At 51.8% G+C, this 70,587-nt stretch overlaps 1 protein-coding gene across 3 annotated transcripts; it reads left to right on the forward strand.

Moving 5' to 3' along the window:
• The first annotated feature begins 5,013 nt into the window (after positions 1 to 5,013).
• Positions 5,014 to 35,408, forward strand: CXXC5 (CXXC finger protein 5). 3 transcript variants are annotated; one of them, XM_080920375.1, is made up of 3 exons: positions 5,014 to 5,592; positions 32,343 to 33,400; positions 34,533 to 35,408. In XM_080920375.1, exons 2-3 carry the CDS (start codon positions 32,501 to 32,503, stop codon positions 34,575 to 34,577), a joined length of 945 nt encoding a protein of 314 aa, XP_080776501.1. In that variant the 5' UTR covers positions 5,014 to 5,592; positions 32,343 to 32,500; the 3' UTR covers positions 34,578 to 35,408. The 3 variants fall into 3 exon arrangements, with proteins under 3 accessions (XP_080776501.1, XP_080776502.1, XP_080776503.1); XM_080920376.1 differs by having other exon boundaries at positions 5,014 to 5,340; XM_080920377.1 differs by lacking the exon at positions 5,014 to 5,592 and adding an exon at positions 5,714 to 5,749.
• Positions 35,409 to 70,587: the final 35,179 nt, after the last annotated feature.

Genomic DNA, 70,587 nt, shown 5'->3' on the forward strand with positions numbered 1-70,587 from the left:
GGCTAGTCCTAAAGCAACGCCTCCCTCCCACTGAGAGTTGGGGGCAGGACTTGCCTAGGTGCTGTGACCTCTAGCTCTGACCTCTAACCTTTGACTTCTGGCCTGTGGGTGAGCACTCAGGGCCAGAGTCATGACTGGGGGTGGGGCCCAAGGGACCCAGTTTAGGCTCTGGGAGTTAACGATTTACGAGAGGCCCCTTTCTGAGGCCTCTCTCCTTGGCCCAGAAGGCAACCCGTGACTGCCCAGGTGGCTAGACATAAAACCAGTCCCACCAGTTCAAAGAGCAGTTCATCCAGACCCCACCCCAGGAACAAACCATGTACCCCATTCTCTGGAGTCTGAAGAGGAAGGCAGTACTGGGGTTGGTAGATGGGGTCTTTGAGCCCCCTTGTCTAATGAGAGGCTGGGTAGTTTTCAGAAACCTCAACATGGAACGCAGCCAACACCCTGCTTTATCATCTGGGGCTCTGTCCGAGAGAAGTCCCACCCTGTCACCTGCAGCAGGTTTCCCCTTTTTTACTCCACCCTAGCCTGCAGGCCTAGGCAGAGCACTCACAGACCAGACTGGCTTCTCCATGCTCCTGGCACAGGACTCTGTCCTCCCCTCCATCTGCCCCAGGCCTCCCCTCCTGTTACTCCTGACAGGAGAGCTTAGGAAACAGTTTGGCCTCTACGAGCACTCCATCTTCTTCCTACTAGACAGATAGTTGAGCCATGACTGTGCCGAGGGAGAAGTAGAGGGTTACATGCTGTCAGGGGCATGATAGTCATCAGACGTCCGGTCTCCCTTCCCCCTCCATATATATATATATATATATATATATATATATATATATATATATATATATATATATAGGCTCAACTCCCAGTTCCTGGTAGGAGTGAGGGACTGTGTCTATGTTTGTTTACACTTGTGTGTAATTGTGTGTGTTGCTGTAGGGGACTGGCTAGTCTGTCTCCAGAGCTGTTCTGGGGCTAGAGACCCCCTATTCTCTTCTTCTCCTGTTGTTCCCAGAACAGGCCCAGGTTGAGCCACCAGTCTGATGTTAAAGGAGTAAACCTAGGCCATGTGGGAGACAGGGCTGGCTGTCTTGTTTGACATTTTCCTTTGGTTTTATGACTCTCTTATTGTTGGTTGTCATAGGGCAGGGGGTGACAGAAGTGAGACAGACCAGTGATCAGTGTGATGGTTGAGACCCCAAAAGCCTGAGTCCACAAATGGCTTTTAAATTCTTCTTCTGCATTACATTGGGATTTTGGCTGCAATCAGAATCCAGAGCGGCTTCTGGAAGAGGTGGAGAGGGAGGGAAGAGGGGAGAGAACACAATCGTGAGCACCTAGTACAATCTGAACAGACTCCAAAGTGGCACCTTTTCCAAGTGGCACAACCATGGCTGCTGGCCTTGTGGGTGTAGATCAAACAGGCTCAGAGTGACACCTACACGGTCTCTCAGTGGCGTTATACTGGGTCTAAGACAGGGCCTTCTATGGTATGTTTGAATCAACCCTTCTACACAGAAGAAAGTATATGTAAAGTCCTGGATTGTAGCCAATCCTCTGGCTATAGGGAGCCACAGCAGGATAGGAAGCATATGAGTCTGTTTGAAAGAAGCTTCAGAACAGCGAAGCTCACTGCTGGAGAACAATTTTGTCACCAACCATTCAGTTTCTTCATCTGAGAAATGGGCATGATCTCAAGGGAAAAAATGATAGGCAAGGGCTTAAGGGTGGGATTGAAGAGGGTGAAATCAGGCTGGAGCAGCTAGGAGGTCTGAGAGGAGGAGGAAGAGAGGGAGGGAAAGGAGAGAGAGACACACACAGACAGGGTGGGGTGAGGGTGGACAGGGACACAGTAATCTAGGGTCCTAGACTGCTACATTTCCTTCTGGAAGGGAATGGTGGGTATTGGAGTGGGGGGCTGTCCCTCACACAGGTGCTGGAGATTAAAGGCTGAAAACTCAGTAGAAACTTTAGTAAGCAATGTAAACAAAAATATTTTTGAGGGGTACAACCAAGGTGGCTTTCCTTCCTCCTCAGAGTGGGTGGTCTTTCTTGCTCTACCCTCCCTTCATGTTTTTTTTTTTTTTTTTTTCTTTTTAAAGATCACACGGGCTGGAGAGGTGGCTCAGTGGTTAAGAGAACTGACTGCTCTGCCAGAGGTCCTGAGTTCAATTCTCAGCAACCACATGGTGGCTCACAACCATCTGTAATGGGATCTGATGCCTTCTTCTGGTGTGTCTGAAGACAGTGACAGTATACTCATATGAATAAAATTTAAAAAAAAAAAATCACACACACTCACACTGTAGCTGTTTTCAGACACACCAGAAGATGGCATCAGATCTCATTACAGATATGGTTGTGAGCCACCATGTGCTTGCTGGGATTTGAACTCAGGGCCTCTGGAAGAGCAGTCAGTGCCCTTAACCACTGAGCCACCTCTCCAGCCCCTCCATATTCTCTTCTTGAGCTCATATTCACAGGATAGGGTTGCAGGTAGATGACTTGCTTGTGACAATTTCTGTTCATATTTTTGTATTTCCTGTGGGAATGATATTCTCTCTGGCTCCCAAGTGCATTAGACAGGTGAGGCTCTGGATCTCCCAGTTGCTGAAGAATAAAATGGGAATACCTTGAGATCAAAGAGGTCAGGCACCATATCATTTCCTCCCTAAGGAAGTCAAGCCCACTGAGACACCTGGCTCTCCAGACCCCTTAGCCTTGGGCTTCTTCAGTTTTCTGGGAGGTAGGGAGTCTCAAAGAAAAGTGCTTAGTAACAATTCTCATGCCAAATAGTGTCTGAAAAGTTGGGGACTAGATAGACTGTGGTTTAGTTATTTCTTTTGAATGCATATGGGTGTGTGGTTGGAGTTAGGTGCACACAGCAGTGTGTGAACTGGAGGCCAACCTCCGGAATCTTCTTAGGAATGCTGTCCACCTCAGTTAGGGCTTCTCACTGGACCTCACTAATTAGGATGGTTGGCTTGTAAGCCCTAGGGATTCTTCTGTACCTTGTCTTTTCCATGTGGGGCTTACAAGTCCAGGTTCAGGGGTAAGGAAACTGCTTTTATTTACTGTCTAATTTACCCAGGCCCTCCATCCCGAGACCTCCCAGCACAGAGTTTTCCCCAGTGTGCAGGGCTCAATTCTGTACTGTTCTAGGCTTCAAGGATGGACAGATCCTTTTACTTCTTGGGTCAGGATCTCAGTGCTTATTGCTTCCCCTCAGAGAGCAGGTCCCTCCTTACAGCCGGTGTCTTGGCTTCCCAAATACAGTAAGTGAGGAGGGCTAAGCGTTAGAACATTCTAGAACATACAGATCCACGATTCTGCTTCCCTTTTCCCAGTATGGTCTGTTTCAAATAGCACCTGGCAGTTTGGGGGTTAGAAGACCATAGTGTGTGCACTGTCTTAGGACTGTTTCCATACAGGGTGTGGTGGCACACACCTTCAGTCCCAGCACTTAGGAGGCAGAGGCGATTGGATCTCTGTGAATTCACGGCCAGCCTGGTCTGTGTAGTGAGTTTCAGACCAGCCAGTACTACATAGTGAGGCCCTGTCACAGATGAAAGAGACAAACAGAAGAAAGGTTTACATTGCAAGCACCTTTTTACTTAGCTGACAGGTTTATTTGGGGTGACTATGAAGAAACCAGCTAGAGGTTAAGGGGAGCTAAACACCTCAGGGAGACCATTCTTAGACAGTAGGTAGGAACTGGCTAGGAGGTGTTCCTAGTGCCTGGGAGGAGTCACTCCTTGTGTTCTGGGATGTCAGGAGTGGGAGACAGGTAACACAACCCAGGTGAGCTCTGACCTTCGACATACCACCACCTCACTCCAACTGGCCCATATGTCCACACACAGATGGCTTGGAGGGTGGCTCTAGGGAGACCCACAACCAGAGAGGAAGCAGCTGTGGAAGGCGATTTCACTTCTCCCATAGAGGCCAGAGTCTGTGGCTGGCGGTACCCAGGTCACTGCAGTTAACTCTCTGTTATCTGGACTCCAGTTGATATTAGACTGTAATACTTAGCCCCAGGCTGACGCTCCCAGCCTCACTGCTCCTTCCCCATGGGTCTAGAGGCTGTGTTTTCTCTGGACTGAAGTTCTGACTACTGCAACCCTGAACTCCCGTTCAAATCCCTAAAGACTTCATAACTATCACTCCAGGATGATAGGAGTTCAGGGCTCAGTCTGTGGTTCTCTGAGAAGACATCAGATGTAGGTAAGATTAACCCATATTGGGCAGATAAGGAAGGGGACATTGTCAAAGGGCAGAGGCACAGGAATAGGTACAAAAAATGCTGTCTCAAATCTGCTGTTCCCACCAGGCACAGACTCCTGCGCAGGGCTGAGATTTAGTTCTTAACTAGTTATCTACTGAATACTGCTTGGTTCTAGGTACTATTACAGGCTCCGGGTACATAGGCCACACAGCTCTAGGGTACCAGTGTACGTGTTAGCTCCGGGATGGGAGTTGGGTAGGAGCCTGCCTCCTAAAAAAAAAAACCCCAAAATGTCATCTTTCTGATTAGTTTCTTCATCTGTGAAATGGGAACAGGACTCTGCCTCCTTTTCTTCCGGTGTAATTGGTGTCTACTAAATGCAGGAAAGTGTTTTTGGGAAGGGTGCGGTCTTTGAACTGAGAGTCTGGCAGACCGAGCAGCACCTGAGCTGCGGGTGGGGGTTGGGGGAAGAGCAGCCAAACCTTCCTTCTCAATCCCTGTAGCTTGTTGCCCCCCTGAACAGTTGAGCAGGAGCAGGTTTGCGGATTTTCCACGGAAGGTGCGTCTTCAAGCCCAGGCATCTCTTACAAAGGGGTTGTGTGGTATTCATTTATTTATTTACTTATGTTATTTGTAAAGTTGCATGGAAAAAAGGTGAAGCTTGACGCGCGAGGGAGCTCAGCCTGGGAAGACCTCGCCAGGACGTGGGGATCTTGAAGCGCAGCGGCTGCGACTCCAGCTTCAGAGCCTGCGGCGTCCAAGTGGCCAAAGCTGATCTGGGAGGGAGGCCGCGGAGGAGGGAGGAAATCCGAGGTGGAGGGGGGGGTGAGGGAGCTGCTAGTCCGGTCCGGGTTTTGCCGGCAGCCCCCGGGCAGCGTTCGGAGCTCCTGCCCGGGCGGGCGCGCGGCGCGCCGGCAGAGGCGGCGGAGCCTGAGCTGGGATGTAGAGGCGGCGGTGAGAGCAGGCGTCCGAGCAGAGCCAGAAGAGAAGAGCCTCACCCCCGACAGCCCGGCCCCGCGTCCCATCCTGCACCTAGCCATGCGCGCCGCCTGCTGAGTCTGGGCGCCGCACGCCGAGTCCTTCGCCCGCCGCGCCGCGAGGCGCTGCGCTCCGGGGTGATTAGTTGCTTTTTGTTGTTTTTTAATTTGGGCCGCGGGGAGGGGGAGGAGGGGCAGGTGCTGCAGGCTCCCCCCCCTCCCCGCCTCGGGCCAGCCGCGGCGGCGCGACTCCGGCTCTGGCCCTGGGCGCGGCGGGCGACTGGAGCGGAGCGCACCGCTGTGGTGCCCAGAGCGGAGCGCAGCTCCCCGCCCCGCCCCTCCCCCTCGGCCTCGCGGCGACCGTGGCGGCTCGGACGACTCGCGGAGCCGGTAGGTGTCTGGCCCTCCCCCGCCCCCCCGGGAGGCCAGCCCCCTCCCCTTCCCCGCCTCCCTCCCTCTCCTCCCCCGGGGCTCCGTGCGCGGCCGGGGCCGGAGTTCGCCGCAAGTCCGCGGAAAGTTTGGCGGCGCGGGTTCCCCCGAAGTTCAGGTGCGGAGAGCCAGGGATGGGGAAGGAGGGGTCGGTGTTTGGGAGGGGCGGGGGACGCCCGCAGCCTGAGCCGCGGGGCCTGGGAGACCTAGCTCCGGTGATCGCTCGGTGGCCGCTGCTATATCCAAGCCTTCCCAAGCCGCAGTATGCTCGGTCGCAGATCACTGAGTTCAGACAAAAAGAGGGGTTTTAGGGTCGAGGACGGCGGGCTGGGGGCGGAGGAGCGGGGCCGTGGCTGCTCTCCCTGCGGGGGACGCTTCCTTCCTCATCGCTGTAGCTTGCGGGCGCCGGGGGGTCTTCACCTCGCAGAGCTGGGCGGGTGCTGCGCCTGCGGGGGCGGCTGCTTGCAGGTCTGCGGCGCACACTGCCCGCATCAGACCCCACTCGCTGCCCTGTGTTCAGGGACGATAGTAACTGCCCCGAGCGCTTCGGACCACTCGTGGCCTTGCCTCCCCTTTGACTTGCTAGAGGCGGCGGCTACTTCTGTTTTTCCCTTCGGGTTCCTCGCCCCCGCTGCCTGCAGGGTGCCTGGCGGGCTGATCAAGTTTGACCTTTTTTTTTTTTTCCGTCAAAGTATATCACCTCCACCTCGGCCGGCAAGGCGGCCTCTCTACTGTCCTTTACGGCCTTGGGGAGTCTCGGACTGCCTCTCCGCGTGTGCCCAGCTGCGTGCAAAGCCGGGGACACAGAAGGGGGGGGGGTGTTTCTCAGCTGCAGCTCTGCAGGGGGCGGGCATCCCAGGTTCCTGCCACGCTACTCTGGCCCCGAATTTACCCTCGAAGTCCCGCCCGAGCCCCCTCCCTTTCGCATCCCTGGAGCCGGGGCTGAACCGCCGCGAGAGGAATGTGTTAATTTTCTTACTGGGGGAAGTTGTCCTCGCCCGGAATGGGCTGTTTTCCGGCGGGGAGCACGGGGTGCGCCTGGCTTTGTTTATGAATAGGTTGGACCGAAAGTGAAGGACCCCGTTTTTAAAATAGGAGACCTGTCACAAGTGCTAGGGCGCACCAGAAAGAGCAAGCAAGATTTCATCTTTTTTTCCTAACTGGGGAATCGCAAGGGGTGCGCAGAGTTGCGTTGGTGCCATGGGTTGCAAGGAGGTACCATTAGATTTTGGGGGTTCTGTAGTGACTCATCTGGAAAGACTTGGCCCCTTAGTCTCCTGAAAAGTGGGGGGGGAAATGAAGGTTTGGCAGCCGCACCCTACTGTGTTCCCCGGGACCCTGGGTGGTCTGAGAGTTGGGTCTTTCAGATGGGAGTACCCAAAACGAGACGCGGATTAGGCCCTTGATCCTCGCCTTTCCTTGTGCCCCCTTGCTGTTTAGAGCCCTTGGTTATGTAGTGCGTTCCACCCCCACCCTCCCCGCCGCGCGTTTGCCCAGGAAGCACTAGGGAAGGGGGCGTGTGATCGCTGGCCCTCGCCCCCGCCCCCGCCGGAGCCGCCCCAGGGCTGCCAGCAAACAGAGTCCCTTTCAAGTTTTCCGCTGGGGCCGCCTGGCGGGGGCTGCGAACGTGGTCGCTGCGGACTTGTTTGGAGCGCGGTTTGAACGCCCAGCGCCACCTCAGTTGCCCTCATCCATGGGGTTCAGGGTGTATGGTCCTAGCGGTGGAGACCCCTTAAGTAAAATAGGTAGGGGGCGCCTATTGGCCTAAGCCTGACCTGACCCTCTCCGGAGAGACTACGGTGCCTTGAGTTGGTGGAAACCCTTCCCATCTCCTTTTTGAGAGTAGTACAAGGGAGACTGCCCTCGCCTACTTTGACTGTAACTGCATGGTGTTGATTTAGCAGTTCCTTAGATGAGAGTCAAGCTGGAGCTTGTTGTGGGGGGGGGGGAGCGGCGCGCTCTGCAGCTGTCGCCCCCCCTCCTGAACGGAAATTGTCTTCCTTAGGGAGGAGGGTGACAGTTTGAACTTTTTTTTTTTTTTTTTTTTTTTTTTGCCCCGGGGAGGGGTGGGAACAGCTGAGGGAGGTTGGCCTCTGGGTTACCAGTCAGTCCTGGTAGCTCTGTAGGTGCGGCCCCTTCATCCTGGCAGGAGCTGGATTCTCTAGGGGAAGCCCCTAGCTAAGCTTGAGTCGTCTCCCCCCACCCCCTTCCGAGTTGCAGCAGAGGGTCTTCTGCAGAAGCTAGGCCCTTTGGCCAGCTGGCTTGTTAGTGCCTTATTTATGTGTGTTTGGGCCCGGTTTCCCAGCTCAGCAGGTGACCCTGGCCTGGGCCTCCTATCTCTCCTGTTGACTTACCGGAGGGCCAATGGCCTCCCCTTTATCACGTGAGGCCTGGAATGTCCACCAGGCTGGGCTGAGCTGGGCTGTGTGGGGGAAGGGAAGCGGGGAGGGTTCTGAATCCAGGGCTCAAGCCCCTCTCATATGTGCCCTAGGGCTCCCATGGTGACCCTTCAGTTTTGTTTCTTTTCTGATACCCAGTTGGCAAGTGTGAAATTGAGGCCCATTTGAATGTGGGGGCATGCTTGTCTCAGTAGGTTAAGTCCTACCTTCTTTAGGTCCCCACTCATGGGAGCATACAGTGCTTCCCAGGAAGAGGGAGAGAGCTTTGCACTGAGCTAAAGCCAGCTGAGTTCTCAGGGCGCGTGGTGAGGTGGAAAAAATGGAGGAATGCTCTTGGGACAGACCTGGTCCTGCTCTTAATTCTGTGGGATGCAGCAATCATTTAGTCACAGGTAATTCTGCAGCGTTTGCCTTCAGTGGTCACGGATGGAGCAGGCTTACCTACTGTTATTTTAGGTAATACATTTATTCAGCTTCTGATGGGGAGCTGAGCACCCCGACATTCTGGAGTGCACATTCTGTCTCCAGTCTGGAGGGGCAGGAGAGCGGAGGATCTTCAGCCCCTACTCTCTTACCCCTACCACTGGTCTCACTCTAGAGCTGTGTGTGTGTGTGTGTGTCCTTGATTAAGTATATTAATAGTTAAACTCTCACTCATAGCTGGAACTCACCAGACCACAAAAAAAGCCTCCCCGTTACTCACGCGCTACTGCCCAACAAGAATATCCCACTGAAGTTTTTTTCTGCATTCTCTTACTTCCCTCTTGGTCTGTCGGCTCTCCTGGGTGCTCAGCCTACCTTCCCAGGCTGCTGGCACTGAGAAAGGACTGCCCATTCAAAGACCCAGAAAGCCCCAATCCTTCATCTGCCCCTAAAATCCAGAGGCAGTATCAGCGGGCAAAGGTGGGGGTGTGTGGAACTCTATATGTTGATCAGTGTGACAGCCTGGATCTCTGTCTTTAAGTCTGTGTTTAGAATGTGTATGTCTGAAGGTGTGGAAGTCTAAGATGTATGATTTTATATAAATGGGTAGTTATGTATCTGTATCATATATTACATGTTATATATGTATATAAAACACATACACACACTTCATGCACTTAAGTTTGAAGTTGTCTGTAGGTTAAGCCATGTCCCTATATAATATATACTGTATGTTTTGAGTACTTGGAATTTTGTAGGGTTTGTGATTTGTATGTGTTTGTTTTAAGACCTGGCTGACCTGGAACTTACTAGGTTAACCTTGAACTCAAAAATAACCTGTCTGCCTCTGCCTCCCAAATTCTGGGATTAAAGATGTACCCTACCATTTCTGGCTTCCAACATGTATCCTTGTATCGGATGGATGGATGGATGGATGGATGGATGGATGGATGGATGTCAGTCCACTCCTTTAGTGGTATGTGTCTGGATTGTGAGTATTTGAGTAAACCTAAAACATATTTGAACAGTTAGTTGTCAGTGGCTAGTGGCTTTGTGTTTCTCTAATCTGTTTGCCATTCTGACTTTCTGAGTCCCTTCCTCCCTGTTTGTGAAGCCAAGAGACTCAAAACCTTTCCACTCAGCTCTACCCTCCCCTTCCCCCAGCAGTAGTAACCGGGCAGCCTCCTGGTCTGCCTGCCTCTGGGAGTTTTGGAAGCTGTGGCGGGAGACAGGCTGGGGCCAGGGTGACAGCGCATATCCAAGGCAGTGGCAGCCTGTGATTATAAGAATAAAAGGATTTTAAGGTCATGGGTGTTTTTTATGTTTCTCCCCTTTGCTGGAGCCGGCAGCAGCAGAGGTCCACAGCAGTATTCTGCAGGTTGGAGTATGCTCCTGTGCAGGAGAACATCAATGTGTGTGCTTTACCTGAGAGCATAGTCACATATGTACATGCATGAACAGAACCTGTGACAGCTTTCCCTGGGTTCTCCAGGGGATGGGGAGTGATTCCAGTTAAACTTCCTGCTGCTGGGCTTCCCACAGAGCTAGAACTCTTGACAGTCTTCTAAGGAAGAGTGGTCTAGCCTCAACCCTTGCTTAATTTCCTCTCCTCTAGTTGAATCCTTCTGGCTTTGAGAATAGCTGGGCCCAGTCACCTGGACAAGGCCACATCTTGGGGTGTCACAGCCTGCCCCTGGCCCAGCTCCAGCTTCTGTAATTGCATTCTGCGGCCTAATCCCCCCGCCAGCTCAATTAGATTGCAAATTCTTCTTCATTTCCTGCCTCTTGATGCTGGCCTCCCTCTGGGTTTGCAGGGATTGGGGGTGGTAGGCAATCCCAACTTCCCCTCTACTAGCACTAGGGAATATGGGAGGGTGATTAGTTCCTCGTACACTAGCCCGAGAGCTGAAGTCAGAACCCTGGGGACCCGCCAGACAGGGTTCCACTAGCCCTTTTGAGCCAACTACAGAATCTCAGTCCAGAAACGGGATCGCTTTTTAGCTGGTACAGGCCTACTTGTGGAATAGGCAGATCCCTTTAGCCAGGATCTTAGGCTGTCCCTGGCCTCCACGGGCTGTGTCCTCCTCCCACCACAGCAGTTACAATTTACCTAGCACACAATTCACTGTGTGGCTCAGGCCAGCCTTACACTTGCAGAGACCCTTCTATCTCGTCCTTCCCAAGTGGAGACTCATAAGCTTGTCCAGCACTCCCACAGTAGCCTCCTCCCTTCTCATCTTTTTCTGATGTTTGTTCACAACCGTAATACCTTTTAGGGACCTTTAGACCCACTGAGGCCTTCCACCACCTCCCCAATAACGATCCCTGGACTCAGACAAGGCTCATGCAGGACTCGAGTTCATCAGACCAGGTTGTGAATCCTCACCCCTGTATGTCATATGGACAAGTTTTATCTCTACCAACCTGTTTTCTTATCTCTGAGATGGATCGATAAAGTGGCTAACTACCTCATGAGGCCAGCAATCATCAGAAGTGGGCCCCTTCTTTGGTTTTCTTAAGACAGGGTCTCTCTACATAGCCTTGGCTGTCCTGGAGTCTCTATGTAGATGTGTCCTCAAATCTTGGAGATCCTTCTGCTTCTGCTGGGATTGAAGGCTTAGAAGTTGGCGTTTAGGAGAGCTGGAGAGATGGCTCAGTGGTTAAGAGCATTGACTACACTTCTGAAGGTCCTGAGTTCAATTTCCAGCAGCCACATGGTGGCTCACAACCATCATATAATGAGATATAATGCCCTCTTCTGCTGTGTCTGAGGACAGAGTACTCACACACAATAAATAAATCTTTAAAAAGAAGAAGTTGGCATTTATATTGTTGAAGAACTATTTCTAGTGAATTGTGCCAAGGAAGACAACCTATATCTCTAACAACCGGGAGTATGACCTTGGCTGCCTTACTCTTTGCACACTGGAGTTTGTCTTCCCCATCTGCAAAGTGGACCGATGGAACTGGCCTCAGGGTACACAAAGGCCTGCAGGAGGCTTAGCCCCACAGGTTCCCATGTGGTGTTTGCTCTCTCCTTTCTTTCTTCACATTAAGCCTGGTGTGGGTAGAACTACACAGACACAGAGGGCAAGGGGCTGGCCAAGGTCATGAGGCTGGTAATGGGGCCAGGGAATGGCTGGCTCAGCTGAGCTGTGAGGCGTAGCCTTCCCTCCCTATTGGTCACTGAAAAGTGGTAACTTGGCTGTTTTGGTTTTTTTTGGGGGGGGTGTCTTTTTCTGGGAAAGGGAGTTCCCCCCCTCCTCCCCCAGGAGATAGCCATGACAGTCACTGAGCTGACAGGCCTCCTGGTTTTTAATACTGGGGTGGCTGGCAGCTCTGGAAGGCTGTCTGTGCCCAGCTCAGCCTGAGGGGAGAGAGAACTATAAAGTTCTTCCTATCACTAGTCCCCATGGCTCCTCCCGCCCTCTGCATGTCCTCTGTTGGACAAACTGTGACAGAGGTGGGGGCTGCTTTCAGCCGCAGGCTCCCCTATCACTTACTGGCTAGTCTGAATTCTGTGACCTCTGTCACTCACTGGCCTGGGCTCTTTAATATTTCATAGCCCTTCAAGTCGACCCCCTGCCCCAGCCCACAGGGCCCCCTTTGTCTGCCCCCCCATCTCTGTCACTGAGTTACTGACCCAGAGGCTCTCTCTACCTTCTAGCACTGTGAACTACCCCCATTGCCTTCCGTGTCTTTCTTGACCCTCTTACTCTACACCTTCACTGGTCACACGCATGTACACACACACACACACACACACACACACACACACACACACACACACACACACACACACACCCCTATCTGATTTCTCCCTGACATCTCTGACTGTCTCATTGGCTTTTCCTCCATTTTCCTCTTTTGTTGGTCTCCCTTCCCAGTGGAACAGAAACCGTGGCAACTGGTCGGCTTGCCTGTCCTTGCGCCCTCCGCCCCTTCCTGCCCCCTCCTCCAGCCGGTCTGGCTGGCTGGCCGGCCGGCCGGCTGGCTGGCGTGAGAGCTGGTTTTATTTATTTTTCTGTTTGTTTGGGAAGAGGGCAGTGGCAGCCCTAGGCCTGGCTGTTGCGCTAGGCTTAGAGCAGTGGGCAGGCAGCCCTGCCGGCCTCCCAGGAATGTGGCTGGGACGCCCAGCGCTGTATTTACTCCCCTCCAGCTGCTGGGCTCAACAGGGCAGACCTAGCTCTGCCCGGTGGCCCCTGGGGAGCCTTGGACGCACTCTGTCCTGTCTGGCAGACCCCACGTGGCTTTTGGAGGGAATCAATCCCTCCCTTGCCTCTGACCTCCTCTGACCTCATCAGGTTCTCCTGGCGTGCCAGCAGAAATACTTGTTTGCTATGCTGGAATGAACCCACAGTGAGGGTACTGGAGGCCTAGTACCCAACAGCCACCCTGTCTCCCACCCAGGGGCCTGACTAACCTAGGCCTGTAATCTCCTGGCCAGAACTATGCAAGACATCACTCCAGGCTTCTCTCATTGGGTTTAGTGCCTGTGCTTGGCACAGTCCCTCAGCTCTGCCCAGATCATGGGCAGGGGTGAGTAAGGAAGGTACAGAGCCAGAGTAGCTGGATTCCCTCAGTGACCTCACCCAGGCCCCATGTGCCCATCTGAGTGGTACTCACATACACATGAGCAGTGAGACCCGCCTAGTCACAAGCACCATGGGTTGTATTTCCTTGGAGGCAGTGCCATACTTCCTGTCAGTGACTGCCTCATTCATCAGATGCTTACACGGGTTTTGAGCCCACACGGTGCCAGCCTTACAAATGTAGCAGTGGCTTCACTGTGTACCCCAGTGCCTGGCACCATGTAAGTGTTTGAAAGATTTTAGCCATTGCCGTTGTTGGCTTCTGCCCCCAAATGGAGATGAAAAGGCCTAGCCTGTGCTAGCCCAAAGTGATGCTACTAAGAGGCAACATCTCTCTGGCCTTTCTCTGCTCCCATTGTAGACTTGGGAGGTGGGTGTTGTTTGTGCCCAGCTGTATACAAATGAGATAAGTTAGTCTGTGACTTGACACTGGCAAGTGAGGTTGGGTCCTGGCAGAGTGTATGTGTGAGGACCCTAAGGAAAGCTTCAGTTAGTTAGTGTGGTTTTTGTTTTTTTTGCACCTTCCACCCTGCCTGAATGTTTACCAACCATGGGCCTGTGTCCTCTCTACCACCCTGACCCCATCATCCCAGCCAGGAACTTGACGTGAGGCAGGGAAGAAGGCTGGTTGACTAGTTGGGTAAATGAATGAATGAGCTGGCAATGTGAGTGAACTCTCTCAAAGTACACTGGTTGGGGGGTGGAGAGGTGGATGGACATGTGGACACCTACTGGCTCAGTGAAGCATTGTGGGAAGTGAGGTGCTGAGCGGCCAGGACCCAAAGATGTGGCCAAAGATCAACAACCTGCCGGGCAGAAACCTGTGGATAAAGTCTCATCTCCTTGGACCTCAGTGTTTCTATCTGTCAACTGGACTTCAATTTGGAATTTTTTTGGCTGGCTACCAGCTAGCCTAGGCTGGGGCCAGCCTGGGAGGTAAAGGGACTGTGGTGGGAAGCAGGAAGCAGTGGGTGGCGAAGACAGGAAGATAAAGCCAAGAGCTTGGCTTGGAACCTGAGACGCAGGGAGACCAGTACTGACCTGATGTGGGCTTGGCCCTCCCTTCGGGGGCGAGCACAGGCTCACAACCCCCCAGCTACCAACTCTTGCTCCAGGACAAGCTCATTTCCTGACATCTGTGCAGTTAGTGGCCCTGTGTGCCAGGAGGAGGTGGCCTGTCCCCTGGGGTTAGACTGGTTCCTCCCCCAGCCCAGAGTATACCCCAGCCTTATGTCATTTCCTGTTGGCCCTAATGGAAGAAACCCAGCCCCTCTCCTGCCCAGCCCTCTTCCCAAAAGCTTGGTGGTAGATTGGTAGGGGATGGAGGTGGGTGGGCACAGCAGTTCCCAGAGCTGTAGGGTTTGGCCAGTCTAGAGTTTTAGTGACAGGAGTCTAGAATTACAGACTGCTTGCAATGAAAAGATGTCTTAAGTTGGGATTCTTGTCATGTTGGGATTTTAGAGTCACCAAAGAGTGGGCTTTCCTGTGGGAAGGAAGCATGGATGGCCATGTTTCAGCCGCCTTGTTTGAGGATAGAGAACGCTGGAGAGTGGGCCTATGATTGCGGGCTTTCCTGAGGTTGCAGAGCCAGGAGATATCTCAAGGGGCATGAACTTATTCCGAGGACTGAAAGGCCAGTTCTGCATGTAGCGGGTGGGCCCTGCCCCCAGTCAGGCAGCAAGGGGCTGTGGCTGGCCTGCAGACACAGGAGGGGTCCTCCCTGTGGCAGCCTGCCGCCTGCTGCCCACGCTTCCCGAGGCACTAGTGTGAGGAGGAAATGCAGGCTGTTGCTTCCAGCGACAGCAGGCAGGGCCGGGCGGCTTCCCAGCTCCCCCTCTGACTCATGGCTGCCTGCAGCTCCCCTCCCCTGGGGTCCTCAGCAACCCCATCTGTGCAATGGGGAGAGGAAGCTTAGTCTCACAGTATGTGGTTCACTGTGATGGTGAGGCTAAGAGTCTTTCCCGGACCGCAGTTAGGCTATGGGAAGTGACAGGGTGCAGAACTACTGAGTTCTCTCCTCTAATCTTCCCATTAGTCTGGGTAAGGGATGGCTGGACTCCTGAGCAGAAGACATAGGTTTATGTGGTAGATAAGAAAGAGAGCCAATCAGTTTCAAGATAAGATATACTAGGAAGCCTGTCCTTCCCAGGAGACTCCTTCATGACTTCAGTATACCCATCTGTAAAATGGAGCATGTTACCCCACAAGTCAGTGTCTTCAACTGGATCTGGGCCAGGGACTCAAGTCAAGTGGCACATCTCCCAGGGAGAGGGGACTCCTTGGCTGCCGAAATGGGGTAGGGGACCTGATTGGGTTACAGGGGTGATTCAGATTGGGAGCTTGGCAGCCAGGCAGGGGCCAAAGGAAAATCCCAGCTGTTCTCCTTGGAAGACCTGACAAGCTGGACAGGAAGCAGTAGAGAGCAGATCTCCCCCCTCCACGCCAGGCCTACATGGAGTCATCTTAGCCTGGCAGCTGGGTGGGTGTGCCCCTCACGGCAGGAGAGCTGGAGCGCGCCCCCTCATGCTCTGAAGGAGGGCTATGATTGCCAAGAGGGGTTGGGCCCTCATCCAGATTTCAAAGCTTTCTGATGCCCTCAGCTCTGTCCTGAGCTACTACCTGGGGTGTGGGGATAGCGGGGTGACACAGAGTGGCAGGTGTGGTTTCATTTGCCCAGGAGAACAGTAAACCCCTGGAATGGCCTCCTATGAGGGTGAGGGAGAAGAAGAGGTATAAGCAGCTGCCACCCAGACAGACTGGCTTCTCACAGTGGCCTCTCCTGTCCCCCATGCTCAGGACCCAGAACTAGGGATAGCGTTGTGCGAATTGAAACTGGGCTCCAGCCCTTTCTCCCCCCCCCCCAAATGTCCACCAGGCTCTGGGCGCTGGTCCCTTCCCATCCCTGGCTGTGCCTGCAGAACCCCCTGGGAAGATAGGGAGGAGGCACTGCGGGCTCAGAACAGCGGGCGCCTGCTCAGCCAAGTATTTTGCTCGAGCTGTCAGAGACAGACAGGCACGTGGGGAATTTGGTGCATGTGGGGCTGGGGGAAGCAGCGGGTGGGCAGGAGGGGAGCTGTGGCTGCCTCCCGGCCTGCTGAACCCTGTGGAGATGACTGACCCCTCCTCTCCCACCCTGGCTGTACCACTGCAGTGTGGGTTTGGAAATGCCACTGATCCACTCCAGGGTTCAAGCTGGAAGAGGCTTCTCTGCTGAAGTTAAGGTCCAGACAGGAATTCTGGCCCTACCCGACTGTAGCCTCCAGGAAATAGCAGCTGTCACGTGCAAGCAAACACAACACACACTCTCTCTCTCTCTCTCTCTCTCTCTCTCTCTCTCTCTCTCTCTCTCTCTCTCTCTCTCACTCACTCACTCACTCACAGCCTGGCACAACTTGTCTCCTGGCCAGAGTCTGCTTTGGTAGATTGGTGTTGTACAGTCTGAGCAAAGGAAGGGAGCACGGTGGAAGCCGTGTTTATGAGCTAAAGTTGATACTGTGGGAAAGGAACCTCTCAGCTTTTGTAACCACTAAGCAAAGACCCCAACTTAGTTGCTTTTGTGGATTATCCTTAATAAATCCTGCTAAGCAGGACAGAGCCCAGACCTGAGTAATACTTGATTTTTTTTCCTCCTACAACTAAGACCCAGAGAGGCATTTATTGGCTCAGGGTGACACAGTAGACTATGCATCTTTCACTCTATCCCCATGTGGAGCCAGTATGAAGAGGTGAGTTTTGGGGTTTGCTGGGGGGTGGGGTGGGGCTAAATTTAGTCATCACTGCGTAGCTGAGGCCTCTGGGAGCAGCTGTTGGTGCACAGACAGAGGCCTGAAGCTGCATTTAGTCTGGACAGAAATATCCTACCACCCACCCACCCATTGCTTGGGCAGCCAGGCTGTGGGCTTGTTCCCTGAGGGGCAGCTTGCTGGGTCGCCGGTCGGGACAGGCAAGATGACCTGATATGCGTTTCCCAGATCGGGTTTCTATGAAACAGGAACCGCAGCCTGAGACTGGGCTGTGGGGGCCAGGGCAGCCAGATCCTGGGGGGGGCCAAAGACGCCTTTCTAGTCTCTCTCTCTTTCTCTCTCTCCTGCTCCTCGCTGATGCAGCCTCCCCTTCACAGAGGCCTGGGGATAGCAGCAGGTTATTTATCAAGCCAGCTTCCCCGCCGAGCGTCTGCCCGCGCACTGCTCCCGTGTGCCTCCTCCCCACCTCTTGTGCTGGCGGCCATGAGCCCAGCAGAGCAGGGTGAGCTGGGCGTTCGGGTGGTGAGATTAGCTCAGGAGACGTGAGTCACCCCATCCCTAGCAGCAGGCAGAGAACACACTCAATGCAATCCCACCCTCAACACAGCCAGGGACACAGAGGATATAAACCCGGCTTCAGCACACCTAATTCCACATGCCTCAGCAGAAGCCACTGCCCGAATGCTCCAGACTCACTCGCATATGTGTGGGGACCTCAGAAACACCTGGTCCTGGTACATGTGCGTGCTGGCAAGGGTTGGTTCACTCAGGCATGCCCAGTCACCATCAGGCAGAGGTAGGAAGCCACCCTCATCCTCACAGACTTTGTATACTTCCCCGTCCAGGCTGAAGCAAGGATCTGTAGGCACCTTTATGAGGCTGCAGTGTTGGACCTGGAGCACCAGACAGCAGTGCCTGTTGCGTGCACTTGCGTGTACACAACACTCGTGTGGTCAGACTGCTTATCTCTGTTGAGGCTTAAACAAAAGAGGCCTCCCCTCAGTCATCTTGTCTTCTGATTCTGAGGTGGGCGTGGGAGAGTGCTTTCCCTATCATTAGGCTACTGTTGGACCCAGTTGCCCTCATCATAGGGGACTATAACTCAAACAGAGTATACTCAAGGGTAGGCAAGGAAAAGAGGCAGACGGGCTGGGAGAGGAGAGGATGGTGAAGGAATTCTGTGGAAAATCCATTTTCCCAGAAGTGGCTGCCTCTCTCCCCATTCAAAGTGGTCTGTGAGAGATGGGAGCATGCTGGGAGGGGCCTGGGGGAGGAAGGACACCTCTTTTGTCTGGGTCACCTAGCCTGGCACCCACTTTTCTCTGTCCCCTTGTTCCCCTCTAGCTAGTACCCTGAGACTTGGGATTAGTCTGCATGGCGCTGGTCTGACGGGGCCTGGGCTGTGAGGTTAGCAGAGTGCCTGAAGTGGTGTCTAAGTCTTAGTTCCACTGGGCCGGGGCTTGCCTTCCCTCCCACACAAAACTAGAGACTCACTGTTTTCCACACCAGAAGCGAGAGAAGTGAAGCTGGGTGGGCATGGCCTTGTAATCAGGAGGGGTATTGACGGCACTGTCCAGCACCTCCGTTATAGGTCATTTGGTCTCCTTTGTATAAGATGGTCAAGGGGAAGGAGAGGGTTCCAGAAAGGCTGAGGCACTCAGAAAACTAGGCTTCTCCCTGAGCTGGGTACCCTGATTTTGGATATTACCTACTGTGTCATACCCTCAGGACAGAATCTCACTGTAGCTTTGGCTGCCTAGAACTCAAGTATGTAGACCAGACTAGCTCCAAACTCAGAGACTACACCCCACCTGCCAGGTTTTCTGTCATCATTTTTGCCTATAAAACGAACCAAATGCCATTTGGTTCCTTAGCACTGGGGCAAGTGAAGGGCAGAGGGTGGGGTTCACCAGCAGAGCTCATGCCCGCATTCGGGAGTTTGTGGGTTTAGTCCCCATTGAGCCCTGCGGGGGGCTCATACCATGCACCTGTCTGCTCTACCAAAGCTAGATCCACCCCCCTTGGGAACAGCATCCTTAGATTGCCATGGGCTTGGTCCAGTCTGGAGCTGTTCTCAGATGCATGCAGAAGTGAGGCAGCTCAGCTGAGTGGCAGGAGACAAGGGAGTTGGTTGATCGCTTAGATTTAGAACAGAGGAGCTGGACGCTTCACAACCTGGAAGGAAAGACACAGCAGCGCCAACACAGGGTGGCACGGAAAAGGTAACTATAGGTGTAGGTGGGCTTACAGGCCCATTCAGCTGGTACTTCAGAAGCAACCCTCTGACCCAAACACATGCTTACCTCCTTGGGTCTGCGGGGTGATGAGCAGGGACTGCTGCATATTGGGATGGAGGGGCATAGGAATAAGGGAGTTGACAGCTCACAGGGAAGCTAGGGCCTTCCTTGGTCATCCAGTATCCATGGCCTGAGCAAGTGATAACTATAAAAATAATGAGCTAGCCTGTATGAAGAGCTTCAGGTATGTGATCTTAAGAACCCAATGAGTTGGGGTTGTTACTTGCGGTGATCCAGACTAGGCTTTGAGCTCAGCAAGCCTCAGCAGACCTCCTAGGCAAAATAGGGATAGAACCTGACTCCAAAGCCCAAGTGTACCCTTTAGCTGCCTGAAGCTATGTCTCCCCGGGGAGGTACCCTCTCCACTTGCAGAATCACAAGTAAGGAGTGATGGTTACTGTTAGACTGTTGGCTCTTTGGGCCTAAGGAAGAGTTAGCACCCACAAGGATGCCACAAAGTTGTGGCAAGCTCTGAGAAATTTTAGCACCAGGCTTGTACCACCTAGGCACCTGCTGAGGGTCTTTCTGCCTTGCTGCCTCTTGAAACTTCTTTAGAGAGTGGTTGGGAGGTCCCTTAAGCAAACATTTCCCTTTGGGTACACAAAGGCAGTCATGAAAACACACCCCTGTCCCCCGTCACCTGATTGGTTTGCCGTTTAACCAATCGGAGCACCCAGTTCCATGTGGCCACGGGTGATCACTAAAGCTTCTCCAAGTTAGGTTGGCTTGGCTGCAGGTTGGTCCCCACCTCAGGTCATTTCCTCTTTTTGGTCAGAGTCTGTCTGTGAAATGGCTGACTCCTGCCCATTTTGAAGCAGAAGATCCTCTCATATGCCCTGTGTTTGCATCAGGCTGCTGCTGTCCCCGTACTGTCATGGAGACATGGGGCAGCAAGGCGGGCCTTTGTAGAGTTAGACCAACCAGTCTTTATAAAAAGCCTTACCTTTGTTGCCCAAGCTTAAGTGACCTTGGCCAGTCACCGCCCTTGTCTGGGCCTCAACATCCTTATCTGTAAGGTGGAAGAACCATGCTGCTCTTGTCTTTGGGCTGCGGTGAAGATGAAATAGGATGGTGTGAACAGTACCTAGCTAGACTTTCACAGATGATGGTAACAGTAAGCCCTTCCTCCAACCCTGGCCTCCTGGTTTTCTGTTCCTCCAGCCTTGATCTTGTGGATTCTGGGAAGGAGATGGTGCCAGTCTGCTAGCTCAGCCTGCTTGGCCACTGACCTTCAGAGCACCCGGGCTGTCAAGGCCGCCTGACTGCCTGCCTGCCGGTCGGGTGGCGGGGAGCGCCAGGCAGCTCCTCGGCTGACGCCACCCACCCCAGCTCCCACTCTCCTCTCTCCCTCTCTACGCCTGTGTGTGAGCTAATTAATCTCAGCCCCTTTGGGAAATTAGACCGCAGTTGAGTTCTCAGCTTCATGGAGCCTGTGCTGCTACTGGGCCAAGACCTGCTATGTTTGGGGGCACTGAGGTGTGTGTGTGTGTGTTGGTGAGGTACCAACGACAGCAGTAAGATGAACTCAGCAGGGTACAGATATCTCTTCAGTCTTGGGCTAAGGCTTCTTCTTCTGGTCTTAGTTCGTCCCTCCTCAAAACAGTTTCCATAAGGACACCAGGCAAGCTCGCGGTTATAATGAAACCAACCCTCCTGTGTCCTTTTCAACTCCCGGGTTGTCAGAGCCATTCCTCACCCGTGTTCCACCTCGATGTGGGGGTCATCCTCTTGCTTGCCCAGCCAGGAGGCTGATGGAGACAGATGTAATTATGGAATTTTGCTTGGGAAATTAATTTGAAAAAGTTAATTAATTGGCGGTTCCGGAGGTGGCAGGCTCCACGCCCGGCCGGCCTTGCTGACGCCAGCACTGACCCACTGGAGACATGCAGCTTCCTGGGCAAACTAGGAGAGGGGGCCCCAGTGACCCCACTCTACAGCTCTGGGACAGGTAGATGGGAGCAGAGGGGTGCTTGTGTCTTGGCCCATGGTGGGTATCTGGACAGCAGGGTTTGTTAGCTAGGTCTGCTGAGGTTGCCTTGGCGTCCTAAGAACTGGCCACGTGTATACGTTCATGGTCATTGTTAGCTCCATAGCATGCTGATCTCAGCACCACAAATGTCCAGTTCTTCAAAGAACAGATCTTTTCTGCATCCACTTCCTCTAAGAGAGATATGGTTATGCCATTAAGCAACCTAGGTTGTTAAGGTAGCACTCCACCAAGATGGGGCAAAAAAATAACTTAGTCTTCCTCCCAAAGAATGAACTCAGCACTGGAATCCTGCAGGCACTTAACTGTCCTCGGTGAGGGTAAGCAGTCCATGAATCACAGTCACCCACTGCCAGCCTGTCAGCCCTGGTGCCATTTTACCCTATCCTACCATTTCAGCTTCTTGTCGAAAGACCTCGCTGAGTGAGAGAGGAGCTGGAAGCCCTGTGCCCGCCATGGTAATAGAAATCTCCATCCAACTTCAGGTCTCCTGTGAGGCCGCTGAGCACATGCTTCTGTTGGACTAAGTTCTGATGTGTGTGAGGAAATGTGAGTACTCTTTGTTTAAAGAGTCGTCCGAGCTGGGGCCAAAAGTTTCTAGGCATGGGAGAGTTGAGGATACTCACTGGGATAAGGGACATGGGCTCCATAGACTGTTAAACCTGTGAACCCCAAACTGTATAGCCTTGGATCTTCTCTAAGCCGAGTTTCTTCATCTGGGAAGTGTAGGTGGTTACATTCTGAAGGCTGTGGAAGGGTCCAGTGTTTCTTCTGCCTGCCTGATGGTGGAGGAGCAGCTCTGGGGCTGTGCTGCCCCAGCAGGGCTTTGGAGGAATACCTGGCATACACTGTGCAAGAGGAGACGTTCGTGAGGAATCCAAGACCAAGCATCTAGCTAGTAGTCTGGACGGGGGCAGTCAGTCTACAGTGTACTCCTTCATCCCTAGAATTTCTAGGGGCCTAGGAGGCCCTGCTGAATTTCAAATGGAGAGATGGCTCAGTGGTGGGCGCATTTGCTGTTCTTCCAGAGGACCTGGGTTCGAGTCTCAGGGACCTCATCAGGTAACTAGCAGGTCTTCAGTAGATAACCCCAGTTCTGAGGGATCCAAAGCTTTTGGGTTCAGCAGGTGCGTACGAGCACGCAATCTTTAAAAACTCTTTAAAAGACCTATCAGGTGTTGTGCTTTGATGGCAGCACTTGGGAGGCAGAGGCGAACAGCTCTGGGGTCTTCATCCTCTTCCCTGAGCATCCCATGGGCTAGCTAGAGGGAAGGAGATCCTCACCATGTACCTCACTTGTTAATCACCCATGTTAGCTATGTGTTTGCATGTTCTCTAGATGAACTGTTACGTGTCTCTGTGTGTCCCCGAGACTAGGAACTCCCAAAGGGTGGTGTCCAGAGCATCTCTCAGTATCGGGCTTGGCACAGTTACCACTCCATTTGGGACTTGAGGTTTCTCTCTGTTCCCATTTTACAGATGGGCTGAGGTTGAGAGCGGTGGCTCAGGAGGAGGAGGGTCTGTATCTTGCAGGGCTTCGGTTTCTTTGGAAGCAGTGGTGATCTTCAGTACTTCACCCTGTGGTGCTGGGGCAGTGAGTGGTTAAAAGAGCCTCTGCTGGGTTCCAGTTAAAAGGGTTCTTCAGTGTTCATGCTTACTACCATTAATGCTGTAGGTTGTTATCTTGGCATTATTCATGCTTCCTGGGTCCCAGCAGCTGCTGTGGCTTGTGCCTAGACTTGGAGCCTGAGCCTGGTCCACAGAAGAGACATTGCAGCTCCTAATTAAAACTCCAAAGAGACGGCTTGGGTGTTTAAATTTTGCTACAGGGTCCCACCCGCCAAGTGCTTCCCCCAGTCTCCCTCCACTGCAGTGGGTTCAGAGTTCTCTCCCAGTTTCAGGTAGAGGGACTAGCCCCAGGCAAAAGCCTCCCCAAATTTCCCCTGCCACTCCCTCCGCCTCCCAGACCTCTGGGGCCATGAATCATTTATGAGGCAAAAATGAAACCAATTAAGGACAAACTTTGAAAGCCTCTAATTGCCGCGCCTGGTGGCATGGAGGAGTGAGGGGCGGACGGCAGTCCTGCTCGCAGCCGAGTCTCCTTGGCCCCAACCCTCCTTCCCAGGCTTCCTGCCCGCTGCGTCTCTGGTGCGTCTCCGGGCGCCACCACCTCCTGGCCACTCTCGGACGTGCCTTCGCTGCTCTGGGCAGCCGCCTGGCGCCCGCCCGGTCCTCCCAGGCCGACTAATTAGACTCGGCTCCCTCCTGCGCTGCCCGCTCCAGGCCCGAGGTGATGGCGGCTCAGCCTGTCCTTCTGGGGCATGTGCCCCAAAGCTGGCCGCCTTTCCCAGGCTGAATGGCTGCTCGCCTGGCTTAACCTAGACAAGCCCAGGGTGCCTTGTGTCCTTGGAGCCTGGGGTCCACACAGCCAGCCGAAGAGCTGGGCAGAGACTGATGAAAGGCAAGCTAGGGATAGGGGAGAGGCTGGCTGTTGAGCTTCTGGGGTGTGCTGCATTGGTGAGCAGGACCCAGTTGCCTGTCAGCTTTGCCATGACAGACAGAGATGACCTTATGCAGATTCCTGGATTTGGGGATTCCATCGGTGGAGGTCAGAATCTGAACCCAGCAGGACCTTCCTCACTGCGGTGAACCAGAGGTGCCAGCCCTAAGTCCTGCGAGCTGTGCTGGAGGCCATGCAAGCCCTGGGCACTCAGGCACGCTGTTTGCTGAAACAGAATTTCCGTGCTTGTGTTTTTCCATAATTATATTAGCAGGTGGGATTTTTCCTCGGGGAAGCACTTTGAGGGGGAGCGCTGTGGCTGTGTCCCCGCCTGCTCCAAGCGTGAGCTCACACTCAGCTCTGCCCGCCTGCCTGCCGTAATGATTTTTTAATTATGCAGCCAGTGCCCGGAATTGCTAATCCACCTCTAGCCCTGTGTCCCCTGCTGCAGCTCACACCCCTGCCCCTTGCTGCCAACCCCCCAAGGGGCAGTGCCCAGCTATATGCCCATCATTGCATGCTGAGGGACACAACTGCTGCAGTGAGGGAGCGTGGTCTGGAAAATCATGGGGGAGGCACCGTGCTTCTCTTTGTCTCCCATCCAGCCCTAGACCCAACCTTGCTTGCACTGGCCGGCTGTGGCTCTGTGTCTCTGGAAGAGGGTAGGGCAGTGGTTGGTATGCACCCCCCAAAATGTGTCCACATCAGCAGCAGGAATGTTAGTCCATCCGCCCTGCTTGTATGACGACCCCCCCCCCAGCCAGGACATTAACAAGTACTATCTTTGTCCCTGTCAGACTTGGACTTTGCTTCAGTTCCACGAACTCAGACACACAGCTAAGCTGCAACACTATGGCCAGCTCGATGCTGCTCACATTCAGTCACACCTGAGGGCTGGAGTACCCTCATGAGGCCCTGTGGCTGGATCCCCTCCCAGTCACCTCCACACCCAGGGCTTTCTCCTTTTCCATCCCTGGTGGGGGTCTGCCTGTGGCTGGCCTGTAAGAGCCTCAATCGACCCTGGTCTGGGGGGGGGGCAGGCTGGAGCAGAGAGGCTGCGGTGGCTGTAGCTCCTCTCCAGGCGCCCAGCTGTGGCATCTGTCAAGGTCAGATAGCGACTCCGGAACCAGCCAGCTTGGCCCCATGGCCCCTCTCGCCTCATTATTTTTGTGTTCCGGGGTTGCGACGACACCTCCCTCCCTCTTTCCCTCCCACCCCTTGAGTCTTTTGCGTCTTGCTCGCCTCCCCCACGCCTCTGCAGGGAGGGCCTGCGGTCTAGGGGCTTTTGTTTTCCAGTTTTTACCACGCTAAGGCCAGGCTGGCAGGCAGGCGGCTAGATGCTGACCCGAGCTGTTAGACCTTGAACAGCAGACAGGTGCCTCACTCCTGGTTGGCATTCTCAGCTAAAACGGTAAATTGGTTTCTCCGAGGGACAAACTGAACCTGGGTGCAGCCCAGCCCCCACCGCGCCGCACCGCAGGCACACCTGTGGGCAGCTTCCTGTTTCCATAAGGGCCCTAGCAGCTGGCACCAGTTCCCAACTGCACCATCCCCATCACTGTCAGGCCCCGCCAGGGCTCGAGGTGCACACAACTGCTGTCTCACAGCCAAGGCGGGTGAACACACAGACCAGAAGAACCTGTAGACACTCACCCACCATAGTTAATGCTCTACTTGGAAACAACACTAATGGCTGTGTATGTCCTGAGGTATAGAAAGTACATCCCTCCACCTGTGTTGGTGCATAAACCATGTGTATAATTGTGCTCTCGTCCACAAAGGTTGGCGCCTTGGACTTCATCTGCACCTGGCCATACCCACAGCCCGCCAGATGCAGGCTCCAAGCCTAAATGTCTGACATGCTTCCCCCTGGTAAATACATAGCCCTGCTCCTCAGGGCACACATTCTGCTTCATACTTCCTTCTTCCCAGGTACCCTATGTTTCTTAGTTACACACCCAAAGGGGCTTTTATCCCCTGAAATGCTGGGAAGAGGCATCTGCTTGGGGTGCCCTGTGTCCAGAGTGTGGGAAAGAGTGGTTTGGCAGTCCCCTCTGCCTCACCCACCTGGCCCAAGAGCATCCTGGTGCAGTAGGGTGGGGGTGGTTCCAGGTGGGTCATGACAACTTAGGTGCCACAGTTTCTGGTTAGGATATGTAAATTTGGGGGGTTGGTATGTGGGCCTGTTCCAGATCCCCTAGAATCTCCAGGGCAGCCACAGCCATCCACTCACTTCCTCCTCCAGCTGTGGACTGCTGTGGTTGTTACTGGGAGGGGGAGAGGCTGGAGGCTTAGTGGTGGCTGGACACCCCCCCAAACACACACCCCCAGGAAACTCAAAACCCTGGGCCAGCCGGGTGGCGGGTTGGGGCAGGCACAAAGAAGGCCTCTGTGCAGCCTGGCTGGGCTGCCCACAGGATTCTGGGGGAGGCAGCAAGAGCCGGTTTCCGTCCCTGTTCTGCTTCCTGCGGAGGCTGCCGGAATGCCCGGAGCTCTTGTCCAGCCAGGCCCGTCCGGCCCATCCGTAGCCCCTTCCCCTGTCTTTCCCTAGGCTTGGGGTATAGTTGCAGACTTCTCATCACTATTGCTTGATAAGATGTCCCTAGAGCCCAAAAGCCATCAGAAAGACCCTTGGAAAGGAGCCTTCTCCTAAGCCAGGGTTAGAAAGTGAGACCCTGGAGTCTGGGTTCTAACTGTGACTCTGTCACCTACTGACCTGGTGACCTTAGGCAGATAGTTTCACATCTTTTAGTTAAAAGGGTATAGAAAGAGTCCATTAATATGCCACAAGGCCTGGGTGTGGTGGCTCATGTCTTTTATCCCAGCCCTTGGGAAGCAGAGGCAGGCAGATATCTTGAGCTCCAGGAGAAACCATGTTTCAAAACAACTACAACAAAAACTTCAAGAAAAATGTTCAGCACAGAGTCTGGCTTGCTGTCACGGCCCCTTAGGCAACCAGAGCTAGAGGGCACCATATGTCTTCTTGCCCCTCAGCCACATTTCATCTGTGGCCTTACTTAGAGGCGTCCTCACCTGCAAATCCTATGACTAGCTCTGGCCTCCTGTCGGGCCTCTAGGTCTCTACCACTCTGGGTAGCTGGATGAGGAGTCACTTTATCAAACTTTCTTTTTCTGTCGTCTTCCCCTTTGACGGGAGCAGGAGTCCTACAGTTTGGAGCAGGATCAAGCCGTCTCCAGGGTTAGAAAAGTGGTTCAGTAATTAAGAGTTCTGGCTGTCCTTGCCGCGGACCCAGGTTTCGTCCCCAGTATGTACACGGAAGCTTATAACTTCCTGTAACTCCTGTTCTGGGTGATAACTGTGTTTTGGTCTCCTTGGTCACCGAAGATGCACACAGCGTTTATACTTAAGTAGGCACTCATACGTAACAAAACAGTCTCTGAGCATTTCCTGTTTTATACCTAGGAAACTGGTGCTCTGTGCAGAGATAGGGCTAGTTCAAAGTTCATGGTGAGGGGAGGTCAGCCCAGAGCTGGAGAGAGCCACAACACAGACTTTAAGTGCCTAGCTTTATTCTTTTGACACCGTCAGACTCACCAGAGCAGAGTATCAGTCTGTCCATCCTAGCCACAGACCATTTTGCCTACTCTCAAGTCAGAAAAGGTCATATGCTGAAGTCACAGAACAAGGCAGGGTATCCCTGGGTTTCTGGGCAGGTGGTGTGGGGAAAAGCAGAGGCCCAGGCCCAAAGCCTGTGTCTGAAACAGCTTTAAGTCAAAGGGTGTCACCTTAAAATATTACTGCTGCAGACCCAGAGTTTTGGTTTTAGTTTCTTTTTGGTAGAAAATTACCATCTCTCTATATAGCCTTGGCTGCCCTGCAAAACTCTGTAGACCAGGCTTGCCCCAAACTCATGGAGATCCATCTGCTTCTGTGCCCCAGTTGGTGGCATTAAAGGGATGCACTGCCACACTCTTCTGTTATTGACTGTCTTGGAGTGTTAAGACTTGAGGATCCCACAGTGGTGTCAGGGTTGCTATGGCTGTACAGGTCTCTTTCTCCATACTGGCTGTATGTCTCGGCCTGTCTTCTGTCCCCAAGATCAGCACCCCATGTGTATCTCTTGGACCCAGTGGGGATCCCCAACCCTGGAGACCTCCCACGCTCAATTATGGGAATCAGAGCTAGCAACCTCTCCTCAGCATCTGGACTGCCTGCCAACTCGCTGTCTGTCTGTCCGTCCGTCCGTCTGGCCGACCTCCTTATAGTGCTCATCAGCACTGCTCTCCCCATACTCCAGGTAAGTAGATAGGAGCTGTAAGCCAGGTGTACTCTGTAGAGCTGCCCACTCAAGCCACGCTGAGTTCCACTTGGCAGACGGAGTTAGTTCAGGATAGACCTAGAAGGTTATTAAAGCCAGCAGCAGATGAGGCGTAATGCCCTGGGCAAACCTGTCCTTGGACATAATTCTAAAAATCATTAAACTAGGCCAAGTGTGGTGGTGCGCGCCTTTAGTCCCAGCATTCAGGAGGCAGAGGCAGGTAACGGTTCTCTGTGAGTTCGAGGCCAGCCTGGTCTACAAAGTAAGTTCCAGGACAGCCAGAGCTACATAGGAAAAAGAAACGATGTCTTGAAGAAACGAGAGAGAAACATTACTGACCTAGGGCCAGGAATGGCAGCCAACACCCATAATCCCAGTATTTAGGAGACTAGGATTACTGCCCCCACCCCCAACACACACACACACACACACACACACACACACACACACACACACACACAAGAAAAAGTATTGTACTGTAACTGTCCTGTCCTTGGCCTCAAGACTCTTTGGTTGTGACCCTGAAAGGTCATTCCTACCTGCGCCCGTTTTCAGCTGTGTGTCCTGGTAATGTTTCCCTATCCTTTTCTTTTGAGCTTCTTCCTCCAAGAATGCCCCCTAGTCTCACTGCTGACCTTTCACCAGCCCAGCCATCCGGTACTCCTACAGGGACTACGGGAGGGAGTGTGGGCGTCCTCCTTGCCCCGCCCTCCACAGTAGGAAAGGGAGTAAGTACCACTAAACATTTAGATCTAGCTGTAGGCCTCCTAGGAACACGGAGCACCAGCCCCTTCCAGGACATAAGCTCCTCCCCCATGCAGTCTGGCTCTTCTGCGACCCACTGGGCTGGGGTGAGGCCATCGCCACTGCCTCCGGTGACCTCATTGCCAGCTGGCATTATGACGTCACCGGCCTAGCATTCTGAGTTCCTGCATGTGTATCTGTAAGCCTCCAGGTGGGGCACTCCCCCGGGGGGGCCTGTGACAGCTCACCCCTGACCAGGAAGAAGTGACAGGCATGGTAACAATTTGGTGGGCGGGCAGTAGGATAACTGGGTCACTTTGCCTTGGGCTATTCTGTCAGTTGCCCAAGTAGGACAAAGGCAGTCATAGAGCTCGTGACCAACGCTTGGCTCTGGGTTCAAGTTCTACCGCTGTTGACATGAGGCTGACAGCTTGAACTTCTGTGAACCTTAGGGTTTTTTGTTTTTTGCTTTTTTTTTTAATCTCTGAAACTGGTTAAAACTTCCTGTCTCTTGGGTACTATCTTAACGTGTGAAGCATAAAAATACTGCAGCACAATAGGTGCTCAATAAACGTGAGGCCCCTAGGGAAGGGTTCTTAGTTAAAATGTTAGTTGAGGTACTGGTTTGAAGAGAGCACCGTCTGTGTTCAGGGGGCAGAGGCTGAAGTGGCCCCCACTGCTATCAGGTGTTCACATGACTTTCCCTCTTCCCAACAGCCAGGGTCTCAACCACAGTAGGCTTCTGAGGCTAGGGTCTGGGACAAGAACTCTGTGTCCCACCTCTCTGTCCATCTATTCTCCCCAAGCTTACGTTAGACATGATTCTCCGGCTTAGGCTCCTGCCTCTGGACATCTCCAGCTTCTTTCTCTTGGTCCTGTTGTTCCGTTTCTGGTACCCTATGTACCCTCTGACCTCTAACCATGATCTGCTTCCTCTCACCCGGTCTTCTTGTCTCTGACCCCATCCTGAGTTCTGTGTCAACATTCTTTGTCCTTAACACCTGTCTCTCTCTCTCTCACACCCCCCCAGCCCCCCAGCTCTTGGGGACTAGTTCCTTCATCCCTAGGCCCTATCCCCACCCGTCAGCCCCTGGTCCCAGCTCCAGGCCGCCGGGCTCCTGCATGGACAAAGGGGTCCTTTGTGGGCTGACCGCGGCTGGCGGGGCGGCGGGGCGCTGGCTCCGCATTGCTGATGAAACGGAGCCCTTTGTTGTCCCTCCTCAGGCGCAGTATTTCTTTTTGGGGGCTGGATGCGTTCCTGGCAGGGCTGATGATGGATGCGCCCGCCGCTGCCGCCTGCCTGCCCGCCAGCTTTCCCTCCCGCTCATTCCCGCTCCGCTTCAACGCAGCCCGGCTCTTCCCCTGCTGCCTGGGTATTGCCAGGCCCTTCTTGGCCTTGGAGGGGTTGCTCTGTGCCCTGCCATAGAAGGCTGGGGCCTAGGAAAATGTCACCTCTTTGTTCTCTCCCTCTCTGTGAACAGGTTAGATGGGACCTGCGGTTGCTAGCGATCAGGAAGTGCATCAGCCTTTCCCTAGGTCTGAAGGGGAGACACAGCCACAAAGGCAGGTTTGGAAGAAGATAGGGAGCTAGGCTTAGGCCATGAAGATTGGTTTTGCATATTTGCTGTCTGGGTTTGAGAACTGTTACCCCTGTGACCAGTCCCCCTGTGTATCCCCCCCCATACCTTCCATGGCTAACAAACCAGTGCTCTTCCTGCAGCACCTGTTCAGTGACATATCACGTTCTCTACCCCAAGCTCGGTGTGCTTTAGGACTAAGACTACGTAGTCCCTGGGAGTGGACCAGAGATGAGTGGCACACAGGGCCTGTTCTCAACATAGAGAGACTGGGATGGAGACAAAAGCAGGAGCTCAGACCTGAGCCATGCTGCTTACTGTGTTGAAGGGAGCTGACTTCTAATTGACCTGCCGGCCCCGCACGCAGAGCCAGCTCCCGGAGCTGGGGGGCGGGGGGAGCGAGCTTGAGCAAGCAAGAGCAGTGTTAATGCGCCTATCGATTTCTGCCACCAGCCAGCAGGCCTTAGAGGCGGGGGACACATGGGCTTTTGCTCCTGTCGCTCCGGCCCATAGATCTCTTCCTTCTTCCCTATCTCTGTAGTTGGAGCTACTGGGTTGTGGCCCTGGGCAAAGAAGTTGAGCTCACTGGGCAGGAGGTAGAAGGGTTGTTTGGTGTTTTCTGACCCTTGCCCCCCCCCCCCACACCCAGGATCACTGGTCTCCAAGGAAGAGGGTCTGGAGAGGTGGTCTAGGCTGGCCTGTTGGAGGTGAGATAGTACAAAATCCTCAGACAGAATGGACCCCTCTGCCCCCCCCCCCCGCCATGACCTCTGACCCCCAGCCATACGCTCCTAGGACTGTCCCAGTGGTTCATCTAGGTGCCCTGGGTGGATGCAGATCCATGGACAGGTGAGAACCAGTGTACAGAGTGAGGCTATAGTTGCCCTGCTCCCCACCACCCCTTGAGCATTTTAGTTGGCCTTGCTAGCCACTTCCTGTCCTGGAGCAGAGGACCCTATGGGTTACAGGTTTACCCCTTTGTAGATGCAGAGAGTTGGACTTATGACCTCTGGTACAGGCTGAGTATCCAGGGCAGCCTGGTGGGTATGATGGGGTTGTTCCAGGACAAAGATCTGATGTGCTTCTAACACTCCAGCCCAGGGCAGGGTGGGGTCCACCAGATGTTCAGCTGCCCCTTGAACCACCAGCTGCTCAGGGGTTGGGCCTTGTGCTCTCTCTCATTTCTCTCCTTGGGGATGCTAGGCTGAAGCAGGCCTGCAAGGAAGAGATGCTAGAGAGCCAAGGCTGATAGATAGGAAATTGCTAGCCCGCTCCATCCGGATCTGTGAGAAGGTGGCTGGTCACTCACATGCCCTGCTTAATGCCTGCGTTTAGAAGCCTCTGTCCTGGGAAAGGCCCCAGGCCTCAGAACTATGGATGTGGCCAGAAGACAAGCTCTTGCTTGCCTCCCTCCACTCTCAATCCCAGCTCTCTGGGTCTTCACTGTGACCTCTGCCCGGCACAGCAGAGACCACACTGAAACCATAGTAGTGTCTGAGATGATGCTGTGGTTTGGGAGCGGAGAGGGAAGTGTGTATGGAATGCATGCACGTCTTACCATTCTTGCAGAAGCACCTCAGGCCAAGAGCCCCCGCTCAATTTCTAAGAGGGCAGATGTTCCATAAAATGAGGGTGTTGTACTTCATCAGACTCTGCATTAAATGAAGCACCCTGATCCCTTTACTTGTAATCTCCAAGCAAGCATTCAGGGGCTGCAGTTCGGGTGTTGTGGTCTGTATCATTACAACTCTCCTTAGATGGGTCGGACTAGAGATTGTTAATCCATAGGGTTAGTTGGGCTCTTCAGATCTACTGTCCCACCAAGGACAGCAGCCCCTTTCATCCGTTGGGTCTTCTAGGTCGACACAGGGCAGATTTGGGCTGGGACCACCAGGCCTAAACCTCCCTGTGCCTCTCAGTGCCCATGTGTCTTTGAGCTAGTAACTCTCATAGTAAACTTTGTTCTCCCTGGCTAAGAAATGGAGGATTACCACCTACTGCTTCCCACAGTTCTTCTGGGTCTTTAAGTGAGATGGTACAAATGAATTCTCCACCAAGATAGGCTAGGCACTGAATGCCTCATCAGACTACTGGTTGTTACCGTGGCAATATGGGTGGTGCCGCTGAAGGAGGAGGGTTTACTAACCTTGTCCCCACCTTTCCCAACAGAGTAAAGACGATTCCACCTGGACACCTGACCATGTGCCTACCCTGAGTGAGGCCCTCCAGGCATCTCTACTGCGGGCAGTGGGGCTACGTGCTCAACTCTGAGCCCCCAGCAGTTTGCAGGCTCACACAGCAGCTGGGTCTTGGGCCTTGGCCCCACCATGTCGAGCCTCGGCGGTGGCTCCCAGGACACCGGTGGCAGCAGCAGCAGCAGTAACACCAATAGCAGCAGTGGCAGTGGCCAAAAGGCAGGAGGAACTGACAAAAGTACCGCGGTGGCTGCCGCATCACCAGCCTCTGTGGCAGACGATGCCCCGCCCCCTGAGCGTCGGAACAAGAGTGGGATCATCAGTGAACCCCTCAACAAGAGCCTGCGTCGCTCCCGCCCACTCTCCCACTATTCCTCCTTTGGTAGCAGTGGTGGCGCCGGAAGCATGATGGGGGGGGAGTCTGCTGACAAGGCAGCCGCAGCCTCCCTATTGGCCAACGGTCATGACCTGGCTGCAGCCATGGCAGTGGACAAAAGCAACCCTACCTCAAAGCACAAAAGTGGTGCTGTGGCCAGCCTGCTGAGCAAGGCCGAGCGGGCCACAGAGCTGGCGGCCGAGGGACAGCTGACGCTGCAGCAGTTCGCACAGTCCACAGAGATGCTGAAGCGTGTGGTGCAGGAACACCTGCCGCTGATGAGCGAGGCAGGTGCCGGCCTGCCCGACATGGAGGCTGTGGCCGGCGCCGAAGCCCTCAACGGCCAATCCGACTTCCCCTATCTGGGCGCTTTCCCCATCAATCCAGGCCTCTTCATCATGACCCCAGCTGGTGTGTTCCTGGCTGAGAGTGCGCTGCACATGGCCGGCCTGGCCGAGTACCCCATGCAGGGAGAGCTGGCCTCTGCCATCAGCTCAGGCAAGAAGAAGCGGAAACGCTGCGGCATGTGTGCGCCCTGCCGGCGGCGCATCAACTGCGAGCAGTGCAGCAGTTGTAGGAACCGAAAGACTGGCCATCAGATTTGCAAATTCAGAAAGTGTGAAGAACTCAAAAAGAAGCCTTCCGCTGCTCTGGAGGTAACAGCACCGTAGAGGGAGGTGTGCGGGCTCTCCCATCTGTCTGGCGGTCCATACCCCTGAGTCCTGGAGCCCGCCTTTCCTGTCTGCAAGTGTGGGGGATACCCAGCCCCTAGGGCCTGGAGGTCTGGCTGCAAGATACCTGTTCACTGCCCTAAAAGTCAGAGCCACATGCTGAGATACCAGCAAGCCCTGGTTTGCAGGTAGGGGCCTGGCGTTCCCCGTGAGGCCCTGGGACTCTGATGCCCCTTCTAGGGCCTGTGTCAGATATATAGGTACCGAGTTTCTATCTCATAGCCCTGTCCTTAAAGCATCTAGTCTGTAACCTAAGACTGGTTTTTGTCCTTAGCCCCATCTGAGGGGTTTTGTCTGTGGACCCTGTGACCTTGAGAAGAGTCATGTGTTGTTAATCCCCACCCCCACCCAAAGCTCTCCAAGATATAGAACAATCCTAACGCTGGCTGCCCTGCCTGCAGGTGGGAAGAGGCAGCTCATTCCTAACTGTGAGCTTGGCATACCTGCAGGGATCTGTCTCCCCTTACAGCAGAGCCTGGCTCTATGTCCCAGATGGGGTAAACTGGCCGAGTTCAAAAGCAGCTTTGCGATTTGCCATCCCTGCCCACTAGTCTCCACTCCTCTTGCAAGTAGGCCCGACTCCATAATGGTTGCAGGGGCATCCTAGTCATGGCCCTTCGACCGCAGCCTCCCAGGTGTCTTGCTTACCTACCAGCACACCAAGGCACCCACTCCAGTGTGGACACCCATGTGTTCACCTGCACTGTAGGCATCCTCTCATAGACTTGGCTGCTTCCCCATCCCATGCACAGAGAAGTTTGCTCACACTCACTTGACAGAAAGAGCTGTGGCTCCAGGTATACTATGGCCACCTGGTGTAGGTGCCTTCGGGCACCTGAGTGGCTGAGGAGGCCTCTGGGTGCTCTGGGTCTTGGGGTAGCCCAGCAGGTCATGGCTTCTTCTTTGGCCAAGATGACAGGAACTCTTCGGGGTAACTGCCTGTTTGTTCTCCATGCCCATCCCTCCGCCATTGAGCCGGCCACGGGGAGCATCTTGCACCAGGCCCACCGGGACCCTGACTGAACTCTCTCCTTGTTTTTGTCTCCCGCCCTGCCAGAAGGTGATGCTTCCGTCGGGAGCTGCCTTCCGGTGGTTTCAGTGATTTCAGTGACGGCCAGGAACCCAAAGCTGCGCTCTCCGTGCAATGTCACAGCCCGCGTGGTCTCCGGCAAGGGATTCGGGCGAAGACAAACGGATGCACCCGTCTTTAGAACCAAAAATATTCTCTCACAGATTTCATTCCTGTTTTTATATATATATATATTTTGTTGTTGTTTTAACATCTCCACGTCCCTAGTATAAAAAGGAAAAGAAAAGAAAAAAAAATTTAACTGCTTTTTCAGAAGAACATCAGCAACAGGAGAGGTAAAGACGAATCTATAAAGTACCGAGACTTCCTGGGCAAAGAATGGACAATCAGTCTCCTTCCTGTGTCAAGGTTAATGTTGTCTGTGCGGGAGATGCTGTTTTTGTGTAGAGAATGTACATTTTCTGTAACCTTTTGCAATCTAGTTACTAATAAGCACTACTGTAATTTAGCACAGTTTTAACTCCACTCATTTTAAACTTCCTCTGATTCTTTCGAACCATGAAATAGTGCATAGTTTGCCTGGAGAATCCACTCACGTTCATAAAGGAAATGTTGATGGCACCGTATAGAGAAACCCCTCTGTACCCACCCCCATGTGCAGAGCGGCCAGAGCCCTCTGGGACTGGGACTTCCTGACCCAGGCCCGACCATGTTGCACCCATCGCCCCCTAACTGGGGTTCCCCATCCCAACAGTGATGGATTGATTTTGGAGAGATGAAAATTCTATTCATTCGTTGATCCACTGAGATCTGGCACCCACATCTCAGAATTTCTGATCCTGGCTACTTCCCCTAGAGAAAATAAGCCCTCTTTTTTCCAGCCTTGCTCACAGCAGCAGAAGAAAGGGCTTTTTTTTTTTTTTTTTTTTTTTTTTTTCTCTCTCGTGGTCCCCTGCTGGTAGGGGTGGGTGCCCAGGGAGGCCCCTGCCCATGGCCAGCTCCCTGCTGAGGAACATGCTGTTTGTATTGTTTTAGGAGACCAGGCTGTTTTGTGAATAAAACTGAATGCATGTTTGTGTCATGATAACACTACTGGCTTCTTGCTCTTGGGTTTTTGGAGGGCTGGCTTCGGGCTGGGGCTGGGCTGGGGATAGCTAGAGTCTCTTGGACAGAAGCCTTTGGGCCTGGGAGAGGGTGAGAAGAGAAGCAGGCATCCTGGAAATGGCATGAAACCATGTTTATGTGGCACAGTGGGTGCACCCCAGTTCCCCTAGCTCTTTAGCTTGACCACTGCCAGGCAGCCTGTGCTAGCAGGATGGGCCTGAGCTACTCCAGTCTTTCTGCAGGGCAGCCATCTCCCATACACCCCTGTTACTCACAGTTCCACCAGGAGCAGCTGTGCCCTCTGTGTGTCCTAGTCTTGGACCCCTTCCATTCCAGTCTGATTTTAAGAAGTTCACTGCCTGCTTTGACCTTGAGGGTTTGTTGGTAAGAGGTGGTCTAGAACCTCTGAAGCCAGTTGTCTGGGGAAATCCTAACAAAGCCCCATGGGCTATGCCAGGGTGACTTGTAACAGAAAGGTGTGTGTGATTTGGATGCTGCTTTGCACATATCCTAGAGGCCAACCACTGGAAGGAGCCCCTCATCTGCTCTGAGCCAGGCAGAGACGGAAGCTAGACTTGCAGAAGGACTTCCTGACAAGGTTTCAGGTGGGTGAGGGATTTCAGAACAAAGGAAGGTGGGGCTTCTGAAGCTGAGTGGGTGGTGAGGTGGGGAGATGGTCTGTCTGCTATTGTTCCTGGAAGGGGAAAGCTGGGAGGAGGGATCCTGACCCCAACCCTTTCCCTGTGTCATAGGCTCCCTTGGAGCACCAAGGGCTCAGCAGCCTGGCCTGGCACAGCAGGGGTAGGCAGGGGTGGGGGGAGGTAGCTTTCAACTCCATCCTTGCCTGGGAAAATTCCCTTTCATGTGGCTGCCTGTGATCTCTCCAGGCGGCTCTGCAAAAGGGGGGTGTCCAGCAGGGAGTAGGGGGAGGTGTTACAGCTGGGGGCACCCTCCAGCACAAGGCAAACTGCAGCACCTTCAGAACCTGGGGGAAGGGAGGGCTTTGGAGGGAGTGGGGAGCCCGTCCAGCAGGGGGCACTGGGCTAGAGGCCTTTGCTGGCAGCACACAGACTGCAGATGGCCTAGGCCGGCCCTCTGGCGCATCGCCAGGTGTGGGGTGGGTGGCTCTGGTGCCAGTCTTAATGGGAAGGGATGTTGTGACTCAGCTGGCCTGAGCCCACCCCACAATGCAGAAACCCAAGGTTCGAAGCCCCCTCACTGCCAGTTTCTGCCTCTTGATGTACCCAAGGGTACTGTGGAAGTGAACACTAGCTAGAGTGTTTCTGAAGGAAGCAGAGGGAAAAAGGATTGCCTCACCCTGGAATGTGATACTCTCTCACAGTGGTTAAGGAGGAACCGCCATCAGGAAGGCGGGGCTTGGTGCATGCTGAGTAGCAGTGACTGACAACTGTTAATTTAGAACTATCTCTCTGGGCTGAAGAAATGATTCACTGGTTGAGTTTGCTGCTCTTGCAAAGGTCTAGAGTTTGTTTCCCAGCCTATGATGCTCAACCACCTGTAACTCCAGCTCTGGGGGAGCCAGCGCCCCCTTCAGTCACCAACACATAAGCACACACATACACATAGGTTAAGAAAATACAGGTGGCACAGACCTGTAACCCCAGCTGTGAGAGCTGAGACAGGGGGACAGCCCTGTCTGAAACACAAAACCTGATAAACTGATCACATTCCTCTGATCCCAGTGTTCAAAAGTCTTAGATTTAGTGAGTGTGAAGTTATCCTGAGCTACATCAGGCACTCGCTCAAAAAAGAAGTCTTGTGTGGTGGGCTGTGCCTTTAATTCCAGGACTCAGGAGGTAGAGGAAAATAGATCTCCTGTGAGTTTGAGGCCAGCCTGGTCTACACAGTTCCTGGGCATGCATGGCTATATAGGAATACTTTGTCTCAAAACAAAAAGATTTTGGATGTGTGCTTCCCCCAGTTCGACAGCCCCCTCCTCCCCTTGGGAATTCCCATTGACCTTTACTGTATATGTGTGTTGGTGTTTTGCCCGAATGCAGTCTACGCTCCACATGGAGGTCGAGACTGTAGAGGCCAAAGAGTGTCTGGGACCACAGTCACAGACAGTTAGAAGCTATCTTATGGTTGCTGAAAATTGAACTCTAGTTCTCTAGAAGGGCAGTATTTATAACTGCTGAGCCACCTTCTCTAGTCCCACACTAGATAGCTCTTTAAAATAATTCACCAGACCTCGCCAAAAGGCTTCAGGGTGGGCCTGATCTTAGCATTCTCCCTAAGACTTTTTCTGCCATAAAACCCACCTCTACACTGTTGTCCTGACCCTGGTTAACCAGCCTATGCCCTACTTTTTGGCTATCTGGTGTAAAGGTCTCGAACTCCTGAAACCTGGTCTGTCTGTACACATCTTTGAATCCCAGTGTTGTGTTCAGTCTTTCTCCTGTCCCTTTACCTTGTGGACCTCTCTTCTGCTGACAGAGGATACTCTTGGGGGAGTGGGGATGATTCATTCCCTCCTGTCAGGATAGGAAGTGTGGCCTCCTGGTGATTTAGGAGCCGTCACCAGCATCCTATCTCCCTACTAACAACAATCTAATGATCAGAACTAGCTTTGAGGGTGGCAAGGTATGAGTTGGAGGGGCTAGGCACACTCCTAGAGACAAGTCCAGTAACATAAAAACTGTGTGTGTTTGTGTATGTGTGTCCACATGTGCGCGTGCACACACGAGAGGGAGATGCCGAGACTGACTTAAAGCCTAGAAAAACCTCATGAGGCAGTATCCAGGAACACCACTCTTTGTCCTATTGAAGGTGACATGAATATGGGCTTGAAACAGACATCTAAGACGTCATGTGGCCATTGATTCATGTGTGAATGATGTCATTGGGATATTCAATGACACTTTGTGTGATTCTGTGACCACGTACAGTCCTGTAGCAGACCCAGGGTGGTATCAAAATGTACAGCTGAATAACATTGGGTGATTTTGTGTTTGTGGTTATTATTGAATGTACAATACTGTTGTGTATTATGTGACCCATGTACAGAACTTCACAATTACTAAGTATCCATGACTCATACATGTGGCTCTGAGACTGGCATCAGAGAGAGAGAATGTGTGTGTGTGTGTGTGTGTGTGTGTGTGTGTGATGTATGTGATGACAGTGTTGTAACCCTGCATGTTGCCTACATAATGTGGATGTGTGGTATACATGCATGTGTCAATGTGCCCATGAGGTTCCAGGGGGTACAGAGACGGTTCATGTGTGTCTTCCCACATTTCCTGCTCCCTGCCCTGACAGCTGTACAACTCCAGAGAAAGCACAGGGTTCTCAGGACAGTTCATTCTCCAGTGTGGTTCAGAAGCTCAGGCTGCACTGGGTGCTGGCATGAAGAAATGGGAGAACGGGAGGCTTTTCCCACAGCTGAAATGCCCCTCTCCCAGACCTTTCACTGCTGGCTTCAGCTCCACAGAATACCTTGGCAACTCTGACTCCTTTGTTCTCTGTGGGTGCCAAAGGCCTCCCATTTCAACCCCAGAATGTCCAGTGCCTGCCAGGCAGGCGACCCTTCTCCCATGGCAGCCAGCTTGGTATGACCTAGTCCCTACTCACTGAAACCACCACCAGCACCATATAAACACACACACACACACACACACACACACGCACTTGTGCACATACTCCTCCAAGTCTGACCCATGCTCTGGATCTACACAGACTGGCCCTGAGCTGTGAGATTGGTGTGCAGGAAGGAGGAAACACAATAGTTCCTGGGGCTATACTGGGTGATTGTGAGCCAGCACCTGGGTTCTGGAAGGGTACAACTTCCCCTTGGCACATGGCCAAGTTGGAAACTCAGCCTTCAGTCCAAACTGGTTTCCGTTTTGAGTTGGTTGATGTTTCTTTGGCTGAGGAAAACCATCAGGATTGGGCTTCTGACCCATTTTATAGATCACAGCACGACTCACCAAAAGCAAGATGGCGATCGGCACCCAGTCTTCTCACTCCCTTGGGAGGAAGACCAGCTGCCTCCAAAAGAGTTGGCAGGGGGCCTGGGAGTCTGGACATATGGGTTCCTCTCCAAATGTGTTGCAGCCACCATGTTGTATGTACTGTAGTTGGAAGATGACCTTGGGTGGACAAGTACCCTTACCTCTGTTGTGTCCCTAGGAAAGGGGCAGCATAGCCAAGGGCTGTAGAGTAGGGCACTTGGCAAAGTCACCTCACAGTTAGTGCCAAGACCCACAGCAAGGACATGAGACCGGTGACCCTGGGGGTAGATTTGAGTTTGGAGGCCCAGCCTTCACTCCCAGCCCAACCTAGCTCACACTGCTACAGAGGAGGATATGATATCGGCCTGGCTCAGCTGTGTCAAGGACTTTTGTGTCTGACCTGATAGCACGCCCAGCTCCCTCCCTCCCAGGTGCCCGAGATGGAGGTCATTTGGACAGCCCTCCCTGGCCCCCAGGCAAAAGCTGTAGAAGGAACAGGCAACAATAAAAACATCTCAACCGCAGTACCCTGCAGATGGGAACTGGACACAGCCTTGTTGTTCCCTCACAATCACATGGCTCTGGTGCAGTGGGGGCAATGAAGAAGAGATGGTCCTCCCAGGCTTCAGGTCTGAGTACCTGAGGATTTGATCTAAGGGTGGTCACTAACCCTGTCTCAGATGCCAGGTTTTAGGATACGCACACACACACAGCCTCCTGACCCCCACTGGTTCAGGTGTCCATGTTTCTCCTGTCACAGCACTGGCCACTATGGGTGACATCACATGCTTTAAAGGCTGTAGTTTTGAGCTCATGAAGGGCATCACTGGCACCTAGAATATGGAAGTACGTTAAGAAATATCTGTGGATCCAGATGTGTGGAGTATGCCTACACTTAGTACTGAGAAGGCGGAAGCAAGGAGATCAGGAATTCAAGGACAGCCTGAGCTTCATGTCAAAGACACTGTCTCACAACAGACCTGTGAGCTAAATAAAAACCATCTTCCCTTCTTGGGCACTTTTTTTTCCCTGTGAGTTTTAATCATAATTGAGGTACTATCCATACTTGAAAATGTATTAAAAAGAGCCTCCTTGGGCAGAGAGTGTGGCTCAGTGCCTTAAAAAGCATGTGTAATACATTGGGTTCGGTCCTCAGCTTCCAAAACCCTCAGTAGGAAATACTGATGGTGGTGATGAAATCCTCCTGTCTCACAGGGCACCGAACTTGTGACTAGTGAACCAAGCACTGGGCTAGTTCATTATGATCATATTCCCAGAATACCATGAGGAGGGGACTGATCAAATGTCAGTACTTTATAGCTAACAAAATTAGAGAGAGAGAGAGAGAGATGCAGAGTCACACAGCTGATCTCTTAATCACCTGGTTATGCTTCAGACTTTGTCAGGGAACAAAACTGACCTCTCCTGACAGGCCACTGCCCATTGGAGCCAGTCTGGGGATTTGTTTGAGATGAGGTTTCACTCTATAGTCCATGTGGGATGCCCCTGCCTCAGCCTCTGAGTGCTGGGATTACAGGCATGTACACCCAGCCCATAAAATTTTTTAACCAAATGTTTTACAAGTCCAGAAAGGTTTAGGAAGAAAAGAAAAGTACTGTATAGGGAGTTGCGAGGAGCAAGACGAGGAATTCTGGAGGTGCAAACCTGACATAACCTGAGCCTACACAGCTCCTATCCTTCCTCAACCTGGAGGACCCACGGTCTCTCCTACTCCCCCCCCCCAACACATACAACAATAGGATTAACACGCAGCTGCCGGGGGGCCCAGAAGTGTGGCCGCTGCAAGGCTGCAAGGGTGAGAGCAAGGGCAGTGCCCGCTCTGCAGCCGTTGATAAGGCGACAGAGCCCTCGGGAGCAGGGACACAGTGAAGCCATGGAAACACGGCTGAAGTGTGAGGCTGGCTCAGCCGATTCCCCAGGTGGCTGCCTCCCGGGCCTGGCAGGGGCCCAGCAAGACAGGTCCAGCCACAGGATGTCTTCTCCTACCCTCCCAGAGGTCAGCCTGGGCTGGTGGCTGGAAGTATCTATCACTCCAGCCTGTTTTCCTACAGTCAGACTTGGGTCAGTCAGCCTTTGGGCATTGGTATGAAAGACCAAGGACAGACAGGGTACTCCACCAAAGCCTCCTTCCCCATTTAGCTATTTCCAGTCTGCTACTCGCTCCTCTACTATAAATATGTGTGCATTATTTACCTTAAGCATTTTGATAAATCATAATAGCAGAGACATCTGCTGTCAAAACTGCAAACTGCATTTGGGGCTCAGCTTGTGGACTATAATACAGACCAGGGGTGCATAGGTTCTGAGAATATGAAAGGGATGCTTTGGGTGTCCCATACCTTTCTCCTGGGCTGGGCCTTGAAGGGGACCCTAGCTCCATCTTTTGGGGTGACTCTTTACCGGCTGCTAGTCACAAAACCGTCCCGGGGAGGCTGTCCACCCTCCCTCCCCAACTGTGTTTTCTCTTCCTGCCTTCCTCAGAATTATTAATGCAGCAGTGAGAGCCGCTGAGAAGTCCCCAGAGCAGAGATTAACTCCTGGGGCAGTGTGGGTGGGGTTGGCCCTGGGAGGCTGGGGGTAGAAGTAGGAGGGGGTTGATGGTTCAAACCTCACAAGATTAATCACCCTGCAGCTGGCCCCATCACAAGGGCGCCCAGCTCTCAACACCCCCCCCCCAACCACCACCATGCCCCCAGGAGGGGCTCTGCCTTCTCTGCCTTTCAAAGTCTCTACACTCTAACTTGTAGGAGGCTTTTGGGAGCTGAGGCCAAGTTCCTTTTGCCTTTTCTGGTTTCTTCCGGGTGGCCTTGGGGACCCTGAGGACCAAGCAGCAATCCTGTGGTCAGTCTCCTTGGTTTTAGTTAGGAGGCTCTAACTGCCTGCTGCCAGGAAAGCCCCCTCCCACTACCCCCCAAAGTAGAGCCAGAGTGAGGCATCCCCAGGACCTGCTCACAGGGGAACTCAAAGGAAGGTGTGGTGCCCCTCCTGCTCACCCTGAGTGGCCTAGAGATGGGGAGCAAGGGACATCCTGTGCAGAAGCAAGGTTGGTAAAGCCTTGGTGAGGAGCCAAAGGGCAGGCTTCTCAGCTAGTCACCCCACTTTAATCTTCAAACCATTATAGCAGGTGGGATTCTGGTTAGACCAGAAACTAGAAACTAGGCTGAGTTGCTCATTGCCTTCCTCTGCTGACCTTCCTCCATCCAGAAGTCCCCTGGCCCTAGAGATGCCACTAGGTGAATTAACTTATATGCTTTGCTGGGCTTCCTGGTAAGCAGGCAGGGCTGGCCTCTGGTGAACGTCAGTTGCTAAGAGATGTTGGAAATTGCTCCATGGGCCTGGGCCAGGGCAAAACCTGTTAGGGCTGAGCTTGAGGAACCCAACTTTGGTGCCATAAGCTGGCGACTTCCAAGAGTTGGTGCAACAAAGGGAACCGAGAAGGGATGCCAAGAAGACCAGGGAAAAGCCTACGCAGTCACTCTTGGATCTGAACACTGTATTGACAATGTAGTTTCTTCAAAGGGCAAGAGGCTGCTCCCCCTCAGCCTCAGTTTACACATCAGTCTGTGACACCACATCTCCAAGATACAACAATAGAAGGAGAAGCTTCTGGTCCTTGAGAATTCCCTCAACTAGCTGCGTGTGAGGATGCATGCCTATAAACCCAGTTGGGGGTTGCTGCAAGTTTGAGGTCAGATTAGACTGTAGCATAGCATGACCCTATTGACAGAGCAACAGAGACAGAGAGCACTGTCCTCTCATCCTCACACCACAGAGCACAAGAGATGTGAGTGGATAGGAAGAGGCAAGAACCAAGAACAGGATGGCTTATCTGGAGATGAGCAAAAGAACAGGCTTCTTTGTGTGGGAGCGACGCTTGCGTGCATGCATATGCGTTTATATGAACCAGTGCATGTGTGTTCATGTGGAGGACAAAGGTCAAACTCAAGTGCCATTCCTTAGGATTTTGACTTTTTGAGATAGGATGATCAAACTGGCCTTGATCTTAGAGATCTGCCTACTTTTTCCTCCCAAGTGCTGGGATCGAAGGCATGTACCACGATGCCCAGGCATATTTCTGTAAGAGCCTTAGGAACTCCTTGGGTTTTGTGAGATCCTGCTAGTGGGAGCCCAGGCAAGGGTTAATGTCAAGGTTGAGGATATAAGTTTACTTTGGGACAGTGGGAGCCAGGGATGGTTCTCAAACTTCAGCACTGTTGTGGGATAACTAAAACACTCTATTCCATGTTAGAAGGCTAAGGTTCAGGAAGCGACCTGTCTTCTTAGGAAGAATCCCAGTGACAGATTAACCAGGCTAATTGGGAAGGCTTTAGGACTCTTCCTGGATCAAAGAAATATCTGTCCCAAGAGATCCTAACCTAGAAGCAGCAGAACAGGTTAGCTGGGTGGTAGGCTCTGGATTTCCATCTGAGCCCTAACTCAAGCTGGTTTCATGACTTGAGACAAAGGCATAGCCAGCCTGACCTTCCTGTGCCCGTCTCTTCTCATTGGTATGGCAGAATATCAGCCAGCCCCAGCCAGCCTTGGCTCTAGGCGTTTCCTGGGCATTCAAAGCTTGAGTAGGCTTTAAATTTAGAATTCTTCAACCTTCGCCCATCCTCACATAGGCTACCTTTCTGCTCTTCTATCTGCACCCCTTTCACCTCTGACCTTGAGGCTAGCAACCTCTACTGCTGTCCTTTGTTGTCATGGGAAACCTATACTTCTGACCTAGCATAGGCAAAAGCAGCCCTAGAGCTCATATTGAAGGAAGCTGATGGTACTGGGGTGGGGAGTAGGAGTCCTCGTTCCTACCAGCTTGGTTTTCTTCTTCAGAAGAGGGTATTAGAAAGATAGATGACCTGAGGCCAGGATGTTCAGCAGGTAAGGGCGCTCACTAAGTCTAACAGTTTGATCCCTGGGACCCAAATCCTGGAGGGAGAGAGGCAAGTCTGGCAAGTTCCCCGACCCCACACAGATGCTGTGGCATGCGTCCCTCCCCCAACTAACAAAATAAATAAATGTAATTAACAGAAAGAAAAAGAAAAGCCAGGCAGTGGTGGCATGTGCCTTTAATTCCAGTACTTGAGAGACAGAGGCAGGTTGACCTTTGTGAATTTGAGGCCAGCCTGGTCTACAAAACTAGGACAACCAGGGCTACAGAAAAGCCCCATCTGGAAACAACAATAACAAAGACTGAACGGGGATAGGCTACGGTGCAGACAGTCAGGGCCTAGGGTCCCTAGAGTCTTGTACTTTTCCAGGCTCACTCACCCTCTCTTGACTCAGCTTGAGGTTGCTGGGTGACAGGGAAGGTTGGTGGGGACCTTCCTATTCCTCTCACTGCCAACAACAACCAGAGCTCAGAGCCCTGAGCTCAGCTCATTCTCAAGGTTAAAAATACCAAGAAGGCGGCGGCTGCAGCTCCCTAGACACCCCATCCACCCTCCCCTCGCTTCCAGCAACGTATGCACGCACGCACATAGGCACATACACACATAGGCACACACACATATACAGACACAACTTGCACTCGCCCAGACCCAGCCTGGACCTTACTCCAAGGAGCTGTCTGAACTTAGTCACACTGTGCTCTGAGTCCCCCATTCTGGGTGAAACCAAAATATGGATTCTATTTCCTCCTCTGACCCCAATTTGCTGTGTGATCTTGGAGTAGTCTTTTGACTTCTCTGAGCCTCAGTTTTCCCTCTTATGTGAGAGAGAGAGAGAGAGAGAGAGAGAGAGAGAGAGAGAATCTGCATAGAAATGCAGAGGCTCTGGAATGGGAGATCTGGGTCCTGGCTGTCATCTCTAAGGCACCCTGAAGCTCCCATGCTCCCCCAAGTGTCTGTGCCCTGAGTCAGAGCATAGCTAAACTGGAAAGGAGCATTGCTGGATTCTTCATACTCAAGAAGCAGAGGCAGGGGGATCTCTGTGAGTCTGGTCTACATGGTAAAAACCCTGTCTTAAAAAAATTAAGAGGAAGAAGAGGAAGATGAAGAGGAGGAAGGGGAGGAGGAAGAAGAAGAAAGAAAAAAAGAGGTAGGTACAAAGATTCAAGTTCAACAAACACGGCAGCACAATCTAGATTTCTGGAGGCAGCTGGCAGGGACGAGACATTCTGAAAAAATTCTGGGGTATTTGTTCATCAATTATTCCAGGGCTAAGAACTGTTGGTTGTTGGATGTTGTGGCCCTGAGACCCCAGTGGGAATCCACTCTGAACTAGATCATTCTTTCCAAGGGAACCGATGCCCAGTAGTTGTGTGAATGCGTTTTTTAGACCGTGAAAGGGTGCTCTTAGGTAAAACATTAATACACTGCATCACATTGGTGGGGAAGATTAAATGTAAATTAGATAATTAAAAACGAAGCTGATGCCTGCTGCTCGGTGCTATTACCTCTTATTAAAAGTTATGAGAGGTGGCCTTGGTGGCGGCTGGTTGAGGCTTTCTGAGGAGGGTAGCAGAGGTCTTACAGGTCCAGCAGGTGGGGGAAACAGGATGCTCCTCTATCCAATCTACAGATAGAGGGCATGGGTGTTCACAGCTCTGCATATGGACCCACGTTCTGCCTCTTCCTAGAGTTTTTGTGTTTCTTCATCTGTGAAAGAGATGGGAACAATATGGTCCCCACAGCACTGGGGAAGATCACTCCAGGCCAGCCTGACTGAAAAACAAAACAAGGGACGTGAGTTGCAGTTTAGTTGGGACGTACACAGTTTAGCAGTGACTGGGAAACCCTGCATTGAGTCCCCAACCAACCTGACTTAGTCTGTAATCCCAACACTCCGGAGGGCAGGCAAGATCAAGAAATTCAAGGACATATCTGCTAGTTGCAGGACAGCCTGGGTTACAAAGAGTCACTGAATCTACAAAAATACATATATACATACTTGTCTTGAACTAGCCAGGAGTAGGGCCACATAGTTTATTAAATAGCTTTGATTTCTCGTAGTACCACCCAAATCATGAAGATAGTTCTGAGCAGCCGGGCTCCTAGCTGACTAAAGCCTTCCAAGATAGGCTACAGGGAATGGTTACTTCCGGTTGATCAAAGCTAGAACAAGGGAGTAAGGGTCCACAGTCATGCTTTACGAGAAGGCTGAGGTAGGTGGTCCTGGGACAGCCCTCCCACACAAGGGTCCTATTTGTTGCACTGGCTCCTGGTTATTATTAATCTGCCCGGTGTTCTTGGTCTTGTGTTGAATGTGGGGATCCCGAGGTCAACGTTTCCGTAGTGAGAGAGACAGCCCTGGGTAATAAGTCCCTAAGGGGTGGCTATTCCGAGCAAGCCCAGAACAGGCAAGCCTGTGTGGAGGGGGAGGCGTGTGCGTCCCAGGACGTTTTGGAGGAACTTTGTGGCTCTTGATTTCCTGATTCCAAGCCGACCCTGGCACAGAGAAAGTTGGACGAGGCAGGTAGCGGGCCCACAGCAACCGAGGCAGAAAGACTGAGCGCGTTGGCCAGGCCCTTGGTGGGCTGTTCGGGGTGCGCGCCGAGGGGGTGGGAACGCGGAGCGTGTGAGTCACCGTTTCTGGGCCAGGCAGGCGGCGACTGCGGAGCGGGGGGCGCATTCCTGGCTGGCAGGGCGGCCGGCACTAATGTCTTTCCCACATGGCCCCGAGTTCCCCGCTCGGCACGATCACACGGGCAAGACGCTCCCGCCGCCACCCCCGCCCCAGCTGCCTCCTTCCCACAGAACCGTGGAGGGGGAGGGAGGTGACGAGGCGAGCGCAACTGGGCCTCCCGAGGTGGCCGGGGCCCTCGCACGGTGCCGGGCGCACTGGGAGCCACTGAGGCCGGGACTCCCATGGATTTTTGGCCAGTCTCAGTTCATCCTTTCCAGGCCGGCACACAGCGGGGTGTCGGAGAAGCACTGGCGGCGAGATCCCTAGTAACTTCGCCCCCCTGGGACTGATGCTGCCGTCACCTCCTCCTCCTCTTCCCATCGTGTTCTCTGGGCCAAGCTCTAGGCTAGGGTTGTATGAAGCAGCAACGCATCCGGAAGGGTCGGGGGAGGGTGGTTCCTGGAAGAGGCCACACCCAGTGCCTCATTCCTTGGGTTGGAGGACTGCCCTTGCCAAGGCCAAAGGGACTGTGAGCACTGCTTCCCACGCAGTTCTTGTCCCTGGGCCAGGCCCCTAGGGGGAAACTGAGGCTGCGAGGGCGGCCCACCCAGAGCTCCCCGTCTGCTGGGGGAAGTTGGCGGTTGTCCCTCCAGCTGGGCTTAGAAGCGCTAATGAGAGTTAAATGTAGGGCGTGAGTCACCTCGGAAAGGGGGATGGGACCACCCTCAGATGTGAAGGGTGAATGGCATTTGCCATACTGCTCATCCCCGCCCCTAATCCCTACTTCCCCTATCCCACATCCCTTAGCCCTTGGGAAGGTGACCCTGTCATCCTAGGTCAGCCTTCCCTAAAAGATGGCTGTCTCAGAAGTAGGGGCTGTGGGGCCATGGAGAGACTCCATATCTAGCACCTGGGATTTCATGACTGAGTTCTGGGGTTTGGTCATGTGTTGGGATGGGGGCTGGGCAAAGAGCCCAGGCCACCCTGAAAATCCCCCTACTGGCTGTCTGGCCTTCCTCAGGCCACCAGGCTCTGACCACACAGGGTGTCTCTCCTACACCCCCACACTAAGCTCCCCGCCCCCAGCCAGCACACAGGGACTTCCGTTTGCAGTCCTCATGACATGGCAGTGTGTGCGTAAATACTTGCCTCTGTGACGGGGTTTGTCACTGTGTGTGTGACTAAATGTGCACTTGAGTATATTTATGCATGACTGTCAGTGTCCAAGTGGGCCTCGGGGTTGCAGGGCCGGGGGAGGGAATGTTTCCGCATGTTTGTCTCCGTTTTATTGGTGTGTCTTTCCGTATGACTGTGTGTGACTGTGTCCAACCTCACCCTACCCACGAGGTCCCTTGCTTCTCAGAGCACCCCACTGTCACCAAGAGAAGCAGGGATAGGGAGTGAGTCTGGAGGGTGCTGGAGAGGGCGGGGACAAAGTATTTCTGTTGCCTTCTAAAATGACAAGACTGGGTGGTCAGCACTGGAGGTGGGAGGGTGGACAGTCAAAGGAAAGAGACCCCGCCCCCAAAGAAGGGATCCCTGCTCTGCAGTCCCCTCCCTGTTCCCTCTGCTCTCAGCCCTGCACCTCCTGGCAAGAGCTTATTTGCATGGTATTTACATTTCATTTGCATCGCGTTCAATTAAAAACCTGACCAGCTCCCGCCTGCCTGGCGCTGCCTGCCCAGCCTGGTGAAAATGTTGGTTGGGCACTGTCGCCTGCCCCCCCATGGACTGACCCATGTGGGAGGGGTCCTCCCTTCAGTGAGATCATCCTAGTCACCCACTCCATGAGTGTGAAGGCTGGAAGGACAACTGGAGAAACTGAGGTCAAGAAAGGACCACCTAGAACTGCAGACTAAGGGGTAGGCTGAGAGCTTGAAAAATCATAGCAACAACTGCCTCTTTAAGAAGGAGTTGCTGCTGCAGGAGCATGGCCAGCACCTGCTGTGTACTATCTCAGTACTATGGCGCTACTCTTTGAAGTCTGGCCATCCTTGAATTATTCCTATTTCACAGATGGGAATGACAAGGCTGGAGAGAGCAAGCCCTAAGTCCACCCAGCTAATGCAGAATTTAAGTATCTGTCATTTTATTATTATTATTATTAATGTACTTGATCCAAATGTCAAGGAGGAGCAGAATTGCAGAAAGGTCTCTGCTGACAGCATCACTTGCTCTGGTAGGCCTGCAAGCTGTTCCTCTATCTTGGAGCTGGCCCTGATTGCTTTGCTTCCTAAAACTGACAGCCACACCTAACTCCTGGCTAAAAGGTGGGGTGCACTTGGCTACGGTCTTCCTCTTGGAAGACTGGTTGGCCTTCTTGGGCTCCAGTCAGGGCTGGTGGCACTGTAAAGTGCACAATGGAGAGGAAAGAGTTGAACTAAGGCTGAAAGTGGATGAAACCATCAGGTGGGCCTGTGGAGGCGTCCAAGGGCCCTCCCCACACTTTGTAACTTCGGAGCCTTCCTACAGCATCCTCTCCCAGAGGTGGTCTATGGATGTTGTCTAGCAGCTGAGCTCTGAGAAGTAGCGTGTGGTCTTCAGCTTGCTGGTGGAGGAGTCATTCACGGTCCAGGGTCTGGCCATGAGACTGAGGTAGGTTGTCATCGACAGGCACCGAGTGCTTCCACATGTATACATCATACATGCATACATTCATACATGCATGCATATACACACGTGCACATATGGACCTATATACCCATATGGACTGAGACTGCTGGTGTGCCCATGCCCGGCTCCCACTTCTGTGTCATCGCTCTTGGGGGGAGGAGAACACAGCCCATCTCATGTGGAATTTAATCCACTTTGGAACTATGAAGGGAAGTCCCAGAAAGGGGACTTTCCTCGCCCCAGCTCCCTTGGGCTCTAGGGGGTTCTTTCTACCTTTGAGTCTGAGCCACACTGGTTGGTTCTGAAATAGATTCTGAAATAGATATGTGACTTGAGTCTAGCCAATCTCTAGGCTTTAGTTGAGGGAGGTCTCTGATCTAGTAGTTGGGGATTTGGGGACCACTGCCTTGATTTATTTTTTTTTTATTTTTTTCAGACAGGATCTCATGCTACCCAGGTTGTCCTCAAACTTGATAGACAGCCTAGGATGTCCTTGAAAGATTCATCCATTTGACTCTGCCCAACAAATGCTACCATCACAGGTGTGCGCCAACACATCAGGATCCAGCAACAGCATCTCGGAAGAGCGCTGTCCAACAAGCCAGCAAAAAAAATTGACCTTGGGCTGGTGTACCCCAGTGGTAGCACCCTTGCATAAGGCTTTAGGGATTGCATCTGCAGTACCTTAATAAATATTATTTAGACTTGGAGTAAGCCAGTTGGTTGGCATTTTGTTTGCACTATGAGCGTTAAGAGTTCTGCATTTGTAGTCTGAGGATCTGCCAAGATAATACAGGGCTTGTCCAGTTCTCCCTCCAAGTCTTTATCCATGTGTCTCTGCCCGGAAGTGGCTTGCCTTTGTCTCAGTCTCCACTGACCAGCCAGACATGGGTGTGGGAGCCTGGCTTGTCAGCCCTTCCCCAAGAGGTTCACTGCCCTCTGTTCTTCCTTCTCTCTGGACTGCACTTTCTTGAGAGTTACCGAACGTATCTCACACAAGCCTGACACCCTGTGTCTATGCCTACAACTGCTTTGCTGACTTTGTTCTCTGTTCCAGCACTCAGAAGAATTAGGAAGATTACCACAAGTTCCAGAGCAGAATGGGTTATAGAGTAAGACTCTATCCACAAAATAAATAAATACATTTCTTTTTGGGGGCCTTCTACATCATAGTTCCATAGTCCAGATTCCTAAATAGCATGGGCTGTATTCTGTGCCTCAGATAACACAATAGGTACTGCTCCGTAGTCAGAAACTCAGTGTAGGCCTTAAGCATGCTTGGTTCACATTCTAGTCCATACAGAGGTCAGAGGACCACTTTGGGGAGTTGGTTCTTCCCTTCTACTCTTGGATCATGGGAATCAAACTTAAGATGTCTGGCTTGGCAGGGCAAGCATCTTTACCTATGGACTCATCTGTTTTGTAGTCATAAGGTCTTTGAAATTAGTCTCTACCTCCAGTGCCCTGTCCTTTACTATATTTTAAGAAAAGATCTTCCGTCTAAGCTGGGCTTAACCTCATGATCTCCCTCCCTCAGACTCTTGAGAGCTGGTACTACTGGTTTTGTTTGACGATGTTATAGCTGGGCCTCATGTTGCAGGCCTACCATCCAAACCACTAGAAGATTCCTTGAAGCAGAAGATTTCTTGAGCACAGAATTTTAAGGTCATCATGGGCAACAGTGAGAACCCCCACTTCATAAAAATAAGCAAAGCCAGGCAGAGCCATGAATTTCTGCAATCCTAGCTCTTGAGGTAGAGGTAGGGTAATCAGGAATTCAAGGCCAGTATAAGCTACATAGTTCTAGGCCAGACTAGGCTGTTTGATCCTGAGCACAATCTGTCCCATACACACTTGAGACATTTATAACTGAAAAATGGAAATTATTGGGCCTGAGGATGTAGCTCATTGGTAAGGTTACTTAGGTTACCCTAGGTCCTGGGTTCAATCCCCAATATCATGATCAAATGTGGGTGTTAAAAGGATTAGATGACCCAGGAGGTGGTGGTACACACTTTTTTTTTTTGGTACACACTTTTAATCCCAGCACTTGGGAGGCAGAGGCAGGCAGATCTCTGTTATTGTGAGGCCAGCCTGGTTTACATAGTTTTAGGATAGCCAGGGCTACACAGAGAAACCCTGTCTTGAAAAACCACCACCACCAACAAACAAAACAAAAAACCTCAATGAGGACAGTACACAGATCTTGTTTTGTGCTTTTCCTTTGTTTGTCTGTTTGAGGTAGGATCTCATAGCCCAGGCTGGACTCAAGTTCCTATGTAGCCTGGGATAACCTTCAACCCCTAATCTTCCTGTCTTCATTTCTCCAAAGCTGGGTTTACAGGTGTCACACACCACACCCTGTTCAAAGCCCACAGATATTTATGGTGCAGGGAGCTGAGGGCTCAGCTGTGAAATGTCAAAGTCCCCGCCCTGGGAGAAGAGCGAAATGGAAGTTGAGGCAGTGGGGGCTGCAGCTTGGAGCACCCAATCAGGAGAGTGGGGTGGCCCTCCCCAGCTCTTCTTAGAGGGCCGGATCTCCCATGCCCACACCCCTTCCTTACAAAGCGCCCTTGGTAGGGGGAGGCTTGGTCATTCCCTCCCCCTTCCTCCCTTCCCTGTCGTCCCTTCCAGCCGGCGCCTCTCTGAGTTAATCTCCTCGCCCGTCAGGGGGTGACAGGAGGTGTCTGTCATTCGGAGCCCGGGCAGTCAGCCTCGCTGGCTAATTGGGGCGCGGGCGCCCGGAGCACGGGAAATGGCCGGAGGGAAGGAGGGGGAAGGAGGGAAGAGAAGCCGTCCTTTCCTTCTCACAGCCGGCTTGGGGCTGATCCACATGGCTCCTTAGGGGGAAAGGAAGGCGGAGAAGAATGGGCTGTGGGACAGGACTCTGATCTTGGACAAATTGCTGTTTCTCTCTAAGCTTCATATTAATAATGATAGCAGTAAGCCTTTACAGGGCAGTTGCTGTGTAGATCAATATGCCTATTGAAAACCTCCAAAGGGGTTTTTATAGTAATTAGAATTCAAGGTACACCATTCCCAAGGATTTGAGCACCCCCTGTACCTCTTTCTGCCATGCCTCTATTCTCCATGTTCCCCCCCTCCAGACCCTCCAGCTTCACTCCCACTAAATAGTCCCTGCCTCAGGGCCTTTGCACATACTCTTTCTGCTCCTTGGAACATCTTCCTTTACCAGATCCCAGACCACATTAGCCAAAATCACTTAATTTCAGTTACTATGTTACATTAGCCCATTTCATACATTTACACACATAACATGAGACCATTTACATATGTCTGTAAATAGCTGCTATAATAAGACACCCATAACATGAAACCATTTACATATACATATCTATAAATAACTGCTGTAATAAATGCCTCAAACAAGGCTGGGCACATGGAGGCCATAAATAGTGATTAAATGAAACAAAGCCCTTCACCTTCTCACATAAAGCTAAAATTCTTGATAGCTCCCAGTTTTTCCCATTAAAAAGTAGGTTTGTGTACATGAGTACTTTGCTTGTCTGAATGCGTACCACATTTATTGTATGTGTGAAGTTTTTTTTTTAACTTGAATGTTTGTATGTACACCATCTTCATGCCTGATGCCCATGTGGTCGGAAGAGAACATCAGAGCCCCTGGAACTGGAGCCATAGTTGGTTGTGAGCCACCATGTGGGTGCTAGGAACAGAACCCAAGACCTCTTCAAGAGCAGACAGTGCTCTTAGCCACTTGGCATCTCTCATTGTGTGTCCCGTTTTGAGGTAAGGGAATGGAGGCTTAGGGAGATGATAAATTTGGGTAGTTGTAAAAGACTCCCAAGACTAGGGGGTTTACTGGGTTTTAAAACTGTGAGTTCCTTGCCACCGTGCCATTCCCTTGCACGCGAGGGTGATGTGGGTAAATGCCATGGACCTACACCAGCCCAGCAGGTTTCCTGGGAGCTCCATTTGGCAGCTTAGGGAGCTGCTCCTGGGTTTGCTCTGGGCAAAGTGGGCAGGTGAGTTCTAAAGGGGCTTCTCACAGGTCAGGAGGGAGGATGTCAGTGGAGGGACTAGGAAGTCTTCTTGTCTCCCCCACGCTGTCCCTACCACCCTGGAGGCTGCTGCCCACTGTGCCTAAGTCACTCTCCCACCACTTTCTTTCCCACCCTTTGAAGCCTGGCGTCTTTGCTGCCTCCTCTAGGAAGCTGCCCAGGCTAGTGTTGGTGTAGTGGCATCCTGCCAAACAAATGTTCTGCATGCCCACCACATGGCTGATGCAAAGCCGCTCATGAAGCCTCCTGTCCACTCATGACTGCTGGTGAGCCCTTTGTTCTGCGACTCAGTTCACACCTGTTCATACCCCAAGGCTGATCAGAATCTAATCAATCTACAGGACAAACATAACGATAGGCTACTGGCTTCCCACAACCCACTTGAGCTACAGCTCATCAACCAATCACGCGAGTGCCTATTTCTACAGTTACTGTATGTCAGGGTGCTTTAGGAGGTCCTAACCTGGTTAAAAGCCCAGGAATACACTAACTTTCTCTCTTTACCCCAGGACTGCAGCCAGCTTCCTCTTCTCCGACCCCGACTTTTGTTTTTGTTTTGCTTTTTTGAAGACAGGGCTTTTCTATGTAGCCCTGGCTGTCCTGGAACTCACTCTTGTAGACCAGGATGACTTCGAACTCACAAATATCCACCCGCCTCTTCTTCTACGTGTGCTGGGATTAAAAGCATGTACCACCACCACCTGACCAGCATCCTCCTTTCTAGACTTCCTACCTCTCATCTCATTATTTTCAGCCTTCCATTCTTCTGCCAGGTCAAGCTGGTCGCTCACAAGGTGCTGCAGGTGAGAGGTGGGAAGAAGCCGACTCTTTCTGAGAAGACAGCTGAGACAGCAATGGTGACCCCTGCAGCAAATGCCTTTTTCCTTCTTACATGTTGTCTTGGGCTGTAGACATTTCTGCATGGCTGTGTGCACACATGGTTGCAGGAATGCTTGCTTGCTGGCTCCCTTATCTCCCTCACCATCTCAGCCACCTCAAAATGGAATGGGGAGGGGGGCAGATGGGAGACCAGCAAGAGCCCTCTGGTCCCCCTCCCACAATCCCAAAAGTTCACAAGAACCTCCAGCTCATGGGGATCAGCAGGTAAGTGAATAGGGAGACTGAGAAACAGGGTTCCAGGGCCTCTGTTCATTTTGATGTCGTGTGAATAACACAAAAAGCAGACACAAATATTATGTAAAATGGAAAGTTTCTATTCTAGTCAACAGCTCTGAAGTGTTCTGAAATGGGTTGCAGGAGGTCCAGAAGCCAAGGGGAGATGTGGATGTGTGCAGAGGCTTCATGGATGCTTTGTGGAGAAGACATCACATCCAGGTGGCACATACTGCTGTAGCCCCAGGCTCTACTCCTGGAATGTAGGTAAATTGCCTGTCCTTGATTCAGGCTGCTCTGCAAGTAGAGAGGGCAATGGGCTCATCTGTCTCCAGAGCTTTGAGGACCTTTCAGAGACATTTAATGATGTGTGAAGCAGATTGCAGACTACCTAAATTCTTCTGTCCTAGCCTCTGCCAGACCTGGGTTTGGTTCCTAGTGCCACCACTTAATCGTTGTGCCCTCCAGCAAGGCGGGCACCACGTCACCTCCGAAATCTTCTGTTTATTTGCTCATAAATTAAGGACAATAATTGGACAAAACTCTTGTAGCGTGTAAGGACTCACTCAGTGACATATGAAATATGGGTAGACCGGAGCACATGCCTGGCCCTGAGTAAAGGTTTCATGTTTCCCCTTCCCCCAGTAGTAAGGATTGAAGCCAGGGTCTTCCACATGCTAAACAAGGGAACTATCGTTACATTTTATATTCTTTTTAAAAAGATTTATTTATTTTATCTATGTGGGTATACTGTTGCTGTCTTCAGAGGTCCTGAGTTCAATTCCCAGCAACCACATAGTGGCTCACAACCATCTGCAATGGGATCTGATGTCCTCTTCTGGTGTGTCTAAAGACAGCTATAGTGTACTCATATACATTAAATAAATTAAAAAACACAGATTGACTAATTTTTATGTCATATGAATGAGTGTTTTGCCTGCATGTATGCATGGGTACCACGTGTACATCTCATGCTCTTGAGCATCAAAAGAGAGCATCAGTTGTTCTGGAAGTAGAGTTACAGGCCATTGTAAGCTGCCATGTGGCTGGTGGGAACTGAACACTGGCAAGAACTGTAAGTGTTCACCACTGAGAACACTGCAGCCCTGTTTATTTTCAACACTGAGAATCAAACTTAAGGAAGGCCTCCTATCATATCACATATGCTAAGCAAGCATTTTACCTCTGAGCTATTAAGTCTGTAAATATCAATTATAACTGTAGTATACTTCTCCTAGTGTACATGTGCACACACACACACACACACACACACACACACACACACACACACACACCATCACCATCCTGTTTTCTTCCCTTGATCTTGTCCTTTTCTGGGAGCTCCCAGAGGACAAAATGTCACACCCAACAGCAGTGGCTGTTGTTGAATTCCTGGCTTCTACCTAAGGGTGGGTGGAGCTTGGGGTCACTTTCTCTATTCTCCCTGCTGTCTGAGAGAGAATTACTCCTCTCCTTTGGGAAGGGGGAATAAGGAAGGACTCCTACAGAGATCACCCAGGAATTCTCTCTCAGAATAGTATCATGCATGAGGATCCCAGCTGACAGTTTATAATAGAGCATGCTATTGGAGGTCCGTTCTACTAGGTGGCTCACCTTACCTTACAATGATGGAGGTAATGTTAATAGGAAAAGGAGTTAAGGACTCTCTGCTTCCAATCAAGTGAAAAGAAGTCTCAGCATTGTGTAGGGGTTAGGTACTGTACTAGGAAAATGATGGTGCAGGGGCAGATCTGTAGGGATGGGTGGGACAACTCTTACAGGTTGAGCCAAATTTATGAACATCTTGAGATTTTCTTTTGTTTTTGTTTTCTAGGATAAGATATTATGTAGCCCAGGCTGATTTTTAAGCTCTCAAGGTAGCCAAGAATGGCCTTGAACTCCTGTTCCTTGTGTCCCAGCCTCCAGAGTTCCCCAGAGTAAATGATGACCCATGTTTGCTAGCTACTTTATGATCATTTTTTTACATCATCATTATTACTCCTATTATTTTATGTGTGTGGGTGTTTTGCCTTCATGTAGGTCCATGTACCAAGTAAATGGCTGGTGCCTGAGGCCAAAGAGGATATCAGATACCTTGATATGGAATTATAGATGGTTGTAAGCTGCCAGGTGGGTGCTGGGAATCGAACCTGAGTCCTCTGGAAAAAAGGGTCAGTGCTCTCAGCCATCCTTCCAGCCATCTCTCCAGCCCTAAGAGCATGGTCTTGTCTATAGCAGTAATCCCGAGGATGAAACATTTCATCCTACAAGGAAACTCTGTAAGAGAGGAAGTAAGCGACTCAAAATAGCTCAGGAAGTTACTGAAGCTGATCAGATTCACTAGGCTCTCTGCCCCCCAAGAATATATAAACAGTAAAACTTGCTTATTTGTCACTCTCGGACAAGGCCAGTCACCTAGAAGAAATAGAAACATACCCATCTCCCAAGGTTCAGATCAATTGAGCAACCAGGAAAGGACATCTCCAACCTGTTGAGCTGCTGATGGGTTGTTTTGTTGTTGTTATTGTTTTTTCTTTGTTTTTTCAAGACAGGGTCTGTGCCTCTGCCTCTGGAGCTCAGGGATTCAAGGTGTGTGCCACCACCCACTAAACTGCCTACAGGTTGTATTATGTGCTCCAAGTTCCACGCCTTTATAATGTATTACCCATGCTAGAGTGGCCTTCAGTGATCCAGCTGTCTTTGGAGTCATTTCCAGTCCTGTTAGTAACCCCAATAAAACTAATTGTTTCAACAAATTGGACTTTTGTAGCATCTATACGTTGATTTGTTGTTAGTCCCTGTTTGGGGTGAGGAGGTATGTGTGCTCCTGTGCCTGTGTGTGTCACTGAGAGTCCTCAGGAAAAGGCTTACTAAACACTTCGAGAATTGTGTCACATTTAGTGTACCCAACAGTGACACCCCCCATTTTTTAAAAAAAAGATTTATTTATTTTATGTATATGAGTACACTGTAGCTGTCTTCAGCACACCAGAAGAGGGCATCAGATCCCATTACAGATGGTTCTGAGCCACCATGTGGTTGCTGAGAATTGAACTCAGGACCTCTGGAAGAACAGACAGTGCTTTTAACTGCTGAGCCATCTCTCCTGTCCATCCTTTTCTTGTTTTCTTCTGAGACAGCGTCTGGTGTAGCTCTGACTGTCTTTGTAGCTGAGGATGACTGTGAACTTGATCCTCTCTTCTCTAGCTCCTGTGTGCTGGGATTAAAGATTGCTGGGTGTGTGCTACTACATTTGGTTTATACTGGTCTCTGTGCATCCTAGGCGAGCATTCTATTAACCGAATGTTTCATTTTTCCCTTTCTTTTTAGACTCTTGAGGAACCTGATTAAGATGCTGGCTCAGTCACACACCAAGAACAGAACTCTAGTACAGCTGTATACTCAACTTCTAATCTAAGAAGCTTCTCTGTCCTCCCAGGGCCAGGCTACTTTCTGTCTTGTTCAGTTTGTCTTTCCTCCAATCCTACTCACTTGCCAAATGACCACAAAGCCAGCAACCTCTCCCCTTCCTCCTCAGACCTCTCTAGCCCTATCATCTCCTTCCCCTCTCTGCCAAAAACATTAACTTTTTTTTCTGAGGAATATAGGTGCCAGAAGGCCCTTTTAACCAGCTAAGCCAGTGCTATGTGTGGTGGCACAGGCCTTTAATTCCAGAGGTAGGAGGATCTCTGAACTTAAGATGTCAGGAACCCACCTCGGACCTATGGCCACACTCATAAAGGCCTTCCCTGCCTTCCACAAGGTCAGTTCTATTCCAGATTTGGGGCCCCTGCTTTAAATGAGCCTCCAACCAGAATACTATACCCTCTCCTTTGCTAGGCTGGCTCTTTCCAGGTCTTTCAGGCCTCAGGTCAGATGTCAAGGCTACAACAGCAGTGTGTACCCTCCCAGAAGTCAGCCTACACGACCTATGTTAAGGTCCTCGTCTCGTAAGCGATTGTGTTCAACGTTGTTTGAGTTCGCTGTCTCTGTGAACTAGACTGTAAGTTCTGCGAAGCTGGTACAAGGCTGTTTGTTCCCTTAGTGCCCATGGAGTTTAAAGTGTCAGTCACTGAGTAGGTACTCAATAAAGAAGAGATGGTGTGTGCTTGGTGTGTAACATAGATCAAGAAATTCCAACTGCACCCGAGAGGCAGTGGTGTACACCTTTAATCCCAACAGTCCGGAGGCAGAAGCAGGCAGATCTCTGAGTTGGAGGCCAGCCTGATCTACAGAGTGAGTCCTAAAACAGCCAAGGCTACACAGGAAACCTTGTCTCGAAAACAAGAAACATAAAAACAACCAACCAACCAAAAGGTCCCAACCACTTCTGTACATCTGTGCCTCAGTTTCCTTTTGTTGTTGGCCTTCGACTCATTCGCCCAGCCACACAGTGAACCTCTCTACATGAGATCAGACATGACAATATGTTCCTTCCGGGGGAGAGAGGGCACAATGCCCAACTGGAGATGAGGTCAGTTGAGGAGGCAAGAGGAGCTGCAAAGATCATCTTGGCCAGAGCAATGACCTGGCCCGACCCATGATCCCAGATCGGCCAGGGAGAGCTAGCAACCCTGCCTCGGGTGGGAAGCTTCTCCCAGCGGGGCCTCCTCTCCCCTTCTCCTCCCCGGGGAGGCAGGTGGAGCTGCGTCCTCATCTTTGTTCCCATCTGGAGCGCGTTTGGCGCGGCGTGGCGGGGGCGGGGCTGCGCCCCCGCGGTGCCCAGAGAGACGGGCCCGCCCGCTTATCTGATCTGCAGCTAATTGAAACTCCCTGCTCGCGAAGGTCAGCTCGGTCCCCTGACAGCTGCCGAGCCGAGCCAGGCCGGATGGAAAACCCGGGCTGTGCAGGGCCGACGGGGCGCAGGGGGAGGGGTTGTGGGGGGGCTGCCTTTGCGGCAAAGTAGACAAAGGCGGCCCCTCCCTCCTAGTGCGCGCTGCTGGGGGTCCCCAGAGGTAGCGGCCTTCGCCCTCACCAGGCCGGGCGCTCCAGCCAGAGTCACATGGCCTAGGGCTTCAGAGGAGGGGGCGCCCTTAATCCCTACGCGCCCGCCCAGTCCGCTCCCACGCCGGGGCCCGTCTGGGGTCTCTGGGAGAGTCACCCCCAACTTCCTGCCCCCACCCCGCCTCCACGCCCCGGCTCTGAGACTTCCTGCCTCCCCGGCTGCGGGCAGCTTAAACTGTGGGAAGCTGGTGGGGCCCGGGTGACCCGGCCCCCTCCCCCTGTGCGCTCGACGGGGCGCAGGGGTCCGGGAGGAAGTGTGCGCGGTGGGGGGCACCGCTCGACTCCCGGCCGTCATCCGGTGGGGCAGGTGCGGCCTTCGTCCTGCAACGGAGGGCAGGCCGGCCTGTTGCAATTGGTTCTGGAGCGAGTGGGCGGGAAAAGTCGCCACGGGGGGCGCGTTTCCAGGGTTCCGGGTGCGGATGTGGCGAGCGTTCACGGCTTGGCCTGGCTCGCCACACCCCAGGAAGGCTTAATGCTGCCCGCACTGGTCCCCTCACCTGCAGCCTATGCGCCCAGGCAAGGGGGGTTGGAGAGCACTCAGAATTCTCCAATCGCGCTCTCCTAATCAGAACCTTTGCCTTAGCTTTTCTAGCTTGTAAAATAAATAAATAAAACCGACCCCAACAACAGATTTTCAGGACCACTTGGCAAACACTGAGCTAAGCAATTAGACCTACTTCGAAAGTATTAAAACCTTACAGGTCCATTTTGCTGATGAGCAAGCTGAGGCACAGAAAGCCCGGGACTCTAAACTAGGCAGACCTAGGCTCTGACGCCAGAACTGGCCCTTTTAATTACTGTAGGTCTCTTTTTGGCAAGGCCTGCGGAGTTGTATACCAAATATAGGTCGATTCCCCAGGGCATCCGTTAAGTACCGAGAGCCCCTCAGCAAGAGAGGCACATGTTCCCTAGCTTGGTTATAGGCACGTGTTACGTGGCGCGATCCCGCGTGCCAAAGCGGGGAGTGGGCGGCTGGGGGGGAGGGACAGCATAGCTGAACGCACTGACGCCCAGGTGCGACATTCCCGGTTGGGACTCGGGAGAGTCCTGTGGAGGGGCCTGAGCTGTAGGCAGGGCGGAGCGGGGGCGGAGAGCTCGGAGCTGAGTCCACGCGGGCCACGGCGCCTGGGAGGCCGCAATCCCGGCGCCTGCAGCCGGCGAGGCGCGGGGTGACGCGCGGGGGCCCAGCTACCGTGACCTCCTCCGCGGTTGCCATGGTGACCGTGCACTATAAATAAAAAAAAAAGAGGAATTTCAAGCCCGTTTTCTACGGAGCTTGGCGGGAGGGGTGGGGGAGGTCTCTTTGAATCGAGTTTCCCATTTCACCTTCCCAGGCGGCAGGAGCGCTTCCCCCGCAGCCCAGCCGGGAAATTGCCGCCCCTCACGCCGCGTGGCGCCCCCGGAGGAAGCTAATTAGCGCAGCCCGGGGAGCTGGAGACAGGGGACTTGGCCTCTGGGGGAGCAGGGCCCGCCTTTTGTGGGGAGGGGAAAGCGCCTACAAATTGCCCCCCTTCCATCTCTGTAAGGCGCGCGCTCAGCCCAGCGCGGGCCGGGGCACAGGGCGCAGGCGGGAGGTCGCATCTGCAGCTTTGGCGCAATGAATCAGGCACGGCCGCCGCCGCCGAGCGCGTCTGGCATCCGGAGTCTCCCGGGATCGAAAATAATTTGGGCAAAGCGGTGGGAGGTGTGTGCGCGCGCGTTCCGAGGGGAGGGCGGGGAAGCAGGCCGGGCGGGGTGTGCGGGGCGGGGGGAGGTGCCATCCGACAGCCCCGCTGTGGTGAGAACGGAGTTGACACTTCTTTCCTTTCCACTTACTGCGGCAAGTACCGTGAGGAAGCTTAACCCTGTCGCTGCTTGGAGCCCGAGACGCAATGCAAGCGCCCTCCGGAGGGCGGGGAGGGCTGGGGTCAGGTGTGCAGAGTTCTTTGGCATGGGTCACTGCGGCCTGCTAGGTCAGCTCTCAGCCTCCCCCGGCTGGCGCTCCCACCTGGACAGTCCTCAAAGCTTTTCTGTGCCTAGTTTTTTCTCTCCCAGATCCGGCTAGTGTCGACACTGTTACCTCAGTTTCTCTACTTTTCCACGGTAGTCGGTGGTTTGGGGGAGACAGCTTTCTTGTCAGGAACCTTCATTTGAAGACACTCTGCCTTGGGCTTTTGGTAGTTAAGAAACCGGGCAGTCAGAACCAACTCTGCCAGTCTCCCTGAAGCACTGTGGTGTTCCTCATCAAAATGGCCGGGTTCCTGCTTCTGCTTCCGATGGCACTTGTCATCACTGCTGCATTAAGCACGCTCGGCGGGAACTTGGTTTGGAGCAAGAAGCTGGCACCCAGCCCTGCCAAGCTGCTTGCTGCAGGCCTGGCCGAGGTCAGCCTTTGTCTTCACACCTTCCTGCCGGTCAGTCTGCTACTGTCCACTCTCTGAAAACTGTTCAGGTTGCTTCTACTCAAGTTTGGCTCAAGGGAGTGAGTCTTTCCATACCCTTGTTCCTGTTTGGCTCAGGGAGATGGGAGTAGAGGTGGGAAACGCTTGTCCTTTCCTTCTCATCCCTATTCTAATTGGGACCGTGTCTGGAACTCCTAGATCTTTTTTGGTTTAGGACTGCCTATTTAATGGTACCCAAATCTCAGAGCACCTTCTGCTTTAAGACCCCAAGTCCCAGGTGGTGATATAGACCCACCTTTAATCCCAGAATTCAGGAGGCAAAGGCAGGTGGATCTCTGAATTCAGGGCCAACCAGGTCTACAGAGTGAGTTCCAGGACAGCCAGGGTTACACAGAGAAATCATGTATGGAAACGCCCCACCTTCCAAGACTCCCAGGCCCACCACACACCAAGAAGGCTCCTGGGTCTGTTTCCTGAGCTTCCACCTTGAAAATTCACAGACCACAGGCTTGTAAGCATGCAGGTGTGGGTCGACCCTTGGGTGGTCTTAGTGCCCACCTTGAGAGGCATGCTGTGATTACTCAAGAGATCACAGGTTACTGGATCGAGCACACTGCACAAATCAGACAACTGAGCAAACAGCCTGTCCAGGATTTCTCCTTAAGCTAAGGACTCAGTGGATAAAAGTATGGGGTCAAGAGGCATTGTAGAAGATGGCCAAGGAGTATGGTGTCTTTTTGGCCTCTGAGGCTTTGATCAAGCTGATCCCATAAAAACAGCTGGGAGCTGAATGAAAATTCCCTTCCCTGTTGACACACAACAAAAACATGGAGGCCAGAGTTGAGGTCTACACTCAAGCTTCAGGTAGACCAAGAGCAGTTGTTGCTCTTGATCATGTGAGGAGGACAGATGAGACCGTCTCCACCGTCCACCTGACCCTCAGCTCTTTGGGTCATTGCTCAAGAACCGGCAGGACGGCTGGGCTTTGTACATTTAGAGCCCCAGGGGCAAGCCTCACCACTGTGTGAGGATAAATCCTAACAAACCCTAGCGCTAACAAAATAAAGTGTGTGCCTGTGTACCTTCAGGGTCAGTGATGTATGGCTTAGTATGAAATATGCTTGTCAGACAAGAATGAGGTTCTCGGGTTGGATCCCAGCACTCATAAAAACTCAGGCTTAAGCCAAGTGTGGTGGCTCATGTGAACCTGTGAATCTTTAATCCCCAAACTTGGGAGCCCGGGGCATATTTCTGTGAATTCAAGGCCAGTCTGGTCTAAGTAGTGAGTTCTAGACCAGCTGGGGCTACATAGTGAGATTATGTTTCAAGGAAAGGAAAACAAAACCAACAACAAAAACTAAACAAAACAAACAAACAAAACCAAGCTCCGGTAGAGTTATAGTGGAAGACATCAGAAATGGACCTCTGGCTCGATTGTGTGTGTGTGTGTGTTTGTGTGCTCTGCAGAGATGTATCAGTGGTAAAGAGCACATATTTTTCATTCCAGTTTGGTGTGGGTTTTTCATTTGTTACCTGGTGTGTTTTTAAAGTGTGGGCTCTGGGCCTGTCGGCATAGATCAGTCCTTGCATAGTAATATACATAAAGTCCTGGGTTTGAACCCCAGCAGCACAATAGGTGGGGTTTGGTGATGCACACCTTAATGTGGAAGGTAAAGACATAAGAACCAAAAGTTCCATGTCACCCTTGGCTACATAACAAATCTGAGACCAGTTTGGAACAATGGGATGTATGGGAGGTGTGGAGGTGGAATTCTGGATGTGGGCAGAACAAGCCTAAATCTTGGCTTGGCTACTAATTAGCTGCAAGACAGAGGGCATGTGACCTAAACTATCTCTGCCTTGGTTTTCTCTGTTGAAAAAGATTAACAACATTAATGTCCACTAACCTCATGGAAATAATTCATGGTTTCAGTGGGGGCAGAACATGGAGAACTAAGAAACTTGGCCTTTGCCTGGCTAATTCAAGAGTTACCATTGTATCATTGTTCTCTAGAGAACTAGAACTCTGGCTCCCCAAGTCTGTCTCTTTAGGTCTTGACAGGTCCAAGCCAGGGTTGGATGAGTGTAGATCAGGGGTCCCCTAGGAGTAGCCTGATGTCCACACCCGGAATCCTAGTTCCCATGTATTTTTTACCCGTGGGTTTATTATTACCCCTCATAATGCCAGCTTGGAGCTGCAAGGACTCTGGTCTACTGGCCTGGTTGGTTCTTTACGGCTTTCCCTACCTAGACCCGTGCCATCTTTGCTGCTTTGTCGAGCATAAGGCTCAATGTAGTAGGAAAGAAACCCAGGCCTCTTATTTCTTTGCTCTTTGGCTGAAAGTTAAGGAAAGACCTGGTTGATGGCAAGCATATGGGACAAGGACACCTGAATTAGACAATCTGCTGGAAATTCGATTTCTGCTGCCCTTCCTTGGAAGAGGAGCCTGAAGTTTGCTGGGTAGGGACTTGGGAGCAATGTGTGGCTAGGAAACCAACTTGCCTATGGAGGAAAGCTGATTTCCCAAAGGCCACTCGGGATATAGTCAGGATTCAGGAGGTTCTTTCCTAAAACTGTGGCTTGTACTGGTGAGGTACACGGAGATGGAGCTTTGGGTGCAAGTATGTGCAAGTTGCATTTGGAAAAGGTGGCAGTCTAATTGAGTCTGATGGCTGTAATTGAGTCTAATGGCTATGTGAGATGACCTCTCAGCTGTAGGGGCTGAGAGGCAGCAGGCAGCAGAGGACACCAGCTAAGCTCTGGCTCCTTACACAGTTACCCATGTTTAGTCACATTTTCCCAGGTTCACATCGGCCCATACGTTCTCATGCTCCGACATATAACTCAGGTTAAAACTTGCTATAACACACTTCTATAAATATTCATGAGTATAGTACACACAAGTGCACATGTAGACACTCAGATGTGCACATCTGTGTATGTTAAAGATGCCTCATGTACCCATACGCATATTAACATTATGTACATACTCAGTAACACATACACGCACAGACGTGTGTTCAGATAAGCAGACAGCCATTCACTCCTTTGTCAGCTGATCTATGTGTAGACTGTCTCCCATGAGGTAGGGTTACTTACTTACTGTCATAGAGAACAGATGTGAACCAGGTATGGTGGTACTCTTCTGTAATCCTCAAAATTGGAAGGTGGAGGTAGTAGACAATTTGTGTTTAGGGCTGTGTGAACTGAGGGTGAGAGAGACAACTTTTGGATGATGGTGGTAGTAATGGTGATGATGATGATGATGAAGAAAATGGAGGACATCATTTACTAAGTGCTTTCTGGGTCTGCTGCACAGTAAAGAATGCAGACTTTTCTGTGGGGTATGTGTGGGTGTGGTGTGGGGTGCACCCTTTGTGTTTTTGAGAAAGGTCTTACTGTGTATCCCAAGTTGGCCCTAGGTTAGAAGGAATCTTCATGCATCAGCCCCCGAAGTGCTGATGTTACAAGCAGGCATGCACTGTTATGTAGGTTACCCTTTTAAGACAAGGGGTTTCAGCGTGTTGCCCAGGATGACCTTGAACTCTTGGGATTAAATTATCTTCTCTTCATAAATTTCCTAGTGGCTGGGGAAACACTGTGTGTGCTGGGATTAGAAGGTGTGTGTCACCAAACCCAGACAAAATACATTTTTTTCAACTGATCGTTTAGTTTAATTCTAAGAACTCTGTGAAAACAATTACTGGTTAGGCTTATTATTTTTAGGATCTATTTAAGCTGGGCATAGTGGAACTCTTTAGCACTCTGGAGGCAGAGGTAGGCAGGTCTCTGTGAGTCTAAGACCATCTTGGTCTGTACACATAGTGAGTGTCAGGCCAGCCAGGACTGTAGAGTGCCATCCTATTTTAAAATGTTTAACTTTTACTCAGGTATATGTGTAGCGCTGTGTGTGCGCATGTGAGAGTGAGCCCGAAGAGGCCAAGAAAGTGTATCAGATCCCCTGGAGCTGGAGTGACAGGCCTTGTGAATCATCCAGTATGAGTGCTGGGAATTGAACTCTGGTCTTCTGCAAGAGCCTCCAGTCCTGTGGGTTTTGACATAGAATCTTGAGATGTAGTCCCAGACTCACTGTGTAGCCCAGGCCTGACTTCAAGTACACTCTTTCTCTGACACACACACACACACACACACACACACACACTTTCTTCTTGAGACTAGGTCTTAGTATATAGGTGTTTGCTATATAATTTATTAGGGATGAGGAACGTCTTTTCCAAGAAGGTAAAACAGCCAGGCATGGTGGTACATGCCTTCAATACCAGCACTCAGGGAAGCAGAGGCCAATTAGAAAGTTCTAGGTTCAATAGGGCTACATGAGACCCTGTTCATTTTCTTATTTTGAAGAGGTTTCTGATGTTGTTGTTTGTTTTTGTTTTGTTCTTGAGGCAGGGTTTCACTCTGTAGCATATGCCCCTTCCACTAAACAAACAAACAAATAAATATTTTAAATGTTCAAATAAGCCAAGTGTGATAGTGCAGACCTTTAATCCCAGCACTTGGGAGGCAGAAGTAGGTGGATATCTGTGAGTTCAAGGCCAACCTGGTCTATATAGACCAGCCAGGGCTGTATATTGAGATTTTGACATTAAAAAAAAAAAAAAAAAAAAAAAAAAGAAGTTCAAGTTCAGCCACTGTTCTCAGGCAAGTTCCAGCTGAGAAAGTCTGATGACCTCAGTTTGATCCTGAGTCCTTAAAGGTGGGAGGAAGAAACCAAGCACTGGTGGCTCACGTCTTTAATCCCAGCACAGGAGGCAGAGGCAGGCTGATTTCTGGGAGTTCAAAGACTGTCCGGTCTACATAGTGAGACACTCAAAAGGAAAATAATAAGGGCTGGGGAGATGGCTCAGTGGTTAAGAGCACTGACTGCTCTTCCAAAGGTCCTGAGTTCAATTCCCAGCAACCATATGGTGGCTCACAACCATCTGTAATGGGATCTGATGCCCTCTTCTGGTGTGTCTGAAGACAGCTACAGTGTGCTCATACACACACACACACACACACACACACACACACACACACAATAAATAAAACATTTAAAAAAGGAAAACAATAAAGGTAGCAAGCAGAAAGGTAACTCCTCAGCACTGTCCTCTGATCTCCGTATGGGTGTGCCTCTACATGGGTATACACACACACACACACACACACACACATATATATATACACACACACACCTGCACAGATCCACAAATAAATAATAAAGGAAAAATGAAAAGGGACCTGGAGAGATGGTTCAGTGGGTAACGATTTGTTTCTTGCTCTTTCCCAAGCCCTGTCCCTCAGCACTGATGTCTGGTGGCTTACAACCACTTACAGCTCCAGCTTCAGGGGACCCAATGCTTGGGCACCTGTACTTACATTATGGCTACATAAAATTAAAAATAAGGCTGATGAGACGGCCCAGTGGTTAAGAACACTGGCTGCTCTGGCAGGTTCAATTACCAGCCTGCACATGGCAGGCAGCTCACAACCATGTGTAACTCTAGTCCTGGGAGATCCCACACTCTCTTTTGACCCCAAACAGCACCAGGCATGCACTTGGTACACATACATGCATGTACGCAACATTCATACATCATATACACACACACACATACACGTATATATTTTGTGTGTGTCTATATACATGTGTGTATACACACATACACAATTATTTTTACAATTCAGATGTTATCCCTTTTCCCAGTTTTCCCTCTGGAAACTCCCATCTCATCCTCCTTCCCTTTGCTTCTATGAGGGTGCTCACCCATCCACCCACTCCTGCCTTCTCACCCTGACATTTTTCTACATTGAGGCATCCAGCCTTCCCAAGCCCAAGGGCCTCTCCTCCCACTGATGACCAACAAGGCCATCCTCTGCTACATATGCAGCTGAAGCCATGGGTCTCTCTATGTGTACTCTTTGGTTGGTGGTTTAGTCCCTGGGAGCTCTGGGGGTCTGGTTGGTTAATATTGTTGTTCTTCCTATGGGTTGCAAACCTCTTCAGCTCTTTCAGTCCTTTCTCTAACTCCTCCATTGGGAACTCTGTGCTCAGTCCAATGGTTGGCTGAAAATAAACATATTTTAAAAGAAAAATAATAAAACAATAAATCTTAGATTTTTAGTAGGTCACGATGGTTCACACCTTCAATTCCTATACTTTGGAGGGAAAGACAGGAGGAATTTTTATTTGTTGTTTGTTTTCAAGACAGGGTCTTTCTGCAGCTCTGGCTGTTTTAGAACTCATTCTATAGACCAGGCTGGCCTTGAGCCCCGAAATACATTTGCCTCTGCCTTCCGAGTCCTGGGATGAAAAACATGTGCCACTCATACTGTCTGTTAGGTGGATTCCATAGAGTTTAAGTCCAGTTTGTTCTCCATAGTGAGTGCCAGGCTAAGTAGTGAGACCTTGTTTAAAATATATTGATTGATTAAAACAATTTTAATTCTGTGCATTTGGGGTGGCTGTGTAAATGTATGTTTGTATGTGTCCTCGGAGGCCAGAAGAGAATGCTGAATCACGTGATCTGGAATTATAGGCAGTGGTGAGCTGCCTGACACAGGTTCTGGGAACTGAACTTAGGTTCTCTGCAACATCAGTATGAGGTCTTGATCACTAAGTCATCTTTTACAGTCCCTAAAAATAAATCAAGTAAAGCAAAACAAGCAACAACAAAACCCCACCTAAACTAACAACAACAACAACAACAAAAAGTGTGTGTGTGTGTGTGTGTGTGTGTGTGTGTGTGTGTAAAACAGTTCCTTAGGCCAGTGGAGGGGGAAAGCAGACACCCTAGGGACCCTAAGGACCCTAAGATGCGGCAGGGTGGAACTATGGTCGAAGGGGTATCCTTTAGGGCAGTACAGGCCCAGATAAAGACTGAGTTCAACCCTGGAACAGGGCCCAGATGATCTAGCATTTCAGGCATGGCTGGCACTTTTCCAAGACTGTTTCAGGTAGAGAAACTGAGTCAGTGATTATGTGGACAGGACCTCAAAACTCTGGAACATTGTTGTGCCAAAAGACAGTTTATGTGAATTTTTTGGTTGATGCTGCAGAGTAGAGGCTTAGTCTGGACGGGGGGGGGGGGGGGGGGGCCTCGAGGTGCAGGAAGAGAGTAATGACCTCCTAACGGTCTGTGTTGGAGGAGCCGGCTGGCGCCTCCCAGAGAGGTCCCCCTGCAGCCGCTCTGATGAGTCAGCCAGGATGAAGTCACCAGCAGCCTGCGCCCCCTGACCTGGAAGGCGCCTGCTAGGGGCACCAGTCGAGCCTAAGGAAGGCTGGGCAGCTGTCCAGGTCACTCTGTCACAGTTGATTTAGGGGGACTGGAGGTGTCCAGGGCCATCAGATGCAGCTGCATGTGTGGGATCTCAAGGTCTGTGGGCCATGCTGTCCTCTGCGTTGCTCTTCAAGAGCTTCGAGAACTTCCTGGGGAGGGGGCTATCAGAACCAGTTCCTGCCAAAGGAAATTAATTTCCACCTCTCTGTGATGGGTGTCGGGAAGGGAGAGCATCTCCAGAGGCGTGTGTGTGTGTGTGTGTGTGTGTGTGTGTGTGTGTGTGTGTGTGTGACAGTACTGTAGAGAGATCCTGAGATGGGGATCCTGTTCACTGATCTCAGTGTCACTGGGCAAGGAGCCTAAAGTTAGAAGCTCTAATCATTCTAGTGAAGGGGTCCTTGGATCTCATAGACATGGATTAAACATGGTGATGCACTCCTATAATCCTAGCATTATAATCCTCAGTGTGAATCATGACAACATGAGTTAGACATTAGTCTGGGCTGAAGAGCAAGTTCCAGGCCAGAGAAGCCTGTTTCAAAGCATATCAAAACTCCAGCAAAAGTTGCTTCCTAGTGTTCGGGGACAGAACCCTAGATCTTGCTGTTTGTTAACTCTTCCTTTCTTTCTTCCTTCCTTCCTTTCTTTCTTTCTTTCTTTCTTTTTTCTTAAAAAGATTTATTTATTTAATGTATGTGAGCACACTGTAGCTGTCTTCAGACACACCAGAAGAGGGCATCAGATCTCATTATAGATGGTTGTGAGCCACCATATGGTTGCTGGGAATTGAACTCAGGACCTTTGGAAGAGCAGTCAGTGCTCTTAACCACTGAGCCATCTCTCCAGCCCTTGTTAATTCTTTCTTGTCATTCCCTTCTTTCTATTTCTACAAGTGTGTGTGTGTGTGTGTGTGTGTGTGTGTGAGAGAGAGAGAGAGAGAGAGAGAGAGAGAGAGAGAGAGAGAGAGAGAGAGAATGGTGGATGA

This window comes from Micromys minutus (genome assembly GCF_963924665.1).
Source record: "Micromys minutus genome assembly, chromosome: 8".
Lineage (NCBI taxonomy): Eukaryota > Metazoa > Chordata > Mammalia > Rodentia > Muridae > Micromys > Micromys minutus.

What these genes read in the sequence shown, in the direction of transcription:
- CXXC5 (XM_080920375.1), top strand. Translation starts at nt 32,501, where the DNA reads ATGTCGAGCCTCGGCGGTGGCTCCCAGGACACCGGTGGCAGCAGCAGC. An exon ending in AGCCTTCCGCTGCTCTGGAG is followed by an intron (nt 33,401 to 34,532) that starts GTAACAGCACCG and finishes CCGCCCTGCCAG; the next exon opens with AAGGTGATGCTTCCGTCGGG.